Source organism: Cupressus sempervirens, chromosome 1 (genome assembly GCF_028749045.1).
Source record: "Cupressus sempervirens isolate cs-2001-9-10 chromosome 1, ASM2874904v1, whole genome shotgun sequence".
NCBI classification, from domain to species: Eukaryota; Viridiplantae; Streptophyta; class Pinopsida; order Cupressales; family Cupressaceae; genus Cupressus; species Cupressus sempervirens.
In genome coordinates this window covers 469,635,150-469,707,238 of record NC_143118.1, presented here as the reverse complement: position 1 = coordinate 469,707,238, position 72,089 = coordinate 469,635,150, and the positions used below count along the sequence as shown (strand labels likewise).

The window sequence follows — 72,089 nt, the reverse complement described above, 5'->3', positions numbered from 1 at the left end:
TTTGTTTAGAATTTAGATAAATTATTTGAATTTATATTAGATTCTTTAATAGGACCCATTTTCAGATTAGTCATTTGAATAAGTGAAAGTTTATAATTTGTTGTTTAGATCAAAATGTAATGAAACAACATGAAAATTTTTAGAATGTGAATACTTTGTGATGTAAATTCATGATTGTGTGCATGTAACCAGAAACTTCAAACTAGTGAAAGCAAGGATACAATGGGAGAAGTTTCCAATACTCATCAAGCCATTCAATAAGTCGATTGAGCATTACTAGAAGCTCAAACAAATAATTATTTGCATTTGGAACATTATTACCAATAATGATATTATGACTAACATGCTTTTATCTTTTATTTGTTTTGTCATCTGTAATTATTTTAGAAAAACTCCAAAACAAATTTATATCCAAATCATAAACTTATAAAACCCATCTTATAAATTTTTCAAATGTTATCTATTTGGAAGTGTTAAGACCAAAGTGTACGATCTTTGGTTAACTCCTAGTCACAAGATTCAAGTTTTTAACATATGTATGGGTTTGGGGGTCAAATCCTTTAAGGATGACCATAGGTTATTATGTTTGTTCACTCTTAGTCTAAAAATTTTAAGGTTGGGATTATGTGGAATAATCCACACCCTTAAGGATAATCATAGGTGGTTCATCAATGTTTGATTTGTAGCCTTCCTTTTTCCCTTTAGATGTAATCATGTTTATGTTCTCACAATTTGGGGTGGAGGGAGGGGTATTGGTGGAATTAATTTCTAATTACACTTTACTTATGTTTACTTAGGATACAACATTTTCATATTAGTTTTTGTAGGAGTCAACACATTATTTAGCACATATTATAGGAGAAATCTGCATGCACTTATTGTCATCTCACACCTATTTGTTTGTGAGATCCACCTTTGTGTTCTTACCACATTATCCTTCTCTCATTGTTTCACATGTTACACATACTTTGTTGTACAATGGATGATGTTCCACCTTTAGGCAACATGTGATTACACCTTGTCTAGTTGATAGGTTATCACTAGCAGCACTCCTAGTTATCAAGCATTACCTATATATTCAGGAAGATCTATGTGTATTGCATTCATACATTTTTTTTTATTGATAATAATTGAATCTAGTCATTTAATGATCAAATCATTTCATCTCTCTCATTTGTGTTATCGATTGAGCTACTAAATCTTGTCATTTTCATTTTTTGCCTTGAGAAAATTCTTACATTTAGCATAGCTACTATCTTTCAAAAGTTCTTCCTTATCCTTATAAATATTGGATTTGAGTGTAGTTTCAATATTTGGTAGCTCATTACCAAGAGTAGTCATCTCATAGAGAAAAAATTCTTCCAACCTAAGCTTCTCTTGAAACTTATTTTATAGTTCTTAATTTCTAAATAGATATGAATTTTTCATTGTAACATGTAGGCAAAAATCTCATAATTTTACTTATGAATTCATCATCACTTAAGATGTCATCTCTACTTATAGGACTATGTTGCAGAGACCTACAATAATCTCTCTCACTTTTTGGAGATCTTACTCCATTTTGATTTTGTGACGCTATCTCGGGTGATGCTGAAACTTGTAGCGTTGGCCAGTACAAAGTTTCCAACTACAAAATCTCACTCACCTTTCATCATGGGATCAAACTATATATTATGTTAGCTCCGAGTGGTCGGGTAAACCCTATCCCTAACCTCGTCCTATCCCGTTGAGCACTCGAACATTCTTGGGCATGTCGAACTGAAATGTCTCTAAGGGTCACTAAATGCCATAGGGCAGCAATCTTTGATGGGGCATATCTCAGAGCTTGTATGAGGTATGGATGTGATTATAGTTCCTATAGGACTAGGTTGTAGAGACCTACAATAACCTCTCTTTCTTTTTGGAGATCTTACTCTTTTGATTTTGCGATGCCATCTCGGGTGATGCTGAAACTTGTAGTGTTGGCTAGTACAAAGTTGCCAACTGTCAAATATCTCTCACCTTTCATCATGAGATCAAACTGTCTATTCTGTTAGCTCTGAGTGGTTAGGTAAACCCTATCCCCAAGCTCATCTCATCTCATTGAGCATTCAAACATTCTCAGGCACATCAAACCGAAATGTCCCTAAGGGTCACTAAATGCCATTGGGAAACAATCTTTAACAGGGAATATCTTGGAGCTCGTGCAAAGTATGGATGTGATTCTAGTTCCTATTAGACCATGTTGTGGAGACCTACAATAAACTCTCTTGCTTTTTGGAGATCTTACTCCATTTTGATTTTATGATGCCATCTTGAGTGATGTTGAAACTTATAGTGTTGGTCAATACAAAGTTGTCAATTGCCAAATCTCTCTCATCTTTTGTCATGGGATCAAACTGTCTATTCCATTAGCTTCAAGTGGCCAAGCAAACCTTATCCCCAACCTCGTCCTATCCCATTGAGTTCTCGAACGTTCTCGAGCATGTCAAACTGAAATGTCCCTAAGGTTCACTAAATGCAATAGGGAAGCAATATTTGATGGGGCATATCTCAGAGCTCGTACGAGGTATGGATGTGATTCTAGTTCCTATATGACCATTTTTCTAAGACCTACAATAACCTCTCTCACTTTTTGGACATCTTACTCTGTTTTGATTTTGTGATGCCATCTCAGGTGATGTTGAAACATGTAGTGTTGGCCAATACATAGTTGCCAACTGCCAAATCTCTCTTGCCTTTCATTGTGGGATTGAACTGTCTATTTTGTTAGCTTTGAGTGGCTAGGTAAATCCTATCCCCAAGCTTGTCCCATCCCATTAAGCACTCAAACGTTCTCAGGCATGTCAAACTGAAACGTCTGTAAGGGTCACTAAATGCCATAGGGCAGTGATCTTTGATGGGGCATATCTCAAAGCTCATACAAGGTATGGATGCGATTCTAGTTCCTATAGGACCATGTTGTAGAGACCTACAATAACCTCTCTCACTTTTTGGAGATCTTACTCCCTTTTGATTTTGCAATGCCATCTCAGGTGATGCTGAAACTTGTAGTGTTGGCCAATACAAAGTTGCCAACTATCAAATCTCTCTCACCTTTTGTTCTAAGATTGAACTGTCTATTTTGTTAGCTCTGAGTGGCTAGCTAAACACTAGCCCCAACCTCATCCCATCTTGTTGAGCACTCAAATGTTCTCGGGCATGTCGAATTGAAACATCCCTAAGAAATATAATGACACATTAAGGGGCTTACAAGATTTCATAAGTTTCTATTTATCTCGTCCACATTGAAAATATCATGGAGAAAACATGGTGTGATGTGTAGAAGGAGAAGATTATAATGCACTCATAACTTTTCCTCCTTGTCATAACTCACGATCTTAAGGGTTTATTAAAGGTAGGTTTAATATGGCACATATTCTAATGTGCCATAGGTTTATAAGATTGTGTCAAAACTATCAAAGGAATGATAGGGATCACTATTTTGCATCATTATGAGGGTTTCTCAAGGATCTTAAATCTTATGTAATGTCATATTTGTGAATAGAAAAGAATACATTCACTACCTCTTGCATTATCATTCAAAAATACCAATCACATTAACATGCTCCTAAATGATAGATTTGTAAACTATGATATTTTTTAGTTCATTGTCTTATATTGAATAATGGTTTGGATCCTTTAAAAAAGTGTGCTTTTGATAGTTGGGGGTACATGTGACCCTCACCAATGTATGATAGTTTCATGAGAGGCAATAAAAAAAGAAGTCAAAGTAAATAGATATATAAAGTATGAAAGTATATTTTAGAATGACAATAAATGAATAGACTCTACACAATGCATTGATAGTTTTCCAAAGAGAGAGCCAAGAAACTCATACAATATATGCAAATAAAGAGTAGATAATGGTAAATAAATATCAAAGTAGAGGACATTTTTTGAATATGATAGGGAATGACTATATTTTTGTGTTACATTCCAAGTAATGATTAGTTGGGATGTACATCATGGACTAAGGGAGATGATATTCAAGAATGGTTTCAGATAAGAGGCTACTATAATTGTCAAAATAATGTTAATGATAATCAATGTATAAGGTAAAGGCATTACGAAGGAATGAGATCAAAGGAAAATATTCAAGGCAAAAATAGTGAGTGTGATGAACAACTTTTTAAACCTTTGTAGTAGTGTGACTATCAACATCTCTAGAAAAACTCTTAAATCTTTATCAAAATGCTAATTTCCATGAAAACAATAACATGGTATTAAACTTAATATTCATGTTCATTTCTAAGGCTTTGTGGTAGGGTTAAAGAAAGTGGAATCATTTCATATGTAGATGGAATAAGTAAAATAATGTCAAGTGGAAAAGTATGATCATGAAAATCTTTAAAATCATTCTGACTTTTCTTTCAACTAAGCACAACAATAGTGCTCGGTCCAAACAAGTGAAAAAGTACATGTGAGAAGCCTATGTAGTAGTTATGTGCAAATAAAATAGAGATGTCCAATTCAGATCAATGATTGATTAAAGTACAATGAAAAACCTCTTAAAAGCTAGTTTACTACTATATCACATAGATTATACTCATATGGTAAAAAGCATGGAGAACCTTTATGGTAGATGTATATAAGAAATAATTTAATGGATCATATGATAGTGAATTTAGCAAAAAATAAGACATAGTGAGACAATAATCTTAATAAATCTAGTAATCATGTGTAATAGAATAGAAGACATTTAGTACTATTTATAGTAGGAGTAATAAATTAAAATGTTCCAAGGATCTTTTAACAAAGCACCTAGTTTTGTACGTGCAAGATGACTCACAATCAAATACTACAATGAGTTGTAAATTTTTGAGTTAGTTCATAAAGGGATAACCACGAAGGAACAATCATAGTTCTAAAGCTATGAAGAGCAGCTCCAAATGCCATTTAGGTGATGGTAGGTTGGTAGTTTGAGGAAACTTATTATCTACTCCTATTTTTTCAATGTTGAACTCTATTAGAATAAATTTACAAGTTTCACCTAGCATGAACTAAGAATTCAACAAAGGCTTTCAAATATTTTTGCATACATGTCAATGCACTAGTGATATATGGTGATTTTGAGGCTACACTATATCAATATATTATTATATTGTTATGACGAATGGTGATCTAATGATTAAGAACCTAACAAATCTAGAGGTCTAAATACGTGCAATTGTCATAGCATTAAGGATAAGACATTGAAATAGTGAGGTTTTCCCTTTGGAGAATGTGACAGTTATAGCAATATGGCAATAGTAGTGTTAAAGAAGATGACAATAGGTGCTCCAAAACTCACGGCATAAATGAGAAAAGGGATTCCAAAAGATGTATTATATTATGCAAGCAAGGGCCCTAAAAGTGAGTGTAAATAATTTTTTGACCAAGCCCTAAGTGAGCTAGGCAATGCCCAGCTCAGGACTGTCAACAAAGAAAGAGCTCTCGAGAGCAAAGCTTGAAAAATGAAGACTTTCCCTTCTAAGGGATTGAAGAGGGGTCTGAGGAGGTTCTAACTTGTGGAGGAGGAATCCTGATGAAGTGTGGAAGGTGTCTTAAAAGTGGGGACAACAGGCAACCAAGAAAGCCCTACCAAACCCTAAATTTTGTTATCTTTGTTGTACGACTTGTACACACCCTGAGACCCTAAAAATCCTTGAGCATTATGTATCAATTGTTCTTAAGGCTAGAGGTTTTGAAACTCTAAGAAAAAGGAGCTATTGGCCCTAGAAATTTGGGTGGAGGCCTAATTAGGGGCTCTCCTTGTAGCCCTTTTGTGAAGAAATCTTGAAATTGGGTAGAAACCCATTGTTGTTATCCATTAAAGCATAGTACAAGTGTTCCAATAATACTTTAGGACATCATGGAAACCTTGGTTGGACTGGGGAGTGCTACGGTACCCTAGTAAACCTATAAAACCTTTGGAGGGATATTGTTCTTAGAAGAGAAAGGGAGTGATGCTGCAAGTTTGGATCAGTTAACCTGGTGAGGAGGTTGGGCAAGGTCAGGGGATGTTCTAAGTCCCAAGAGATCCTATAGACCACATAGGTGTACAAAAAACACCAAGATCCACATATAATATACAAGGTTGCACGGGGATGGGGGTACTTGGGGTACTTAGGGTACGAGTATGAGTACAACTATTTTTTATAATAGGGGACAAGGGTACTTGGGTATGTCAAACTTTATTTTTAATTATACTTTTATATTTATAGAAAACCTAAATTTATGAGTCATGACAATGATTTTTCAAATCAGGAACAATGATAAAGTTTACAAATGTAATGTATTGTTTTCAGTTTCAAATTTGTTAGATGTTTGTAATAATAATTTATGATAAATGTTTAGATGCATAACATAGAAGGTAGGCTTTAAACATGAACAAGAAGATCATAAATCATATGACAATGACATATTGCAAATGATAAATTTTTGGCTTTAACACTGATAAAGTTTATTGCTGATCAATATTGTATCAAAAATTCAAACTGGTTAGGTATTAAATTAAGCTTGATAACAGAGAAGGAAAACTTTAAACATGAACAAGATCATAAATCATATTACGATGACATATTGGAAATGATAAACTTATGCTTAAACGGTGATAAAGTTTATTGTTAATCAATATTCTATCAAAGTTTCGAACTAATTAGGTATTGAATTAAGCTTGATAAGCAACGAACTGATACACAAACTAAAAACTAAAAAAAAAATCCAAAATATCAATCAAGGTCCTTAACTATGATGCTCTCCACCGAGTACCGGGTACTTGGGTACATGGGTACGAGTACTAGGGGTGTGGGTACAAGTACCCATGCAACCTCATAATATATTATGATAACCAATAATGTCATACATGAACGAACATATAATACATTATGATAACCAATAATGTCATACATGAACGAACATATAATATATTATGTTAACCAATAATGTCATACATGAAGGAACATATAATATATTATGATAACCAATAATGTCATACATGAACAAACATATAATATAAAATGATAACCAATAATGTCATACATTAACAAATACATAATATATTATGATAACCAATAATGTTGTACATGAACAAACATATCATATATTAACCAATAATGTCATGCATCAAATAAATGTCATATATACATCAAATGTATATTGACTATGTCCACTAACATAAAATCCAACATATATGTCCGCTGATGCCTATACATGTATGTCTATCAACTATATCTTCTCCTTTCCATGAGGGAAGGGAAACAAATCTCTAAAGGTCTTTAGTCATCGTGTGGAGGGAGACAGTGGCGATGATGGGGTCTTCCTCACACGCTCGCTCGTCCTCTTGTTGAGGCTCTTCTCTAACTCAAGCTGATACAAACAAAGTAGATATGAATCAATAATTATTATACATTGAAATCAAATATATGTACACACAAAATTAATTGTTTTCTTATCGCCATCAAATAGTCGCTCTAAAAGTCCACCTTGAAGGCTCGTGGACGATTGAGTGTAACAAGACCCTACAACAATTCAATCAATATAATCACTTATAAATAAAATTAGAAATTTTGATACTAACTATTATAAACAACAATTTAAACTAAGAAAATTCTTTCATACCTCAGTCAATGGTTATGAACTAGCCATAGCTATAGCCACTCCACGATCGACAGACTGTCGAAGATGAGGAGGAGTCTCAGATGTCAAGAGCTACATGTCATACAATACACATTACATGTAACATGAAACATTAAATAAATATAATCAAATGAATTAAATTAACATGAAGCAAAAGTACCTCTACGAAGCTTGTATCACATCTAGGCTCAGAGTCTGTAGTGAATGTCGACGGTCCTATAGAGAACTGATGCACATGCATAAATTTTTTTGTCAATCCTTAATATGATTAATTAATAAATATATGATTAATTTAAATGATTAAATCGATGCATCCCTCTGGATTCGTCGACGAGACAAAAAATGAGGTCGAGGGATCGCTACTAGGGCTACCAACACTTTGACCCTAAATTTTGAACAATGTCAATAGATGTTAATTAATTAGTCATTCACTATACATATGAAATGTGATCAAACTAGTTTATTATAATTGTAATTTACCTGTGTGTCAATGCCAAATGTCTTATTAGAGAACTGATCAGTGACGAGCCCATCATCCACACTATCTCCAACATGACTACCAAATGTGCATAAGGATCTACATGATGTGCACATGTGACTGTGACATGCAGAAGGCTCCTCCTCAACTAATGGACTCGCACAATGAATGAGCATCTGCATCAAAGCATTAATAGTCCCTAGAGCGTTGACCTCTACATGTTCCTTCACAATTGAAGGAATAGTCACATGCTCACCTTGTGGCTTGACCAAGGTGCCCTAACTATAGTAGGCTCATGACGTGCCCCCAACCTCTCAAATGATGACCCCTCACCTATACCCTAAGAGTCTAATATATCAAAATAATTGGAGATCTCCCCAAGGACAAACTCATAATACAATTTCCTTAAGAAATACATGGGGAACTCGTGATTATTGCAAGGAGGGGCATCAAAAACCATCCACCATCTATCCCAAAAATTATTTCTAATACCATCATGTATGCACCAATGGATGGGGAACTGTTTAGTTGATTCTCTAATAGTATCTTGTTCACTAAGCTTTCTAAATAATGCACAAATCCTACCTTTTGGTATATATTTTTTTTAACATCTTGATATGATAATTTATTTGCATAATATCTTTTTTGTTCATCCCTCTTAACCCACCAAACATCTAATTGACCACTAACATAAGCTATGTGGGTCTTAATGGACTCAAGAGAGAGGATGCCAATTGAGTTCTCATTGGATTGGTTTATCCACAAGCTTTCAACCTACCAATGAGTGCTTCTAATTCATTTTTGCCTCTTTCTATTTCATTTATTATGTTTTCTTATGTGCCAAGAGGAGGTCTTGTAATTGGTTCAAGTTGCAAAATTTGTTGTTCTTATTGTGGAGCATTTTGATTCTCATCTTGTTGAGGATTTTGGTTTGGATCTTGTCGAGGGTTTTGGTTTTGATCTTCTTGGGGATTTTCTAGTTCATTATTCACATTTCTTGATAAGAAATCAATTGAAATCTAAATAACTAAACAAATTTAAAGAAAAATTGAAAAAAACCTACAAAACAATATTTAAAAAAATGCAAAAAGAAGGTTAGATAACATACGGTGTGCTCATGATCTTGAACATCAATGACAAGGAGGCATATTGGCAAGGCGGGTGGCAAAAACCTTCTATTCTTTCAATTCGCATACACGCTGTGAGGAGGGGAAGTAGGAAAATAGAGGAAAAATGAATGGGCTGCGGGTATGCAGCCCATTTATAATAATTTGGTTTTTTATAAAACACATACGCGCTATGGCTTGGGATACCCAACCCATAGTGCATGCACACTATAGCGCATATGTGCTATTGAAAATTAGAAAGAAAGAAAAAGGTGTCACCTTTTTGGCACCACAACTTGGTGCACTTACCCAATATGTTCATTCCTTTGATTTATTATCTATTTATGTTGTAGGCATTTCCTTATATGGAGTGGAAGGGTTGGTTTTACAATCCAATGGTTCATAATATTGTAGAAACATGGACGACCATCACAACATGTTGCACTGTTAGATTTTTCCATTTCTTTTTACTTTAATTCTTGCTAAATTTAAACCTATTTCTAAACAACTTGCGACTTAGCTTGACAATACAAGAAGCAATAGGTTATCCCATCATCAAGGTACTGACATGTTTTAACCTAAATAAAATTTGGTTGTACTTTTAAAGTGAGTGAAAGGATGACATACTCTTGCTTTCTTCATCTAGGGGAGAGGACCTAGTAGTCGTGCACCCTAACTTTGTGCTCATTAAAGTCAATCATAGTGATCATGAAAATGGCCAAATTTTTTTGACACCTTCTTCGGCTAGTCAAGTGCTTATAACTAAGGTTTCACCTTGTCATAATTTAATTTAATTTAAGTTTTATGCGTGGTAGTATAATGAGTTCAAATTGTCAATTTTCTAACCTCATACCCGTCATAGCCAACTTCCCCCACCCCCCCCCCCCCCCCCCCCCCCCCACCATTGGTAGTTGACGATGTCCCAATACTCGTACATGTTGTCACATTAAATTTTAACCACATATGAATAAAATGTACACTAAAAATCTAAAACCTAAATATTATGAAATTTTAATCGTTCTAAAAAATGTAGTATGGTCTCATTTATGAGAGATTTTTTTCATAGAAATAACATCATACTATATGGACTAAAATATATTTATATGATATTTTGTGACTTATTTTTTGGTGGACAACATACTATATGATCTATTATAACTAAATTTATGGTACTTAATTTGAGAAGTTTTTCTAGAAATTTAATAGCATAGTACATGAATTATAACAGATTTATATGTTGGGTTTAGTTGGATTATGACGGAACTGATAAGAGTATTTTTATAGCAAGCATAATAGCATCTTGTTGTGATTATTGATAACATTTCTAGGAGAAGTAACATTTATAGCATCAATAAAAAAACAACAATAGTGTGCTCTATTGACTAATTTTTTCCCTAGAAATAACAATATACTAAAAAATATATTTAGTGGATAGTGAGAGAATTTCTCTGTTGTTTTTGAAATATAAAGCAACCAAAACTAGGGGTTCAGCCCTTACAAGAAAAAAGCTGGTAACCAGCACATTACCAACAACGTCCACCAGCAAGCAAAAAACTATCTAAAACATCGAAAAGCCAAAGAGTCTTCAACTAGAAACTAAACAACATAATACTAGAAACAACTAAACTAAAAAGTTCAGAAGATCTAACACTACGAAAGTTCAAGCAAATAATTGTTGGCAAAACAGGTCAACACCAAGTCTTAACTATAGCTGGATACCAACAAAATCAAAAACATCAGATAAACATAAAAGTCTTGGATCCGAGGATCCCATTAAACTAAAAATCTTAAATTTCTTTTTTCTCCTTCCCCTTCGCAGCTAGTAGAATCTAAGACCAGTCATCAGCAAGGAATTTGAAGATCAACTTATGGTCCTCCATATCCATTCCAATAGCCTCCTTTTCCTGTGTCAGCAGTTGGAGGGTGGTGGCCACGACATGGGTGACTTTGAGGTTAAATTTAGAAAAAGTAAATAATCCTTCCTCCAAAACTTTAACCCTCTTTTCCAGCTTGGAATACTGCTCCACCTACTCCTTGGTCTCTTCCTTGGTTTCCATTTCCATCTTCCTTGTTTCCTCCTTGGTATTCTGGACCTAGATTTTATCCTGCAAAACCTTAGGATTAGTAAAAACCTTAGAATTTTCCTTGACCAAGGATGAAATGGTTATGGGGGAGGTATCCATTTTACTACTTTCTTCACAGAAGGTTATGGGTTGGAGGGAAAAGCTTGCAGACACATGTGTAACCTCTGTGGTATCAACATTACTAGTAGAAACCTGAGTCTATACATTATCAATAGAATTATCCTCTAAGTTTATAATTCTTTCCACCTCCTCCTTACCTCCTCCTTCTTCCTCCTCCCTTTCTTCTTTATTATTTTCTGAGTTTTCCTCGTCAACCTCCTCCACCCTGAATCTGTTGGATTTTTGTTTATGCCTTGCATGGGATTGGGAAAGTTTCTAGATCTCCTCCTTGCCTTACCTCTGGCCTCCTCCTCTGAATCCTCTTCATCCACCTCTATGGCTTTTTCAACTTTTATCTTCTTATTACCCTTTTGCTCCACATTCGTATCAGTTTTTTTCCTTTTCTTGTTTTCTCGGCAAGGGGAGGGGCGGGGGTGTGAATTTTAGTACCAGTACTAGTGCTCAAGGGTGAATTCTAGCGGTGGTGTTGGTTGTCAACCACCACCACCCTTAGGGGACATAGGCCAAGGTGAAACTGGTAGAGGCAAAAAATTAGGCCTTGATGGATTATGATATAGTTTTGCCCTTTACTTCTCTTTTCCCTAATATTCGCAACCATATCCTCAAGAGAATGCAGAAGATAAAATGAGATAGAAATGAAATCCCTATTTCTAAAATGATTTAACAAAGGGAAATGGTAGTAGTAACAGACACTGTACCTACCCTCTAGCATCAGATATCTCATGAGAACCAAGCACACATCGTCTCATGGGGCTCACAGCTTGTCCCTTTTAAACCCTCCTCTATATTGAACCGACTGATCATCTTCCGCAAAGAAATTGTTCATGCTGGCCTCATCAATAGTTTTAGTGACCTTTTCTTATTCCCCCCCCCCCCTCATTGAAAGGCCAACTTCCATGGCAATCACTTCCTCAATCACTTGGAAGGTGATTCCATTAATGGTGACCTTTCTATCATTCCACTCATTGATAAATTAGAGGGTGCAATTCTTGTCATACCCCACCATTGACTGCATGTAGGGCAAAAAACCCCCTTCTTTCAGCAAAAACTAGGTGGCCATCCTATCTTTGAAGTTCTTAATCTTCATGGGCTCCAATCTATGCAGGTCCCCACCCATCTCAATTCCACCAATTTTTGCCTCCCCTTCTTTAGTAATGAGCATTTGAACTTCCTATTCTGTGATATCTCTACAACTACTATTCGCCTTAAGCCCTTTAACACTAAATGAAAAAAAATTCTAGACTCGTGCTTGATAAGTTTCAAAATCCCATGCGAAATTATTGTGAAACTCATGATTACATAGCATCATTATTTTCAGACCCCAAAAATCTCTGATAGTTCGATAAATGATATCCTTCATACTTTTAAATGGGGTGTAATTTGAAGTCTGTGATGTGTTTCCATAATTATGAAATAACATCCCTTTTAATTTGTATTCACTCCTTATTTTGTTTGTACGACCATGTCTCCTCAATCCCAATAGAGCTTTATTAAATTTAGTGGACATCATCGCAAAATTACCAAATTTGTTCCTAACTCTAAATTTAATAATCATAATTGAATAATATTCCCGCCTCTTTCCTTGGTTATCAATGACATAATATCATCATTGAGATCAACCATATCCCTCCAGCACATGATTTCTATAGTTTGAAACCACTTAGCAGCCCCGCATCTACCACCTTATTCCCCTCCCTGTAAATGTGCGATAGGTGGACACTTTCCATCCCTTCTAACATTTGTTTAATATCCATTATGATATTTTGAATATTCCATCCAAGTTGGGCAGCTCCCTTGACTATATCAATGATTAATTTGGAGTCCCCCTCAATTGTTATTTCCTTAATTTGCATTTCCCTAATCAGTTGAAGGCCCCAAAACAATGCCATTGCCTCAGCCAGATTATTGCTTCCATTTCCCACTTTCCCAGCATAGACCAACATCGCATCACCATTCCTATCCTACAGCACTCCTCCTGCCACTCCTATTCCTCCTCTAGCAGCACCATCAAAATTTAGTTTGAAATGTGAAAGGGTGGGTAGTCTCCATCTCGCTTTCTGTCTCTTCATCATTTTTGAGTTATCAAATAGGAAAAAATCCTCATGACAGCCCCATTTTTCAGCCATTAGTCCTTCTTGTCTACTTGGTTCCTCCTTTGGCATCTTACATCTAGCCACTCTTAAATTCTCCTTCAACAATTTCTACATTATTCCGAAGACAACCTCCACCATTTTATTCTCCTCCCTAAATATTCCATTATTTCTTTCTTTCCATATGTGCTAGCACACATATGGTGGAACCATCTTCCATAACAAATTCAATCTAGGGTGAGCAAAGGGACAGCTCCAATTCTCCACAAATTGTCCCAATTTGTCTTTCATAACCCAATTTAATCCAAATCTCTCCCAAACCCTACTCCAGATCTCTAAGGAAAATTGGCATTCCAGAAATAGGTGAGTTATGGTTTCCTCCTTTTCCTTGTAGAGACAACAACGGTTAGTAATATAAAAACCTCTTCTTTTCAAATTGTCCAATGCTAAAACTTTGCCATGTTCAGCTATCCACCTAAAGAAATTAATTTTAGGAATTAGGTTATTAATCAAAACCTTACTCCACAATTGTGGGCAAGGATCCTTGTTAAATAAGTGTATGTAAGTCGATTTAACAGTGAAGCTACCACTTGGAGTTAAATCCCAAGCCATGGTATCCTCTTGGAAAAGTATAGGGATTCTTTGTTCCCCAATCAATTATTCTAATTCCTTGAGAAGTTGAATGTCCTCTTGAGGGTAAGTTTCCTTAACAAGCTTCCTCCACTTCCTCCCTTGATCAATATAATCTCCACGCCTACTTCCCACATCTTCTTTAAGCAACTCCATTAACCTTCTAAATTTGCTGAAGACTAGCAGTTTCCCCCCCATTCGCTTGTCTTCCTAGAATCTAATACTAAAACCATTTCCCACAATCCACCTTGTCCCTTCCCTTAACAATCCTCTACTTATGACTATATTTATCCAAATTTTAGACCCTCCTGTGAGGTCATTATTAAATAGATTCCAATTGAAAGGGGAATTTGACAGATATTTAGCTTTCATAATTTTACCCCAACCCATTGTCTTCCCCTAATCTCCATCCAATCTTCGTGAGTAGAGCCATATTAAGGTCACAAAGTCTTTTCACTCCTAGCCCCCCCTTGTTCTTTGGTTTGCACACCTCCTCCCACTTGACTAGACTCACTTTATTTTTCTCCTCTGTCCCTGACCATAGGAAGTTCCTTTGTATCTTTTCAATCTCCTCCGCCATGTCTTGGTTAATTTTGAATAGGGATAGGAAATAAATGGGGATACCCTGAAGTGTTGCTAAAAGTAACTATAGCTTTCTAGCATTGCTTAGTATCTCCCCTTTCCATTCTACAAGTTTCCTCTAAATTCTCTCCACTATCATATTCCAGAATTCATTAGTCACTTCCTTAGTGGTTAGTGGTAATCTCGGGTAAGTATCCGAGAGGCTGGCAGATTGACATTCCAAAATATTTATTATCCTCCTTTGTAATGAGGCATCAATATTAAAGAAATAAATCTTACTCTTATGATAATTGACTTGTTGACCTGAGCTTTCTTCACAATTATGTAGAATAGTCTTCCAAGCTTGAGCCTCTATAACTGAAGATTCTCCAAATAGGAACGTGTCATTAACAAATTGTTGTAGGACTTTAGTATCTACTATAGTAGCCGGCTTAACCCCTTTAACACAACCAGTATTCACAATTTTATAGAAAAACCTCCCTAGAACTTTAGCAATCATAATGAAGAGGTAGGGGGAGAGTGGGTCACTCTAACTTAGTCCTTTCTCCGCCCCAAAGTTGCCCCAAGGAGAACCATTTATGAGGATAGAATATTGAATTGTGCCAACCATCACTTTGATTAGGTTTATTACTTTTTTACTAAACCCCACTCTTTCAAGCACCTCAAAAAGGAAATCCCACTTAACCTTATCATAAGCCTTGGAGATATCCAATTTGAATGCCATCCCCAATTTTTTGTTTTTCTCTGTTGAGTGAATAACCTCATGTGTGGTTATAGCCACATCTAGAATCTGTCTTCCTAGAACAAATCCTTTCTATGGACTACCAATTATTCTTTCGAAAAAGGGCTTTATTCTGTTCACCAAGAATTTAGCACATATCTTATAAATAGTGTTACATAAACTGATGGGTCTAAAATCCAATAGGCACATTGGTGTGGGGATTTTAGGCACTAATGCAATAAAGGTCTTATTGATCCTTTTTAACATCTTACCTGTTTTGAAAAAATCTCTAGTAGCCTAGACCAATTTAGGTATAACAACCTCCCAGAAATGTTGAAAGAACGCAGTGGGGAACCCATCTGGGCCCAAAGCCTTATAAGATTTCATAGAGAACACCACACATTTCACCTTCTCCTCCATGATATTGTCAAGAATATGGTTGTTCTCCTCCATTCCTAGGACCTGTGGAATCGTATTAATCAAACTTCTTCTGATCACCAGATTCACAGCCTTATTGTCCTTGACATAAGCCTTGCTAAAGTATTCCACCGCATCTTTTCCCATCTCCTCCTAGTCCTTAAAGACCCTTCCCCATCCATCCTAACAATAGTATTTCTTCTTTTATGGAGAATTTCTCTGTTGTTATTTTTGGGAGAAATAACACCTATAGAAGCAATAACAACAACTTTATAGAAGCAAAAACAACAACATTTTAGGGAAGAAACAATATTTATTGCAGCAATATTAGTAACAATAGTATGTTGTTATTGATAGATTTTTTTTCTCACAACTAAAAACATATATGGATTATAACAATACTATATAGATTATAATAGAATTTATATAATATGACAATAGTATGTTGGTATTGTCAGTTTTTTTTTCTCACAAATAACAACATATGTGGATTATAACAATACTATATGGATTATAACAATACTATCCAAGGAAGCATGGAGGAAATCAAGCTTTAATTATGAATATGAAGGTGTTAAGAAATAAGGGTACTTTTCATAATAGAAGCATGAGAAATCGTAAATGCAGTAATCCAATATTGATTAATTGACATGCTTTGTGGGTTGTTTTTCGCAATCGCTTCTGGGGCAACATCAGGGTTATTTTTCTCTATTCTTTGCTAACTCTTGGAGGTCCATTTCAGTCATAGAGTGAAGAGCACATGAGTAAAGTGGGTGTGCAGTGTGCGAAAATGGTAGGTGAGAGATGTAGGAAGGACCCAATGGGAGATTTTGAGAAATGGAGAAGTAGGCCGAAAGTGTGGGAAAAGCTTGAAGAGGGTGGGGTTACCAATTATATCATGAAGCTGCATGGATTTGACTAGGAGGTGACCAAAAGTATGGTGGGGTCTTGGAAGGATGGGAGGGTGAAGGTAAATGGTATCTACTTCCGGATAACGGAGGAGGTGATTGCGACTGTCATTGAAATCCCTATCCAGGATTTTAAATTCTTCAGAGATAAGAAGCTCTCAGCTAATGCGGTTAGGGACTTTGTGGAGAGTGAGAAGGAGTTGAAGGTAGTAAAAAATATTGACACCTACTATGTCCTCGACTCCATGAAGAAGCGGTGGAGGTATGTTCTGAAAGCTGTTATCGAGTACATAACTTTAGACCCTAGGTTTGATAGAGCTCGTACCCACCACTTTGTTATTTTGAATCATTTCTGGCATAATGCCAAAATTTACTTTCCATATTATCTGTTAACCTCATTGAGCAAGCTGGTGGATAGCTTCAAAAAGAAGCCCATCGCTAACCCGGCTCTGCATGAGGGGTTGCTGCTACTTATCCACGAGCACTTCAAGGCTCAAACTATAAGCATCGCCCCCCCCAGGTAGAGAATGTGGAGTCTGGTAGTTCTAGTTACTCCTTTGACTTGGATGAAATACAGAGCCTCAACTCTGAGAAAGGAGGGATCTCTTCATCGAGGAAAGTTGCGACTTACCAAGCTAAAAAATTTCCCTCCCCCATAACCCCTAGCAAAAAAAGCCCTAGGGATCTCGGGCAGAAGCCTCTAGAGAAGGTTGAGGAGGGAGACAACGATGATGAGGAGGAGCCAGAGTCTGAGGAGGTGGTTAAGGAGATGAAAGAGGAAATTAAGGAGGAAAGTGGAAGGAAGAAACACAGGAGGGAGAGTTTGGAGGAAGTGCGCTCTCAATTTGAGGAGGCATTTGTGCTGCCCCTTTCTCTTGTCCATCTCCATCTTGAGGAGCAGAAAGAGGAGACAGCTGGTATGCAGAAGGGGAAGTGCAGACCAATGATAGGAGGAAAGCATGGATAAAATTCAATGTCAAGACTTCAAAGATGGTCATCTTCAGGGAGGTCATGAATCCCCAAATCCTCGTGGAAAATCAAGAAGAATAGTGGCTAGAAGAACTCATTGACCCGACGATTGTGGCTATTTCGGACAGAGCCAGGGAGACAGGGATGAACCTCTTGAATAATGCTCGTAATAGTATGATTGACAATTTTAGATCAATCAAATGGCTTTTCCATGAGCTGGAGGAGGTCAAAGATCAGGTCAAACATATTGATGGATGCTAACAAGAGGATGCTAACAAGAAAAGGGATGGATGCTAACAAGAGGACAGATTCGGCTTACAAGCTCAGTCTAGCAGAAAAAAAGATACATAACCTGGAGAACTACAAGCACAACCTTGTGAATCAGATGTTCTCTTTGTTAAGCTCCATTAATAACAACATCATCTCTCTTATGGGTTGGATCAAAGATAGAGAAATGCAGGAAGATGAGGAGGGAAAAGATAGGGTTGAAGCCAGAATGGAGGATGACTCTGCAAAGGACAACTCCATTCCTGATCAGGACCAAGGGAACCAAAGGGCACAACAGCTGGAAGCGGAGGAGAATCAACTGGCCTTTGAGGCTGCTTAGGTTATGCAAAAGCTAGAGAGAAAGAATGAGGAATAACTCTCGCCTATTCTTTTGTTTCTTGTTGTCTTTTGGCTTTTTGTTCTCGCTTTGGGCCGTGGCTTTGCCTATCTTTTTTCTTGATCTTTTCTTAGAACTCTACTTTTTGGCTAGGCTTTATGCTTATTATCAACCTATGAACTTATACTTTTTTGGCTGGGCTTTCATGCTTATTATCAGCCTTTTATGTAATAACTATCAGGTTTGAAGTTCCCTGTAAAACCTGTTTATCTAATAAAAAACAATACTATATGGATTATGACAAAATCTCTATAATATGTGGCTGATAAACTGCTATATTATGCAACTACAACATTGAATAATTAATCTAAAAATCAATGGTAAAATACCTAGATAATAACTAACTATTTGGTATCTTGAGTAGTTCTATGCAGTTCCTCTAATAATTTGGGTTGATAAGTCTAACAGTCTCTATTCTCTTCTATGTAGTCCCCAAGACAAATGTAAATGCTACTATTCTCTTCTCACAAGCAATGATATGCAACTTTTATGTTCCCACAGGCAATGCAATGCAACTATTCTATGCTCAGAGAATGCAATGCAACTATTCTATGACCACAAAGAATGTTAATGCAATTTTAAAAGAACTCTTTCACATTATGCCATATTGATAGATATTTTTTCCTAACATTTTAAATTTGCATTTGGAAATTTTCTTTCATTGGTGGCTTTTCTTTCAAAATCTATATGTAGATTTAGAATTTGGAAATTTGTTGATGTGTGGCTTTCTAAGTTCGTATTTTGATTGGCTTACAATAGATGAAGTGGTTTTGAAGATCATATTTTGAATTTTGTTGCATTAATTGCTTGATTTGAATGGAATGGTGATGGGATGGTGATCTCACACCTCTCCACATTTGTGATGCATGTTCTCCATTTTGCTTGTGAAAGACTCCAAATTTGCTTGTCAAAGACTCCAAGTTCAATATATATTATTAAAAATTGCTAGTGATTGGATGAGTGATCGAAGGAATGTTAATTAATTTATATCTGTAATGGTATAAGATGTTGAACAATTGGATATCACTTATTACTTATGAAACAAGTAATGAATTATGTCTTGTCCATAAGTTTAGATAGTTGATTTGTAAAATTACACCATTTTAAATATAATATTTTGTACATGGTTCTCTATATTGTGTAAAAAGTGCTTTATCTTGTTTGATATGAAGTGTACAATGAACACACTTGTTCCAAAACTTGTATTAATTTGAGTGAATTAATGATATATGTAATATAAAATTTTAACAAATTATTTTCTTGCTATTTTTGATAAATAAATACACAAAAATCAATCTATTCTTGTTCAATCATTAGGTTATATGAAAATTATAATTGTTGGATCAAATAATAATAAGTCTCGCAATAATTCATATATGCTCAACTACTGGGTCCTCTCCCCCATACACAAAATAATAATGAGAAGACAACATTGTGTTTCACACAAAGGCGAGTTGCCATTACTATGATTTAGACTGCAAGTAATATCGTCATAGATAAACTTGATGCAAATCTTTAAAAGGTAAAATAATCTTGATGTCAATCTTGATAAGAGTTTAATCACATCCAAAAATCTTCAAGCTAGTACTTCCTCCCCCATACAAAAAAATTAAAATACTAAAAATGGGAAAAAAAACATTGCGAGTCTACCGCTCTAAGTGGACCATCTGATTGATGGTCATGTGTCCTCTATTTTAGTTTCAACCCTAATTCATTACATCATAATTGTTTTCTCAAGCCAAAAATGAGGGCATTCCATAAGGTTCTTGACGACCAAAACACCTACCTACAAGAAATAGACAGTCATATCTTTGTCTGAGTTTGAGGTGAGTTAAGTTGGGTCTTCCACCATACACCATTGCTAAGAGTTTGTAAATTATGACATTATTATTGTTAATGCCCTAATCTAGATTGCTGATTTTGTGTAGTCAAATTTGGCTTTTCTTGCTAAAGCCTTATGTTGGATACATGCTGCTTTACTCCATTCTTAAATTCAAAATCCAATTTTTCAGCTGAACATTTTAAATATATGATAAAAATTTGTTTTAAGTAAAACAAAATTTGAGAAGAATAATATAATTTTTTTAAAAGATAAAAATGTAAAATATCACAAGTATATAAATAATTGATAAAATAAGGCAAGAGCCTACAACACAATGGTAGTTTGTGAGCCTCTCCTATGAGAGGTCTCTTGGGTTCAAATTCGCTTAACACATAAAAATAATTAAATACAATAAATAATAATAATTAATCTAGGCTTTGGCCGTTTATTGATAAAAAAAAATAAAAAAATCGTAAAATAGTTTTCCTAAAGATTATACGAAAATAATGTACTATATTTTATGTCCAAGGCATTTCCTTATTTGGAAAAGCCCAACCTATTTCTTTGATCTAACAATTGAGAGTGAGTGAGAGAGCATGGACAACCATGAGATAAATAAGGATTGTTCATTTTTCTTAAGCAAAAAATCCTCTGCAAAGATAAGCCATAACTAATGCTCAAGTGATTGAAAAGAGAGTGGGGGTTGTTTGCCAAAAAAGCCTGATTTACTCCAATCAAGAGAAGAGGGCATTTACTTGACAAGATTCAAAGTGTCTAAATCAACTATTGTTGGATCCATTTTGATCATTTTCTAGCTCACATTAGGTGATGCATTTGCTGATTAAAGGAAAAACCCACAAATATGACCTTTTCAAAATTTCTCGACATTCAATGCAAATCTAAATCTTACATGTCCTTGGTGTAAACAATCTACTAGAAGTGTTGTGTTCCCGTGATCCCTCAATGCTTATACGTAGTGGAAGAGACCTACCAACTAACAAGGAGTCAAATAATTGTGATAGTTTTGTTATGTATCCCCCCAATTATAGTTGCTAAAAGAGTCCCCAAAAATAAAAACACATGTACTAATAGCCAATCACACATTTACTAATAGTCAATCATTTTTAGTGCTTTTTACCTATTTTGGTTGATGATTAACCAATTTGTGCACCACTATTGGGACAATTCATGACTAATGGCACATTTAACCACAAGTACTGGTATTTTTGGAGTAAGTGACTATTGGTGCATGAACATAGGGGGTTCTAAGTGAATGTTTTGAAATGAAACTTTTGGATCACTTCACACTCTATGATCCCTAGAGAGAGATCCTTGTATACCCAAAAGCCAAAACCTTAGCTTTAACCTCTTCACTCAAAAAAATTGACTTAAGGTTTGAGAGTTCTAGGTGTGCGCATTTAGCATGGGTTGCTACAGGGGATTTTTTCCTACACATGTATGTGGATTCCATTCAATAATGTATGCTCTGATATTCATTTTTCAATTTGAGGTTTCCTTCTAATTCCAGGGTTTGGAATTTTAGGTTATATTGTTTTTTTCGTATTCAAAATTTTAGGGTATTATGCTCTTTTCCTATTTGGGATTTCAGGGTGTTGTGTTCTTTTTGGATCATCACCAATGACAAACACAAGTTAGATAATAAATTATTGGAATAGATTGTAGATATATACTATGAAATGAATCTCTTTCATCACCTATTTATGAAACTTTGAATGAGGGTTTAAACTATTTAACTCAATTTAGGTCTTTTGTGACTACGAAGGAGGTCATATATCCATCCACTCCTAGCCACTCTATTAAGAAAGAAGTCAGACAGTCGGTTGTAGACAATTTCACTACAAAGATTTTTGATTCTCAATTTGAAATAAGTTTGATGTGTTTTTCGAAAAACCAAAATGTTGAAACATTAAAAAATGTGTTATAATGTAAAGTGTTTTTAAATATTCAAATGTCTCAATGAATTTTCTTCAAAGTGCTTTAAATGGTTTCATTTCTCAAATCCTCTATTGTCTTTGTTTTTTTTTTCTAATTAACCATACCTAAAATAGTCCATTTCTTCTAAATTTTTATTTTTGCACTCATATGTTGTAATCATTATCATGTTTCTTTACTTTTAATATTTGTATTCATAAATGTTTCTATTGTTTTTTATTAAGGAAAACAGGTTTTGAAGGGTTCCTGAAGCCCTTTACATATCATAAAATTTTCAACGAAGCCCAAACCAAACATAACTACAATCCAAAGGTGAAACAGGTCAACAACCATGAACAAGTGACTAGGGTGGCATCACAGATAACACAGTACTCATCAACCACAAAATAGGTTTATAACAAGCACTCGAAACCCCATGATAACAAAGAGGAATAGAAAGAAAGCCCCTTATAATGATAGACTACAAAGAACAAACAGGCCAAAAGAGCCAGGAGAACCAAAAATGGAACAACCACAACAGGGACTCAAGATTTCCCTTTCGGTTCTGATTTTTGAGATTGTAATGCCATATCAAAAGAAGGAGTGGAGGGCTTGATCTTTTTACTTTTTACTATGGTCCATTCATCCTCCACCAAACTAGTAGCCTTCTTCCATGCAAAGTGTAGTGCCTGCCCCTAGTTTGCATTTATGTTATCATTGTTGAACTCTTTTAGGCTAGTTTTACGCTTATGATTAGTAGCATTACTTTGAGTTTATCAGTTATTGTTTTAGATTCAGTTGATTTTTATGATGAGATTATTTGGTACTCTATATTTCATGTATGTATGATGATTATTCAGTATTTTTAGTTATTGATGATGATTTATTATCACATGTGTTTTCTTATGGATACTTACCCCATACTTGCATGTGTATGGTGTGCGTGTTTGTTTTCTTTATGTATGGTGTTTCTGATGTGGTTAGGAAGGGAGTTGTAGTCACCTGCTAGTCGGGATCTACACGATGCACCACTTCCCACCATTGCCTGTTTAGCTTAGAATATTGTGCCTGTACATGCTTGGATTTTATGCAGGTTGCAGGTACCGAGTGTTGACTTCCCTAAATTGTCAGGATGAGCATACCCTATCGCATTATCTCAATGGTAAGAGAGGGGAGATAAATCTTAAGTCCAGATCCTAAACCCTTTAAGCCATTTGTCCTAATTGAAATTTAGGACAAGTATTTGAGTCAAGTACCCTCCGAATGTGTCGAATGACGTTAATTCATGATTATAACCCTTCAATTTGATTTTGTATGTGTTTTGCTATGATGGGTTTTCATATGTTGTTTTATGAGTCTTTGGTCTAATTTCTATTAATTAAGTCTAATTAAAAGATTAAATTAATGATTTAATTTAATGGAGAATTATTATGATATTTTAATATTTAATTATATTTAATTAATTGAAAAATTAATTAAATAAAAAGGAATTAAATTAGAAGATAAAAGTTATAAGTATAAATTTAGAACGTGATAATATTTATTTAATTTAATAATAATATATTTAGAATTCATTTTTAAATAAATGTTAAATATTATTGTTATTTAAGTTAATAAATATTTTATCATTTAAATTTCTAGAATAAAATTAAGAAGTGAAAAGATATTAAATTATTAAAGGATTTTAGATCGCATGATGTATGCATGAGGTTAAAATATGAGAAATTAATTAAAAGATAAAATAAGTGAAAATAATAATGTTATTTTAATTTCATAAAGTGCGCATGGGATTAAAAATAATAAAGATTAAAAATAGAAGTTGAGTGACTATTAAATAAAGTAATTTTATAATTCATAAATGTGCACGGAAAAGATTAATGGAAGATAAAAGCAAAGGTTAATAAAAGTTAATTTGGAGTTGTAACTTGTGAGCAAAGAGTCCTCCAGAGTGAACGCATAATTAGTGCCCCGATTTGAGGAGAAAACTCCTTATCACAACTTGGAGGTTCATTTTTCAGGGGACCGTGAATTTTGGAGACAGGAATTTTGGAGAAAACTTTTGGAAGCAAATTTCAGAAGGAAAATTCTAGGAAAGATTTTTAGAAGAAAGTTATTGAAGAGGAGCGAGTTCTCTTACAGTTCTTGGGGATTGTGTATTAGCATCAGGTTCAGGTAGGGTTTGATATTTTGACCCCTAAATGATTTAAGAAATTTAATATGTTCTGTCTACTTCGTGATTGTAAGAACTTGTCTTCTCGAATGTGTGAATTCTTCGTTCTGGATCTTTTGCTATTCAATTTCATTTGTAAATCCAGATTGGAAAATTATTTAGAAAAACTCGTTCGTAGGTAAAAAGGGAATTTGGATTAATTCAAGATTTGGGTTGAATTAAAATGGGATTGAGAAATTTAAATTTGGAAAAATGTTTGATTTTGGAAATAAAAATTCTAAATTGAAAATTTGAATGGTTGGAATTATTTTCTCTATCATATTATAATTGTTAATGTTTAAATAATAATAATAATAATAATATTATTATTATTATTATTAAAATTTTATGTGAGGAGGTAATTGTATTAAAAAAAATGTATTTAATAAATTTTACATAAATAAAAATAAAATGTTTTAATGAAAACATTTTAAAAATATATATATATAAATAAGTTTTCTTTTAAATAAATAAATATATATATATATATGAATTTGGGAGGGGGGGGTTTTACCCCACCCCGTCCCCACTTACTGTCAGCAGCCTTAATGCTACGTTGACCCCAGTACAGACTGCGACAGCAGCTGGCCTGCAGCCGATAGTCCTTTAATAAGCCACACGGGCTATAAACGCAGTGTTTTATGCTTTTTTTTAAATTATCATTTTTAAATTTATTAAAATTTGTTAATAGTCATTTTAATATATATTAATTTTTAATTATTATTTTAATTAATAATAATTATTAACAAGTTTAAAAGTATTAATAGTATTAAAAGATTTTAATATTTTTATAATAAGTTTCTATTTTAATAATGCATTGAAATATAGATTATTATTATTAATAAAATTATTATTAATTTTATTAATTAATAATCGATTGATAATTATTGAGATATTAATATAGCAATGTAATTATTAATTAATTTAATTGTAAATTAATTAAGTTTTATTGATAATGAAGATAAAACTAATAGAATTGTAAATTATTCTACCAACAAGAATTGTTTTATTGACTTAAGTTATATAGATTACTCTTAGGTTATTTTAGGACATTGATTCTAAGCTAACGGGGGTAATTCTATAAACAAATGGGTTATTTTGAGAAATAAACTAAGAGTCTTATACACCTGAAACAAACTTTGAAACATAAATTTAAACTTTAACTTTAACTCTGTATTTTCAAATCAACCAACTGTTAGATTATTATGATGTTTCCTATGTACTGTTTGTGTTTTGGAGTTGGGGTTATTTTAGCTTAACCAGTTAGGACATTTACCAGAGGCTCGGGGATTATGTGAATGTGATGTTATGTTGTTTTTTTATCTCGATCTTTAAACCCAACCTTGGTGATGTGCTTAGTATGCTCTATGATGGATATTTTTACTGGTTGTTGATGCTTTCCAGTTTCCTTGTGTGAAGCTGAGGTGTATGTATATGAGATACCTGACTTAACCATCTTTGAGTCATCGATCAGTTATATTTGATTTGTTTTCCAGTTGCTTTGAGAGGACTAAGATGTTTTGGATGATTTGTTCTTGATGATGTCATGTTGTGACATGTTTTGACTTGACCATTTTGGAGTCTTCGATCATTATTGTGATTTATTATTGGGATACTTTCTGGTTGCTCATTGGAGAACCATTGGATATTGTGATTTATCGTGGATGCCTTCAGATGCTGATAGAGATTTGTTGTGATCATTATGATTATTATTTGATGCTATTCAATTGCCCATGGAGAACTGATGTGGTTATTGTGGATTATATTTATGATGTTTTCAATCGCTTATATAAGACTGAGGTGATTTTATTATGATTCTTTGATTTGAGATTTCATGAGCCTAGGGTAGGTTATCTATGTGTAGTGTTGGGAAGTGGCTTGTAATGGGGGTTAGGGCCCTAAGAGGCTGCCTGGAGAAACCCATTGTAAGTTGTTTTAATAAGTGATAACATTTACACTAAATGGGGATTAAAATGAACCTAATAAGATAATTGTATGTTCTCTACCATGCCTTGAGTGCTAGTACAGGCTAGGATGGGGTAGAAAGAACACTTGGTTATGACCTTGCATTCCGTAGTATGCCTCATCAATATGAGAGGATACTAGTGGCCGCAAGGATCACTAGGGACCCGAGATTCCTAAGGGATTGCTCGGGTAACTTCTACGTGACTTTTGCAATGACACTTTCCCACTTGCATGGTAGATTCCTACGTGTGTCTTTGTGGTGCCTCTGGGTCTAGATGTCGATCTATGTGTTGGAACCTTTGAGTTAGTATACTTTTAGGATTTCCTGGACTTAGAGAGTATTTGTTTTATGTGATTTGGTATCCTATTGGGACTTGAGACTATCTCCTCAGCGCGGTGGGAGTGGACCATTTAGGTTCCACGCGGTCGGGTGGTAGTGCTTTTCACTCTTACCATTTGAGATCCGTCTATTGCTATCGTAGTTGGAGCTTCTTGGTATGCTTGTTTATCATGTATAGATGATGTTGTTTACTATGTTTTATTCTAGCATGTAGATTTCTTTATGCATATGTTGTAGCATGTTTTAGGTGTGATATCCTTATTACTATAGTACCGACGATCTTATCAGTGACTTGGGATGTTATGCATTGGGGATGGTTAGGGCCTATGATGGTCTAATGATGCTATTGATGGTTGGGAGGAACCACACACTTAGATTAGTTGTGTTTTATGATAGATGGATAGTTGTATTTTATGTTGGATGTTTATATCTTTTATGATGGATGGATGTATCATGTATGGTATATGGTTTCATTTATTTTACTGTACTTTGTATCATGGATTCATGGAGGATGATGTATCTTTATTTCTACTTATGTATATTCTTTTAGTCTTTCATACCCTGTGACATGTACAGTGGATGATTGAGTATTCCGAATTAAGTTTCCAAGAGGCATTCGAAACAAATGTATATTAAATGGACATTGGACTTTCTTATTATTCTTTCATGTGGATGTGGTAGTTGTTAGATTTAGAATTAATAAAATTTAAATGTGACTCAATGTCATAGGATCCTTAAGGAATGTAACCTGTTATGTATGTTTATAGTTGATTGTATGTTATTGCTTCCGCTACTATGTGATTGATGTGTATGATTTATCTTTCTTGATTTAAAAAAAAAAAATGTTTGACAAACTTGTAAAACTTTAGCTTAATTCTTTTGGATCCCTTGGCAGGGCGTTACATCTAGTATCAGAGCTCGAGTTTCTACATTGGGAGCTATGGGTATATTGGAACGCCACTAGTGTTAACTAGTTGAACAAAAATGAAACCATTAAATTGTTATGTATATCTTTTTCAAATTGAAACTTGAACTAGTTGAACTGAAATAGAACTTAAACTGTTAGTTGTATATTTTTCATACTTCAACACTTAGACTTCAAAACTGAAAATTATATGTAAAACAAAACATAGGCCAAAACTGAAAAAATAAAATTGAAACTTATTATGTTACAAACATGTATCTTTTATCTATGCTTAAGGTAGTATGCCTTTGATTATTTTGCAAGCTTTAAGTTAGAGAGTGTTTATTTTAGGATTTGTTAAAGGATGAATGTCAGATCAATATGGTTTTCAGTTTACTATTAAACCAGAGTCATATTGCTCTAAGTGTGTTGTAGTGTTCTCAGTAGAGATATATCCTCCTACAAGGGGAAAGGGTTCAATGGGACCCGCGCAATGAGTTCATAACTTTACCATCCTTGTAGGCTTCCAGGAGTAAGCCTAAGTCAAGGGGGGTTGGATGTAGTGCCTGCCCCTAGTTTGCATTTCTGTTATCATTGTTGAACTCTTTTAGGCCAGTTTTACGCTTATGATTAGTAGCATTATTTTGAGTTTATCAGTTATTCTTTTAGATTCAGTTGATTTTTATGATGAGATTATTTGGTACTCTATATTTCATGTATGTATGATGATTATTCAGTATTTTCAGTTATTGATGATGATTTATTATCACATGTGTTTTCTTATGGATACTTACCCCATACTTGCATGTGTATGGTGTGTGTGTTTGTTTTCTTTATGTATGGTGTTTCTGATGTGGTTAGGAAGGGAGTCGTAGTCACCTACTAGTCGAGATCTACACGATGCACCACTTCCTACCATTGCCTATTTAGCTTAGAATATTGTGCCTGTACATGCTTGAATTTTATGCAGGTTGCAGGTACCGGGTATCGACTTTCCTGAATTGCCAGGATGAGCGTACCCTATCGCATTATCTCAATGGTAAGAGAGGGGAGATAAATCTTAAGTCCAAATCCTAAACCCTTTAAGCCATATGTCCTAATTGAAATTTAGGACAGGTATCTGAGTCGAGTACCCTCCAAATGCGTCGAATGACATTAATTCATGATTATAACCTTTCAGTTTGATTTTGTATTTGTTTTGCTATGATGGGTTTTCATATGTTGTTTTATGAGTCTTTGGTGTAATTTCTAATAATTAAGTCTAATTAAAAGATTAAATTAATGATTTAATTTAATGGAAAATTATTATGATATTTTAATATTTAATTAATTGAAAAATTAATTAAATAAAAAGGAATTAAATTAGAAGATAAAAGTTATAAGTATAAATTTAGAACGTGATAATATTTATTTAATTTAATAATAATATATTTAGAATTCATTTTAAATAAAATGTTAAATATTATTGTTATTTAAGTTAATAAATATTTTATCATTTAAATTTCTAGAATAAAATTAAGAAGTGAAAAGATATTAAATTATTAAAGGATTTTAGATCGCATGATGTAAAAATATTAGAAATTAATTAAAAGATTAAATAAGTGAAAATAATAATGTTATTTTAATTTCATAAAGTGCACATGGGATTCAAAGTAATAAAGATTAAAAATAGAAGTCGAGTGAATATTAAATAAAATAATTTTATAATTCATAAATGTGCATGGAAAAGATTAATGCAAGATAAAAGCAAAGGTTAATAAAAGTTAATTTGGAGTTGTGACTTGTGCGCAAAGAGTCCTCTCAAGTGAACGCACAATTAGTGCCCCGATTTGAGGAGAAAACTCCTTATCACAACTTGGAGGTTCATTTTTCAGGGGACCGTGAATTTTGGAGACAAGAATTTTGGAGAAAATTTTTGGAAGTAAATTTCAGAAGGAGAATTTTAGGAAAGATTTTCAGAAGAAAGTTATTGAAGAGGAGCAAGTTCTCTTACAGTTCTTGGGGATTGTGTATTAGCATCAGGTTCAAGTAGGGTCTGATATTTTGACCTCTAAATGATTTAAGAAATTTAATATGTTCTGTCTACTTCATGATTGTAAGAACTTGTCTTCTCGAATGTGTGAATTCTTCGTTCTGGATCTTTTGCTATTCGATTTCATCTGTAAATTCAGATTGGAAAATTATTTAGAAAACCTCGTTCATAGGTAAAAAGGGAATTTGGATTAAATCGAGATTTGGGTTGAATTAAAATGGGATTGAGAAATTTAAATTTGGAAAAATGTTTGATTTTGGAAATAAAAATTCTAAATTGAAAATTTGAATGGTTGGAATTATTTTCTCTATCAGATTATAATTGTTAATGTTTAAAATAATAATAATAATAATATTATTAAAATTTTATGTGAGGAGGTAATTGTATTAAAAAAAAACGTATTTAATAAATTTTACATAAATAAAAATAAAATGTTTTAATGAAAACATTATATATATATATATATATATATATATATATATATATATATATATATATATATATATATATATATATATATATATATATATATATATGAATTTGGGGGGGGTTTACCCCACCCCATCCCCACTTACCGTCGGCAGCCTTAATGTTGCGCTGACCATAGTACAGACTGCAATAGTAGCTGGCCTGCGGCCGACAGTCCTTTAATAAGCCACACGGGCTATAAACGCAGTGCTTTATGCTTTTTTTTAAATTATCATTTTAAAATTTATTAAAATTTGTTAATAGTCATTTTAATATATATTAATTTTTAATTATTATTTTAATTAATAATAATTATTAACAAGTTTAAAAGTATTAATAGTATTAAAAGATTTTAATATTTTTATAATAAGTTTCTATTTTAATAATGCATTGAAATATAGATTATTATTATTAATAAAATTATTATTAATTTTATTAATTAATAATCGATTGATAATTATTGAGATATTAATATAGCAATGTAATTATTAATTAATTTAATTGTAAATTAATTAAGTTTTATTGATAATGAAGATAAAACTAATAGAATTGTAAATTATTCTACCAACAAGAATTGTTTTATTGACTTAAGTTATATAGATTACTCTTAGGTTATTTTAGGACATTGATTCTAAGCTAACGGGGGTAATTCTATAAACAAATGGGTTATTTCGAGAAATAAACTAAGAATCTTATACACCTGAAACAAACTTTGAAACGTAAATTGAAACTTAAACTTTAACTCTGTATTTTCAAATCAACCAACTGTTAGACTATTATGATGTTTCCTATGCATTGTTTGTGTTTTGGAGTTGGGTTTGTTTTAGCTTGACTAGTTAGGACGTTTACCAGCGGCTCGGGGATTATGTGAATGTGATGTTATGTTGTTTTTGATCTCGATCTTTTAAACCCAACCTTAGTGATGTGCTTAGTATGCTCTATGATGGATGTTTTTACTGGTTGTTGTTGCTTTCCAGTTTCCTTGTGTGAAGCTAAGGTGTATGTATATGAGATACCTGACTTAACCATCTTTGAGTCATCAATCAGTTATATTTGATTTTCTTTTCAGTTGCTTTGAGAGGACTAAGATGTTTTGGATGATTTGTTCTTGATGATGTCATGTTGTGACATGTTTTGACTTGACCATTTTGGAGTTTTCAATCATTATTGTGATTTATTGTTGGGATACTTTTTGGTTGCTCATTGGAGAACCATTGGATATTGTGATTTATCATGGATGCCTTCAGATGCTAATAGAGATATGTTGTGATCATTATGATTATTATTTGATGCTATTCAGTTGCCCATGGAGAACTGATGTGGTTATTGTGGATTATATTTATGATGTTTTCAGTCACTTATATAGGACTGAGGTGATTTTATTATGATTCTTTGATTTGAGATTTCATGAGCCTAGGGTAGGTTATCTATGCGTAGTGTTGGGAAGTGGCTTGCAATGGGGGTCGGGGCCCTGAGAGGCTGCCTGGAGAAACCCATTGTATGTTGTTTTAATAAGTGATAACATTTACACTAAATGGAGATTAAAATGAATCTAATAAGATCATTGTATGTTCTCTCCCATGCCTTGAGTGCTAGTACAGGCTAGGATGGGTTAGAGAGAATGCTTGGTTACAACCTTGCATTCCGTAGTATGCCTCGTCAATATGAGAGGATACTAGTGGCCGCAGGGATCACTAGGGACCCGAGATTCCTAAGGGATTGCTCGGGTAACTTCTACGTGACTTTTGCGATGACACTTTCCCGCTTGCATGGTAGATTCCTACGTGTGTCTTTGTGGTGCTTTTGGGTCTAGATGTCGATCTATGTGTTGGAACCCTTGAGTTAGTATACTTTTAGGATTTCCTGGACTTAGGGAGTATTTGTTTGATGTGATTTGGTATCCTATTGGGACTTGAGACTATCTCCTCAGCGCGGTGGGAGTGGACCATTTAGGTTCCACGCGGTCGGGTGGTAGTGCTTTTCACTCTTACCATTTGAGATCCGTCTGTTGCTACCGTGGCTAGAGCTTCTTGGTATGCTTGTTTATCATGTATAGATGATGTTGTTTACTATGCTTTATTCTAGTATATAGATTTATTTATGCATATTTTGTAGCATGTTTTAGGTGTGATATCCCTATTACTATAGTATCGACGATCTTATCGGTGACTTGGGATGTTACATGTGGGGATGGCTAGGGCCCACGATGGTCTAATGATGCTATTGATGGTTGGGAGGAACCACACACTTAGATTAGTTGTGTTTTATGATAGATGGATAGTTGTATTTCATGTTGGATGTTTATATCTTTTATGATGGATGGATGTATCATGTATGGTATATGGTTTCATTTATTTTACTGTACTTTGTATCATGGATTCTTGGAGGATGATGTATCTTTATTTCTACTTATGTATATTCTTTTAGTCTTTCATACCCTGTGACATGTACAGTGGATGATTGAGCATTCCTAATTAATTTTCCAAGAGGCATTCGAAACAAATGTATATTAAATGGACATTGAACTTTCTTATTATTCTTTCATGTGGATGTGGTAGTTGTTAGATTTAGAATTAATTAAATTTAAATGTGACTCAAAGTCATAGGATCCTTAAGGAATGTAACCTGTTATGTATGTTTACAGTTGATTGTATGTTATTGCTTCCGCTACTATGTGATTGATGTGTATGATTTATCTTTCTTGATTTAAAAAAAAATGTTTGAGAAACTTAGTAAAACTTTAGGTTAATTCTTTTGGATCCCTTGGCAGGGTGTTACACAAAGTCAGCATCACCATAACCAGCCCCTAGCGATAGAAACAGGGAAAATAACATCCTAAGATGGGGCATCAACAACCGACACCGAAGCCCCAAGAGGGGCAACAATTGTAATGCTAGAGACAGAATCTGACAGAGGGTGAACAGAGGAGGTCACCAACATAGGCGCAATAGTCGTGCCATCCGAGATAGCAATGAAGCCTGCCACCAAAGTGTCTTGAGAAGAGTCACCATCCCCTATAGAGGGGGCTTTTTGATCCGTGTAGTGATCATTCGAAACCCCCTTCCACCAAGAAGGAAACTTCTCCAGCCTAGATTTTTTAGAGGAACATCAGACAACAAGTTTGTTGGTCTTATGGCATTTCCTACAACGAAAGGAGAAACTCTCATAATCAAGAAGTTGGATCCAAGAACCAAGCAGAGAGTCCAACTTAATCTTTTTAGGGAATCCCTTGGAGATGTCGATCTCAACCAAGATGGGAGCATATGTCATCTGAAACACATTGGAAGAAGTAGTATCAACCAGCAAGAAGTCCCCTAGGGCTTCCCCCACCGCCATTAGGACTGAATCTAGCCATAGGTGAAGGAGGAGATTCTAAAACCTGGCCCATAGAGGGATCATATTAAAGGATTTCGTCGATGAATCAAAATCCTTAAACCAAGGTTTAGCCATCAAGGGAAACTTCCCCCCCAAGAGAAATCATGGCATAGGATGGCATTTCTATCATTAGTAGTATCAAACTTCACAATGAAAAAACCCCTTGCCATAGGGTATATTTGAGTAGTTACCGAAATAAGGGGCTCCCAAACATGACCAATCCAGGCGTCCAGGTTTGATAGAGAGGGCCAGAAACCCTTAAAATGAAAGATAATGACAATGGATGAGAAATCGTGCAATTGAGTGGAGATCTCATCTATAATATCAGGCTCTAAATCAATCATTATCGGGTTGCTAACAACCACTGGCTCAGCATCTCGAATCCTCGAACGCACATTCAGACCACCAAGGTCGACCTCATAAGCAACAATGTCTGTGTAGGAAATGGTGAAACTACTAGTAGCACCAAGAGGCAAAGCAGTAACTGTCCTAGCAGGTGCAACCAAAGAGCGACAACTAAAACCAGTGCCACAACATGCTTGGGTGGGAAAGGACGAAGTCCCAACTAGGGCATTGCCATGCAAGGAGTCCAGAGCAAATGTTGCCAAAGCAGACCCATCCACAACCACGCCCTTGGGAGAGATAAACACAAACCCTAGAGCATTCATCCATGGGGTCAAAGAATTGAACACACACCCTAACACAGGAAAGGATGTGGCCGAGGGCGTTTTCGTTGCAGACCAAGAACCAACTCTAGAGCCTTAGTTAATGCTTACATTTTATTAACCATTGGTTGTAAGCACTATAGGCAAGAAGCCCCACTATTTCACCAAGGGTCAATGGAAACATATTCTCAATTAAGATCCACAGTAAAAAATGGCCTTGTGGGGACTTGAACCTTGGTTGTAGGCCCTACAGGCAAGAAGCTCTGCCATTTCACCAAAGGGACAAGCTAAGTTTTATTAACCCTTGGTTGTAAGCACTATAGGCAAGAAGCCCCACTATTTCACAAAGGGTCAATGGAAAAACATTCTCAATTAAGATCCATAGTAGAGAATGGCCCTGTGGGGACTTGAACCTTGGTTGTAGGTCCTACAGGCAAGAAACCCCACCATTTCACCAAAGGGACAAGCCCATAAATGCTTCTATTGTTGTTTATAATTTAAATGATGTTTATTTTTTCTATTGAGATTTTGAATTACACAAATCATGTTGTGTTTGCTTATTAGAATGAAGTAGATTCATTAATAATTTGGGGATGCATAATTGATTTGTTTTTAATTTTATGGTATATTTATTATATACTTTTTTTCCTCACACATTAAATTTCAAATATGAATCCAATAAAAAACAAATTTAGTTTCAATGAATGTTTTATTTAAAATTTGACATTTTACTGAAAACATGTTAAATAATATTTTTAAGTTTATTTAACTCTAATAACATTATTATTTTTAATTAATAATATTTTCTAATAATGTTTATTGAAAATATTGATCAATGTTTTAAAGCAACTTCAACAGTATTTTATGTTTAAAATGTAATCTTGTGTAAAATTGGTTTAATTAGTGATTTTAATGTTGAAATTATATAGTTTAATTTTGTAAATGTTTTACTCAAAACTTAATTTTAATTTATTTTACAATTTAATTCTAATTATGCTCAATTTAATCATCAAATCTCTCTCTGATTGAAAGATACAAAACAAAAAGAGAGGAATATCTTTGTTTAAAAAATCCTATAATTTGCAGGCTTCTTAAAGAATTCAAACAATATTAAATGGAAATTGTAATCTAATTATGGGGTATGCCCCTTTTATTGCTGTATCTAATATAGGACCTAGTGGTTCTCGGTGAAACTGGAGGTTTTCTTCTCCATTCTTTCCTACCAGTGCCCGCTTGAACAGAGACATATGTAATCTTATATTTTCTTATTAATATAATTCATAAGGTCTTGGTCATTTACGGATCAAAAAAATAAAAATTATGTTCAATTTAATAATTTTTTATTTTTAATACATTCAATCATCTTTCTCTATCTCTTTGTATAGTTCAATATATCTCCATTTTTATATTTCTACATGTCTTTGGCTTCCTTTCTTCTCTCCAACTCTCTCTACCCTTCTTTTTTTCAACCCCTCTCTAAATCCTCTCCCTTTCTTTCTTCCTCTCTCTTTTCCCTCTTTCTTTCTCTATCTTCATATCGATTACAAAAAATATTAACAAATTACAATTGTGTTTCAAATAAAATAGTATAAAACTCTCTCTCTCTCTCTCTCTCTCTCACACACACACACACACACACACACACACACACACACACACACATGATGTAAACCTCTCAAAAATCAAATGTAATTATATCTTGGTTGAAAGGATTTGTTTTGATTATGTTTTATTTCATATGGATTTAAAGTTATCATTCCTTCATTGATGCTTTTATTGCAAAAACAACATCATGCCAAGTAATTGACCTCATGTATGACAAAATGTTTCCAATCAATGACCAAACTATTGTACATTACAAGTGAATGATTGTAATAGAATTGTTCTCATTGACTTTAAGTAAGTCGATGTGATGATATTATGTGTGATCTCTTTCATTTGTGATGCACACATGGTAGGAGAGTAGAGAAAAACGAATGAGTCATGGATTTCATTGTAAGTATTAATGGTATTCCTATTATAGGAGGATCAATTACTACTTGTGCTCCTCCTTATACAAAATAAAAGTTATTAGAGAGGAGAAACAAAAAGTATGGCGACATCTCTTGCATTATAATACTAGGTAAGAAATGTGGTTGATATCTTTTTCACTATGATGTTGGCTAAAAAGTGTGAAAAATTAAATAGTTTTACTATTTTTTTCTCATTAGTATATATGTGCATTTAAAATGATCTATTATTAAAATTCACTAATGAGATTGTGGATGATACACATATGGTATGGGAATAGAAAAGAAGGGATGATTCATCCTTCCCATTAGAAGAGTAATTATTTGTTCTCCTCCTTGGATATAATAAAAAATATCGGGAAGGAGGGAAAAAAAATTATGGATTTTCTATTACATTTCATGTGGGCTAATAAGTTTGATAGAGATAGAGGGGATGACAAATCAAGAAAGAGAGGGATAATAAATAATCAAAGCGATACAAAGATGTACAAACTTGAAAACATTGCACTATAAAATATAAGCAAAAGGAAAAGCAAAATGTTGCAAAGATATACAAGCTTAAAAATGTTGCACTATAAAATATAAGCAAAAGGAAACAAAATCTTCTTAGTTGACTTCCATACCTATTGAGCTTACCCATTGCACATCAAGGAGCAAGGTGCAATTGATAGCTATTAAATACCCATTGCACATCAAAGAGCTAAGGTGCAATTGATAGTTATTAGTTCCTGCTTTTCGCACGAAACTAATGGAATCATGAGATTCCATATTAGTTATATAAATCTAAAAATTTGAAGATATACTAATGTTTGCAAAAGCGATATTAATTTGCATATTTTTTTGAAATTGAAAAATACAATTTTTTGAAAATTGTATTGGCCCATGATAAAAGAGACAATGAAAAAATTCAATTTTCTCCAACAAAGATACAAATATTTTCTAACAACTCCATAAATGAATGCATTAATTACAACTTTATCTTTTCCACATTTGTGACAAGTGAATTAACTTAAAAAAAACAATCATTTTTATCGTCCACCTCACAAATGAATGTCTAATCAATATTAATTATCCCTATCTATTTTTCTTACCAAGTTCAAATATAGAGTTAAATGTTTTATATTTCTTATTTTAAATATATTTATTATTAATTTTACATTAATGTTTATTTTTGTAATTTGTAAAATGTTATTCAAATATAGATATTTTAATTAAATATAGTGTTAAATATTTGATATTTCTTATTTTAAATACATTTATTATTTAAGATAGTTTATGAAGAAGAAGTCATATGAATTTATAGAGTTAAATGTTTTTTAAGTTGTATAATTTAGATATTCTAATCAAATATAGAGTTAAATGTTTTATATTTCGTATTTTAAATATATTTACTATTAGTTTTCCATTATGTTTATTTTTGTAATTCGTAAAATGTTATTTCTTTATGTTTACACTATATTTTACTAGTTATCTTACCAAGTTCAAATATAGAGTTAAATGTCTTTTATTTCTTATTATATATATATTTCTTATTAGTTTTATATTGATGTTTATTTTTGACAATTGTAAAATGTTATTTTTAAAAAGTTTACACTATGTTTTACTAGCTACTATTTTACAATTTTACCCAATTTTTTTTATACCATTAATACCACCGCTCAAACTTACTACATATTTTGGTACTTTGATTTAAGTAATCAACATTTTTTAAAATTTAAGTAACTGGAAAAAATTATTTTCAACGAATTTTTGCTTAAAAAAAATAAAATTGCAAAAGTAATTTAATTACCCCACTTCACTCAATGAAGGGAGGGACAGTGGCACATGTGCCCCTTGTTAAATATATCTATAAATAAAAAGTTAAGTGAACTATTATCATACCTAAAAATCTGTATACATGGATGCGCATGATGTAGCAGATAGGTAGCTTAAAGTGAGTATAGTCGCTAAAAAAACAATGCTGTGCCAACAGAATCGAGTAGAGTTAATGAAGTCTCCGGGATTCTGAAGACGCAGGGTTTTAGCTGGAACAAGGGTTTTGCCTGCGGAATCTATTCAACCCCACTTTCAGAGCGCATGAGAGGTTAACTTACGAACTGTCAGAATGAAAAATTTGAAGGTGTTTAGGGAGTTTACAGCTAAAGTGAAGCTGCTAAACGAGGACGAAGAGCTCCTGGTTTCAGCTCTAGATGTGGAAAACAGCCGAATTTTCTTTGCTTCTTCAGCGAACATTATCTATGGAATAAACCTTTCTGCAGCTAATGTAAGATTGTTTGTATTTTGAAGTCCACAATTTAGTATATTTAGTTCTTTAAGAGGAGTGAAAACCTCATGCTTGTGTGCGGCGGCGGCGAGTATTGGAAGGGGAACCAATGATGAAATCATCTCCCTTGTGGCTACCCAGTTGATTGGTGGCCCAAGCTAGAGGTAACCAGTCCATTCCTTGTCTATTGTCCTTAACCAGTTGCCTCAGCCCTGCTTCATAGGCCATGAGCTTCTTTGGGATGTTCCCAACTTTACTTTCCAGCTCAATTCTTTTAGTTTTCTCATTTTCCAAGTTGTCTTGCAATTCTCTAACATTTTTCTTCAAGGAGATGATCTCATTATAAATCCAAGAATCAACCTGAAGGGAGGCATTCACCTTCAATTTGGCTTTGTTGATTCGTGTTTGATAAGTGATGTCATGTTTGATAATTGATGAGTCATCCTTGAATACAAGATCTGAAAAACTAAACACATGCATTTGCAAATGCAAATGGTAAAATGGGATATCTGTCCAAATGAATTTATCATGTAAGACTTGACTTGAACCTACAGCTAATGTTTTACCACCTCAAAAGAATTGTATTATATTAGACATCAAGATAAATTTCTAATTAGACAGCTTCCTCAACAGATCTGATATGCAATTTTCATAAATGTGATTTTTACCTGTAGGATTGTAAAGCACTTTGAATTCACTGAGGCCATATTCACCAATATTAGTACTAGTAGCTAAAGGACAGGTATAACAATGTCATTTGGAATATACAAATACAAGCTACAATCAATAAAACTATCTTCCCAAGAGACTTGTCTATTATTTATTTCATGGAATAAACCTTTCTGCAGCTAATGTAAGATTGTTTGTATTTTGAAGTCCACAATTTAGTATATTTAGTTCTTTAAGAGGAGTGAAAACCTCATCTTTCAGGAATGTTAGTGTTAACATAAACAGTTTTAAAATTATGTCTGTATAAAACGAAGTAAAATTAGGCGAGCAGAAATTTAGGAGAAATCTAACAGGTTAACGTTAATCATTATTAGCATTTCAGAGTTGCAGGTATTAGGGATCTTTTCGGAGTTTTCTTCAGCTTCGTTCTAGTAGCCTATTTAAGAATATTTGTTCTGTACTTTATAACTAAAATAATGTTAAGAAACTATATATAAGAACAAATCTATAGCAGGAATTAATAGAGTGAGTAGGCGCATCATATTCACAAGATTTGAACTCGAGTTTTGATGTAGTAAGCAGCATGCAATTCCCACTCAATCTTAGGTCGGATGACAGTTGAATTTTTTTTGTTGAGGTTTTATTTTTTGTGGAATATTGAGCTTCATGTTTTATCCATTTTTGTTGAGGGCTTCTGTTCGGGAATATGTTGAGCTCTTTTTTAAAGTCGTTTTTTATTTAATTATTTTATGAAATATAAAGCACGTTATTTGTCTGTGGGACTAGATACCTGAATGACATTCCCACCGAGAAGCAAACCTATGTCACTTATATTGCCCAAAAACCCTTTTATTGGCACCAGGATGACATGGACGTGAATCTCTGAAGCCAAGAAGACAATGGCACAAAGCACTTGAAAATATATATTAATACAATTGCTTTTTATTTTAAAAAGAACTTGAAGGTGATGTCAGGGGTCCGTGTTCCTGTTTTGATTTTAATGTGATTGGACAATCGACTTGTAACCAGGGTGATTATTCTACAATTTCTACTGACATGAATTTACTTCATTATCTTGTTATTCACAGTTCTAAGCCAAAGCTGTTGAAACATGGAAGAACTCAAGCAAAGTAGATGAATATTGAAGACTGAAAACAAAGTAGATGAAACATGGAAGGCTAAAATCAAAGTAGATGAAACATGGAAGTCTGAAAACAAGATGGATATAGACATTCATGTTATCCAAAATCATTGTGGATTCATGTTATCCAAAATCATGTGGTTTAGTTGTTGGAGACTTGTACCTGCTTGGCTTGAACAAAGTATTTGACAAACAGCTCATAAGCACAAGACAACTGAAGAGAAATCCATTGTGCGGAAAAGAACTCGAGCAACAAGGATCCAATATAAGAACATTATTGTACAAGCTTGCTTCCTTCAAGGACCTTCCAAAGATGCCTGTCTACCAGCAATCTCACTTTCACCAAGTTCCCCGAATTCCAACAATTAAATGTAATCATCCTCTTGCAGAGCTTATGAATTCCAATGATTAAATGACCCTTTTATTGCCAGTAACCTTAAGACTTAGCATGGTTAAAATGCAACTCTGACAAGAGAATCCTACTCACATTCCTTCCTTGCATCCTAAAAGATGAACTTTTAAAATGGATTTGATGCAGTCCCTCTATCTCAAGGAATATGGCAGCTGATTCCTAACTTACCCAAAGTTTCTGGAAGAGTTATGGCAGGGGATGAGTTTTCGGGATGACAATTTTTTTTGGCCAAGTTTGGGGATAAAGGGTCAACAGTCATCAAATGAAAAAGGGTTAAAAAGGATGACAAAGGGTCAACAGTCATGAAATGAAAAGTTGTGATTTCATTAAACATGAGATATGAAAAGGGAGAAGAGAACTTCATTTGAAAGGGAAGCAAGGTAGGAAGAAAAAAGTGAAGGTGCGGAGCAAGGAAGAATGAATAGAAGAGAACAAAAAAAGAAATGAGAAGAAAACAAGAAGTGACTCCTTCAAAAAGAAAAAGTTATGGAGAGGGTGGTATTCTGACACTTTTGAAGAGTTGCAACCATGAAAGGTCACAACTCTTATAAAGGGCTGTAACTCGTCCAAATGTTGTGACCTTTGCAAAGGGGAGCCATGATGACGAGTTGTGACTCTCCTTCACATGGGAAGATATAAAGGGGGGTATATTTTATATGAGGGGGACATCCAAAGAAGAGAAAAATGATATTCTTAAAGGCAACAATTGAGGTACATCCAAGGAAGAGAAAAGTGAAATTCTTAAAGGCAACAATGCAAGTGGTGACTCAAATATAATGAAAGGTGGCGATCCCTTTATCGAATAAAGTGCATTGTGCGAAGGAGACTCAATTCAAGTGAAAAGAGAAGCAACAATAAAATTAAAAATAATATTATTCAGGTTTTAAGAGCAGATTGTAAAGATGAATAAGGCAGAAGAATTCCATTTGATGAAGGAGATTGATCTAAGAGATCAATCTGAAAATTTCATTTGATCAAACATGATAAGAATAAGAGGATTGACCCAGGCAGATATAGATCAAATATAGACAGCAAGCAGACATCAATGAAGTGTCATGATCCAGACCAGATCAATGGCATCTGATTAGAAATTGTTTCATGATAGTGGGACTTCACAACCTCTGTCACGTCTCTGCAATAAGGAAAGATGGTTTCACATCTCTGACATGTATGATTTGAATTGCTGATGTTAGAGAATGAAGCCTCTTTCGTATTGATCTGTAAAGGGATATTGATCAAGCTTCATCGATGGATACCAAGAAAGGAAGAATGTCTTTTGTTAAAAGATGTTTATCTCAGACTAAAACATTAAACTACTGCCAAGAGCCACATGTTAGACACCTCATTTGGATATCAGCTCAAAAGACACGTCCGTCTATTCCTCCTAAAGAGTTATAAAATGACAAGACCCTTGTTTGTCAAGAGGGCATCGAATCACAAGGAAGTAAGCAAATTTGGCACAACAGATTCATACACATGCTGTGGTCTTTGATATTAGTTCCTTATATATGGCATGACAAGTAACATTTATACATGTGGAAAAGTGACTGATGATGCATTTTTGTTATGTATGCTCAGTACTGATTAGGATATGTTGTTGATAACTGATAATTGCATATACAGATTATTGCATAATATTAAGTTGTCTATATGTACTGATTGATTCTTAAGGTCAACTGTGGTAGGGGAAATGAGGAATTACCAGTAGGGGAATGGTGATGGGGTCATCTTCTATGTACGCCACCTCACGGTGTAAAACTAGAGTTCCATGAGGCCAAAGGTTGCTTCCTTTGGGCTTAGAAAGAATGGATTTCTAAGGCACCCTATTGTGAGTTTTCTGAGCCCACGTTTGTGCTTAGGGTTTTGCACAATTATTTCCCTCAGAAATTGTAAGTTTTTGGTCATCTACAGCAGCGAGGGTTTTTGGAGCAATGAAGGTTTTCATGGGTTTTGTGTGATTTTTTCCCCAAAATTGTAATTTTGTCTTTAAAAGCGTTTTACTCATTTTTTCCCAAAAATAAGGGTCATGAGTGTTGATCGTTTTCTCTCTTTAAAAATTCTATCTGATTTTTCCAATTTTCTTATAGAATTGTTTCTGGGTTTTGATATTTTTTTCTTCTCATAAACCGTGTCTAGATTTTTTGATTTTCATCTTAAAATGGTTTTTGCCTTTTCATAATTTTTTCCACAAAAAATCATGATTGATGTTTCAACATTTGGGTTTTTTCGATTTTCTCCTTAAAAATTGCTTTTGGGTTTTTGAATTTTTTTCCTCAAAAAAATACTTAAAAGGCTTTTTCAATTTTCATCAAAAAATTACTGCAATATTTTATAAATTATTCCTCAAAAAATACTTTAAAGTTATATAGTTTTTTCCTAAAAAAATTACTTTTGGTACTTCTATTTTGTCTCCTTAAAAAAGGAAGTTTGGGTGATCTCAACATCACATCAAGGGTTTGGGGCTTTTCTGCTAAAAAATCGTGGTTTCTTGCAGTCTGTTTTGAGTTGTAGTACTCATCTGCAAATGTTTTTGCCTGATTTTGAAACAAAACGTGTCAGTTTTTCAAGCATTGGTGGGTTCCTGGTTTGATGATTTCCTCAAGATCCTGGTTAAACTGCAGAAGCTTATCTCGGCATCTCTGACTGCTAGGAGGGGTGGTTTTGTTTCCCAATATCAGGTTTGAAGGATTTTGGTTTTCTTGATCATTTCCAAAAGTTTTCCAAATTTTGGGAGGGTCTCAGTGGCATACTCATTTTGCAGAATGTTCTATGCATTCATGACCAGAAAGGTGCAGCCTTCTATGATTTCTGACCAAATGATCTGCATATTATGTCTTCTATAGGATTGTTAGAACAATGACCATTAAGGGAGGGTATTTAAAAAATGCAATGTCTCTTTAATAGTCATTATGTAATCTTTTAATTTCTATAATTTGAGCCTTTTGTCTCTAATTTAAATATGCAATTACCATTACATTTATAAGGACTCTGTCAACTCTTTTTATTATCAGCCAATCTGCTTTTCATTGAATCTTCGGTCAGAGAATCTTTCCATAGGCCTGACATGTACTTATTGCAATCTGTCATACTCTGTGGAATGTTGACTCTCTACTTTGTCTTTGCTGCACTAGGATAGCGTAGCAATCTCTTAAAATCCAAAGAATATCTTAATGATTATTTCTAAATTTGAAGTTCTGCTAGCAATTTATTTTTTCACTGTACCTCTGGTGGGGCATAAATATTGGGTGTTTCCCTTCAAATGTTTATTGATTAGATAAATAAAGTTACTAGATCATACTGTGCAAAACAGTGACTACTTCCCATTATCTTAGCTGCATTCAGGATAGCATCAAAATCTCCTCTTAACATCAACAAAATTCTATTGGTGATTGCTTGTGAGGTCCAAGTTCTGCCAGCATTTCTTTTGTTACTCTACCACCACTGATGCATAAAGATGAGAAATTTCCCTTTTAAATGATTATGAAAAGATAAAGTTACAAGAACAAGATATATGCTTTAAAGATTCAAGGGTTTCACTCAAAACTAATCGTCTTCTGTGCTTATTGCATCTGCTATCTCCCATTTCTTTTCCAAGTAGAAATTGTGATAAGCTGGAAAATTTTAATGCTGTTTTTTAGTCTCTTGAAGTAGCAGAATATTGTTATTTTGATCCTTTATGAGCCTTCTGAAGAGTTGGGAATTGTTAGAGGCAGTAAGCATCTGACATCAAATTATTATGTCTCGAGGCTTTAGTTTTTAATGATTCCTTGGTGGATGGCTTAGAACCCTTTCACAAAATATCAGATTTTGATTTACTTCTGCACCCTAGTCCCCAAGTTTCTTGTGTTTTAACTGAGTTTTGACTTTTGATTATCTGTGGAACACTCATCACCACTTCTAATCAAACAAGAATACTATTTTAGACCGTCTACATTATTAGTTTACTACTGATATTTCTCAACCTTAGTTTTCCTTAACCATTTTGGGCAGGACTTGCACACAATTATCCTATCCTTTTGCTATCTCATGCTTTTGTCTCTTCTCTGATAAAACTTATTAATTTGCTATACTATTTCTGAAGGTGAGGGATCTTCTTCTTCCCTGATTTTGATTCCACATCAATCTCTGCAAATCTATCATGGTTCCACCACTTGAGAATTTCTTCCCCATAAAATTCATGGAATCTTGTAAACATTGACCCATATTGGGACCTCAAGTATCAATTATTTTTGTAGATGAAAGTGGGATGCCCATGATCAAATGTAGATACTGGTATACATGTAAGTCATAAAAGTTTAAAACCATGCCCACCCCCGGAACATCAAATTTTTATCATTGGCATTGTAAAAAATGATCAAGAAGGAGCCCTGATCCAGGAGTTTAATTTCTGTCATTAAATATTTTCTCCACTTGGTTTCCATCCATTTCTTCTAATTGTCTACACCATGCTATGTTCCTGTGAATTCGCAATTTATCTTCTTTCAGAAAATTCAACTACAGTTTTCAGATTGACTTCCATTACTACAACCATGTCTTCCTTTGCACCAAGTGATATCTCTAATTTGAATCTCTTTTAGCTGATTATTCTGTTGTTGTTGAGCCAATCTATTCCAAAGAGTTGAGCAATTATTCTTGTTTTTTCCCCCTTTGATTCTCATCTCAAGCTACACTTCCTTCAGATCTACATTCTCCCTAATTCTTCTTTCTTTAACAAATATTTCCAGTGTCATATATTCAATTTTATATCCTAATCTCTCTGCTGCTGTTGCCATCAATACTTCCATTTCGTCCAGAAAACAGTTTTATGATATATTCCCCAAAAACATGTGGTGCTCACCAACTCCATATCCATCCAATGTTTTAATGTGGCGATCAAGGAGTGGGGAGCTTCAATTTGTTGATCATTTGCCATACCAGTGTAGTGGAATGTGCATGCCCATGCATTGTTGTATTGCACCAGTTTATTTTTGAAATATTAGGTAACCTAATATTTCATTAACTGAATCAGCTTTTATTATTTTTTATTAATATTAACATTTGTGCAATTGCAGGAAACACAATGGACAAGAAACTTGTGCTTACCATCAGAAGGGGCTTTGGGCTTAGAAATTGAAGACCATATCACCGGAATGGACTATCGTATAGAGCAAGAGGCATTGATAGTGGGGACTTCTGCTGGAGATCTTTTGTTGGTCAATCCTACTTCCAGCACTGTGGAGGTGGTTGGCAGGATAGAGGGTGGAGTCAAGACCATAGCTTCCAGCCCAGATGGAGCACTTCTTGCTGTGGCAACTGGTTTTGGGCAGCTCTTATTAATGACTCAGGATTGGGAAGTGCTTTATGAAGTAAAATATGATCTGGACCATAACGTGGAGGTATGCAATAACATCATGAAATTGCTTTCAAATGCTAGAAATTGTTTCTCTTTGATTTGAAAATCCTTTTTCGGATTTAATGAAAAAAATATTCTCGCAAATTCACTGTAAAGAGTAGAGGAAATATCACGAAACATAATTTTGTATGCATCTGTAAGTAGTAAATATTTTGGAAAGTATCTTACTTGTATTGCTAATCTTTTTTGTCAGACTGTGATTCCAGAGATCGCAGAAGTTACATTCAGTGGCTCCTCCAGATGCTTAAATAAAGTGAGAATTTCCTGGCGAGGTGATGGAAAATACTTTGCTACTTTGGAAGGGCCAAGAATCTCAGAAGGTTTGCAGCGACTCAGGGTTTGGGAAAGGGAGTCTGGTACATTGCATTCCTGTTCCGAACCGAAGCTTTTCATGGATGCAGCTATGGACTGGATGCCCAGCGGAGCAAAAGTAGCAGCCGCATGTAACAGAAGCAAACATGAAAAGATTCCTTCTGTAGTTTTCTTTGAGAAAAATGGACTGGAGAGAAGCTCATTTGAATTATATGGCCTAACAGAAGCCAAAATTGAGATGTTGCAATGGAATTGCAATTCAGAACTGCTGGCTGCAACGGTGAGATATGAAGAGGGTTCTAGCATTCAAGTTTGGAGTTTCAGCAATTATCACTGGTATCTGAAGCAGGAGTGGAGGTACATGGGCAAGAACAAGTTGAATTTTATCTGGGACCCTGAAAGGCCCATGCAGTTAATTCATTGGGCTTCCTGTGGATTAGTCCACCATTTACATCTCTGCTGGGAAAGTGCTGTTTGTGACGACTCTACAGCCTTGGTGATTGATGGCAAGCAAGTGCTTGTTACACCTCTATCTTTATCTGTTGTGCCTCCTCCCATGTCTCTTTTCAAGCTTAAGTTTCAGTCTTCTGTTCAGAGTGTTGCTTTTACTTGTAGAGATTTAGAGGCTCAGTTAGCTGTGGGACTCTCAGATGGCAATTTGAGTGTCGTGAAATTTCCAGAGATGAGTATTTGGCATGAACTGGAAGATGTTGTATACAATACAACAATTGTTGATAAGAACAGTTGTCAGATAGCATTTGGCGACCTTAGGCATATGACATGGATAGATTCCAACGTTCTCCTAGGTGTATTGCATTCTAATGATGATCAAGTTTGTCTATATTCAAATTTTACATCTGATAACTGGAGACAGTGTCCTTCAACGAGTGATATAAATAATGAGGTGAGTATACTTGTGGAAATTGAGCTTGTTTGTGATAAGGTAGAGGATGCAGAGTCCAAATATTTATCATGCAATGGTTGGGTTGTCAAATCATATGTGCATACAGTTATGCAAAGTCCAGTGGTAGCCATTTCTGCAAATAATATGAAGAAATCTACAGCATTTGTTCAACTGATAAATGGTTCTGTTGTTTTATATATGTCGAAAGATGGAGTACATATGCCATTGACAGAGTTGTACAAAGAGAGACCAATCAGCTTGAAGGGATTTTTGGCATTTTGCCCATGGATGCGTGCTGTTTCTGTATATGATGAAGGGGATGTGAAGGTTTTATTATTTGGACTTGATGAAGATGGAAAATTACAGTTCAATGATCGGATTATCTGTAGTGACTGCACTAGTTTTGCATTTTATGCAAGTGCTGCAGGCAATGCATACCAAGTGGTTACTCATCTTGTCTATGTGACAAGAAAGGATCTCCTCTTTGTTGTGAGTGTTGATGAAATATTGCATGTAGATGGATCTCATGAATCCGTTGTAAATGTTGAGTCACAAAGAACTGCTCAAAACCGACTTCAAGGTGGGATGAACAATAACAAGGAAGAAACCTCCAATGGGATCAAGGTATGGGAAAGAGGTGCAAAGTTGATTGGTATCATAAATGGTGACGAAGCTGCAGTAATCTTACAAACATTCCGTGGAAATTTGGAAAGCATTTATCCTCGAAAATTGGTTTTGATAGCTATTGCTGGTGCACTGGTTGAAGGGCGTTTCAAAGATGCTGTTTCCTTGGTCAGGCAACATAGGATAAATTACAATGTAATAGTTGATTACTGTGGTTGGAAAACTTTTGTTGAAGCTGCCACTGAATTTGTTTGGCAAGTAGACAACTTAAGTCATATCACAGAATTTGTATGTGCTCTAAAGGATGAAAACATTATGAAGACGCTGTACAAAAATGTTTTATTGCCATTTTCCCCAGATGGCAAGAACGGTTTGGGCACACAGATTTTCATGCCAGATACAAATTCATCTTTTGAATGTAATAATCAAATTTTAAAGAAAGTTGCACTGTTAGATGAAAATACGGAGGCAACAAATAAGGTGCCATCTGTTTTGGAGGCTATAAGAAAAGCCCTTGAAGAACAGGCTCCAAAATGCCCTGCAAGGGAATTGTGCATATTGACTACATTGGCTTGCAATAATCCTCCACAACTGGAAGAAGCATTAAGAAGAATTAAAAAGTTGCGGGATGTTGAAATTTCAACTAAAATGAATCATGGAGGTGGTGCATCTGATATATCAAATCCAAGTTCAGAAGAAGCTCTAAAGCATCTTCTTTGGTTGTCAGATCCTGATTCTGTATTTGAAGCAGCATTAGGACTGTACGATTTGCATCTTGCTGCCATTGTTGCTCTGAACTCACAGCGCGATCCTAAGGAATTTCTTCCTTTCTTACAGGAACTTGAACAGATGTCACCTTTGCTTATGCGCTATACTATAGATTGCAAGCTGCGTAAGTATGAGAGTGCCTTAAAGAATATTGCTGCAACAGGAGATTCATATTTTGGTGAGTGCTTACAGCTAATTAAGAGCAATCCAAAACTTTTCCCTCTTGCAGTTAATATTTTTAAAGATAGTGAAAAGAAATTGGTAATATTGGAAGCTTGGGGGGATCATTTAGTCATTGAAAAAAAATTTGAAGAAGCTGCTATGGCATACTGTAGCTCTTGTTCTTTCAATAAAGCATTAGGGGCATTGCGTACAGGTGGTCTGTGGAAAGAAGCACTAACAATGGGAGGTTTGTTAAAACTTTCAACTGCTGAGATTTTAAATTTAGCCAATGACCTTTGTGAAGAGCTTCAAGCTCTAGGAAAGCCAGCAGATGCTGCAAAGATTGCATTAGATTACTGCAAAGACATTCAAAGTGCTATCAATTTGCTTTTAACTGCTCGAGAATGGACAGAGGCTTTAAGGATAGGATTTTTACATGGCACAGGAGAATTGATAGAATCTAAGGTAAAATGTGCAGCTGTTGAGTGCGCGAATGCACTCATATCAGACTATGAAGAAGGTGTAGAGAAGGTAGGAAAATATTCGGCACGTTATTTGGCTGTCCGCCAGCGACGTTTACTCCTTGCAGCCAAGCTGCAGATGGAAGGCATGACAAAGGATGATTTAGATGACGATACTGTTTCAGAAACCAGCAGTAACTTAAGTGGAATGAGTGCTTACACCTTTGGGTATGATGTTTGTGCACTGCATTATCTATCATAGTTAGGTTTTATAGTATTTGTTGAAATTTAAATACAAATTTTACTCAATTGAAAGTACTATTTAAGGTTAAAGGTAAAGGATATATTTTAGGTCTTGGCCATATTAGCTGCCTTTTGGCAGATGAGGGTTGCCTTATGGAAGCCTGCCCACATGACATTATCTCTGAGTTTACCTTACATGTTTTAATTTTATATTCTTTTGGTTTAATCAGGCTTGGGAGTAATATGAACCGTGCCAATGGACTTGCTACCTTTGCCATTTCTTGGCATGTTTGGTTCATGCTGTAAAAATTTTCTACTAAATAACAGTTTTCATAGTTTGTCCACAGTTTCTCCCCTGTAGAAATCCTAAGATGTTTTGAAGACAGATAACATGGTGCTGGCAAGGGAACTTCTGACTCCACTGTATATTTATGTGTACTGTGTTAACCATCTGATACACCATAGCTTTTTCTCCAAATAAAAAAAATTACTGCTTTCAATTTTTTTGTAGATTACTTATACATTTGGAAGATTCGGTGGTGTTATAATTTGGCTTTACCAATATTTATCGCCATGGATAAAGAGCCGCAATTTGTGGCAGACATCTATTATGGGATCACAAGTTAGAATAAAATCACATGATTCAGTTCAGTATTGATTTGCAAGAGAGTAAAATGCTTTAAACGATGTCTAAATGTCATAGTATGGAAATATAACTAGAATTGTTCCATTTTGTACCTGGATAGGTTGTGGTAGGAGGTGCACAAAAGACTTTAAATTATAAATCCGACCACCAAATAGGTACTAAAAATGGGGTTTAGTACTCTCAGTCCTCTGGAGACCACTTGACACGTCAGATCTGGTTTAAGAATAATCTCTAGTAGTTATTATAATGCTAAAATATTTAGCTATGTTGAATCAGTTGGTTCCACCACTCTTTCCACTATTCTGACTACTATGTAGTAACTAGAAGACATTGAAAACTGTATTGATAATATTTGTCACCAACCACAAAATATTAGTTCTAGATTTGGAATACCTTCGGCTTTAAATCCAGTAAGCAGTTACATTGTCTTAACGCCTCGAAATGTTGCTTGGTTGTAAAACCTCCGTTGAAGTGTAATATCCCCTCTTTAAACTTAAATTTATGTCCAAAAAAAGGTGAAGTGATAGATAACATCAAATTAGATTTTAAGTTTATTTTTGATAATATCAAGAGGCATGTGAATGGTTACGTCAATTGGAGGAAAAATGTATTCGAGAGTTACCAAGCAAGGGGGAGGAACGTCACTAAGAATACATTTTATTATCTGATAATCACTCTGGGAGTATGGAATGATGGTTCAGTTAACCCGAGGATAAAACACTTTTTAGTTTTAGCATTTTTGGTCTAGACTTGGAAGACAAAAATCGGCAATTCCCAAGAGTTCCATGCAGAGAGCACCACTGTCCAAATCTGAGTTTGAATTAGGATAACCTTACAACCTGCCACAGATTATTACTTTGTGTAGACAATCATCTGGCATTTTCAAAGGCAGATTTTGGTTCTGCGTACCATAGTTTATAAATTCGGTTTCGGCAATTTCTTGTCTGGCCCAATTTTTTTGAAAATATCGGAATGGGCAAAAACTCTGCAAAAAATCCGGCAAGAAGTCGGCAGTTTTATCAAACATTTGAAAATATACAATTTCTTTAAAACTCATAAATAGACACCAAATTTGTAGAACATATAATGATTTGAGATATCCACCATATATAAATAAAAGTTTTGAGTTAAACAATAATATATAGCAACTGAAATTTAGTAGATTAACACAGTGATAGAATCATATACCAAAAAACAAGTCCATCTGATTATAAATAAGTTCAATACATATAGAAGTCAATCTCCATGAAACTAAAACTTCTGAATACATATTAGGTTCAAGTTTCAATATCAATGAAAACTAAAAGTAGCAATTTAGTGTCTACGAGTAAAAGTCAAAAGAGATTGCTTGTGCTGGGTGGGTAGTGTTGAAGTTGTTTCTTTGGCAACATCCTCAACGTATGCCTGCATCGGGGCCTCAAGCTCAACAAAAGCCTCTGATGGATGACCAGCTCATGTTCCTCCTTATGTGCTGTGACATCCACACCTCAGTCATCTTCCTTCATCTCAAACTCACCTAGCTGCTCATCTGTCAATAAAGGATCCTCATAGCCAAGGTGCAGTAGAAGAAGAGGCCTCTTTACTTGTTTGTGATCTTGTAGAACTAAAAGTCCCCATTGAAGCTGCCATGGCCTCAAATGTCCTCTTTTTGCTGCCTTATTTTGTGCAAATTCTTGAAGGCTTGTCAAAGCTTCTCTTGAAGCCTCTTCCGTACATTTATGACATGGTGAATTATCATTATTTGGAATCTTTGCAAGATAGTATTTCAATTGGCTTACACCTGAAGTCATATGCTAGTGGCAAAAGCTACATTGGACTTGTCCTTTGTTTGCTCCTCGGATTCCATATTTCCATATAGAGTCCTTTCTGCCACCAGCCATCATTTGAAAAAATAGGCAGACTTTAAGAACGTAGCAAAAAAAAAAACCAATTATAATTAGAAAACACTTAAATTTGCGATAAATCAAATTTAATATTCTATAAATATTCAAAATACTGTTATAAGCCTATTAAAATATATTATAAAATATAATCTATTAAAATTTAAAATCTATTATAAATATATTTAAATATATATTTATTATTTATTATAAACCTATTTACTGCTATGACAGACAAAAAAAACAGTATTAGTAATTTGATATAAATTGTATAATAGAAAATTCAAACTACTATAAATTTGAATTATAGTAAATTGCTAAATATTATTAGTAATTTCGTATTACAGTAAATATTAAATACTAATTATTATATATTATATATAAAATCTAAAATTTAAAATAGTACTACAGAAAATTAAAAAATGAAAATACAATCTATCTATGTATTTTAAATTTTAATAATTTACAAAAATAATTTATATTTTACAAAAGAAATTATGTTTTAAATAAAAATTACTAGCAAAATATATAAAATAAAATAAAAATATTTATGAAATACTACATAGTAACATACCTGGGATTCAAGAAGCCTGCAACCTACAAAAATCAAACAAAACTCCAAATCACTGAAGGAAAAATTGTCGTTGAAGTCCAAACTCCAAATTGCTATAGACAATGGCCTCAAATGTAGACAAATGCGGTCGAATGCAGAGATGAGGTTGAATGCAAAGAAAATCTGACAGCTGAGTGCAGGTCGAATGTAGAGAAGTCCAAATCGCTGAGGGTTGAATGCGTCACTGCCGAGAGTTGAATGTATTTCGTTTAAGACAGGTCAAGACTCTTAAAATAAAAAAAACTATTTCCTAACCTAAAATGAATCTTCAACAAATACTTTTCAACGAATTTGTGGAAGACTTTCCAACATTTTTTTGTGCGGTTTTTTAATTTTTAATGCAATACATTCCCTGAAATATGTGGTGATATTTTTCTATTTCACGGTGCCAATATTTGGCAGGATAATATCAGCCAGCTCAGAGTTGTGCGAAATATTGCAGATTAGGTGATATTTCGCCATTTTTTTAAACTATGCTGTGTACTACAGAATAATATAAATGCTTCAGGAAATCATAATAGTGAGGCAAGCAATTTAGAAGCGAACAATTGAAATCATAACAATTGCAAATAGAAAACAGTTGTTGGACCTGTCAAATAGATTTCTACAACCCATTTTGATTCATAGAGAAGAAGAGTCCAAGCCAAGGGTCATCAAGACGAATACATTTCTAGATTTTTTAATATCCTGGATCTTGAAAAGGGACGCAGAAAATCAGATGAAGTTTCTTAGCAAACCTCAAAACCAGTGATTGATAGACAAATTTACTAGACAAAGAGGTCAAGGAAGAAAATGCAGAGTGTAATTTAAAAGTAGAAACATTAAAACCTTAGCTGTCAAAAGGTAAGAACGGAGGAAATCAATCATAGAAATTTGGAGATGGAATTAAGCTACAAGGTAGCAGTATGGAGGAGCATAAAACTGTAGGGATGTGGAATTTGGCTCCACCAATCTTCATGCCACACATTTAGTTCACAAGGATTGCAGAGTCACTACAATTTCTTCTGAATAAAAAATTATGAAATTGTGGGAAGCTCACCTTATAGAAGATGTATTATGAAACCTGGAATTATGTGAGGAATGGCCAGAAAGGGTAAAAGAAGCCAAGTTGATATACACTTGAGCAAAACATCTTTACAAATTTAAGGAAAAGTTTGCTCACATGGATAATGAAAAGCAAGAGTCTAGGCTGCAATTAGGCGTGCTTTTAAACCGTACATGGGAACCTTAGAAGCTAGTGACAAAACAATTAATTTTGGTGTTACTAGTTGGAGTGATTAATCCCATTATCCACCGCTGTCCAGGAAAGGGTAGTAAGCTTAACATCATCTAGGAAGAAAAAGCTAAGTATTGCAATCATTCTTATGAGGACAATGCAAAATATGGAGGAGACGGTAATAGTATGGATTTAATTTACACTTTGCCCTTACAGAATTGTCTTTTCACCATTGAAAGTACTGCTTCATGCAACTAAAGGTAGGAATTTTTGCTTCATTTTATAAGGACATAATTTATGCCTTGTTTAGTTACTTTGAAGCATAGAAACATGGGGACGCGTCCCCCTGCCCTCCCTCTTTGCCCCACGTCCCAAAGACGGGGATGAACTTGGTACTAGTGGACTCTGTTGCCCCGTCCTTGGCAGCGCCACTAGATTCCACCACATCTGCTGAGGATGGGGGGATGTCGTGGTGTTGACTATTTGCTGATTTGACTATTTATGTTCAATTTTCCATATTCCAATTCAATACATTGTTCAAGTATTTACTCATTTACATTTTTATATCTTATATTGGAATACATCTTTTCATAACTAGCATTTTAAGTACCATATGTATAGTACATACAACCCCTCCTGTTCCCTGCCACAGTCGCCCTGCCCTCGCCAAATTAAGACCCCTCTGGTCCCCCGTCTTGGAGACTTGTCCCACCATTGTGCCGTTCCCCTATTCCCCCATCCCCCAGCATGGTGTAACTATGCTTGGAAGATTTTTCATTGTGTAGAGTGTCACAGCAGAATTGCTGACCAGATCAAATATCTCATTCGGAAGACAGGGATCCTCTAACATCGTAGAGATTGTAGGTTTGCTTTGTTGGGGACCTTGTCTTATCCTGCGATTCAAAATGTGTAACACAGAGGATAGCATACATCCTCTTGTACTGACCTGTCTGTGTTCTTTTGCAAGAGCACTGAAATCCTTGGTTTACGGGTTAGGGTTCACGAAGCAACTTTTATTTATTTATGTTGGCATTGCATCTTAATGTGCAGATTTCCTCCTGTTTGTTTTGAATCTTTAGATTCCTCTTGAAACGTTACATGTTTTCCTGGGTCCATTTGGAACAATTCTACATCCAAATAAAGTGTCCAGGCAGAATCCCCACCCAAATTGGTGACTGGGTCTGAACTAGAACAGGAGACAGGCAATGCAAGTGACAATCAGGAAAACAAAGTTTTTATATATATTCAACATTTGGTCGATAACAGAATTTTTATAAATACTGAAAAGTTAAAACAGATCCAATAATGCCCAAAAAAAAAACTTAGAACTGAGAACTATTGGATGGCTTAAAATACATCTAAAAGTGTGTGGAAGAGAAACTTATTGAGAGGCCAATGTGGATGTCAACTTTTGAGTCCAGGATAGAATCTGGGACAATATCGATGCTGCCTTGGTCAAAACACAAACTTACCATGAAATAATTACCTTTTTACCATTGTACAATGAGACAGATTTCAAGATAGTATATATACTGTCTTGTTAAGAACATAACCCTGCATGGAGAAAATCTTTTTTAGAAACAGTCTTTCACACTAAGTGAGATGTTGTTGCAATGACTTTGCCTCTCAGAATTCATTTTGTTGACATCAGGTAAATTTATTTTACCTTTGTGAAGGTTCACCATATTCATGTGAGGTAAATTTGAGACTTTTTTCTTTAGGGAAACAAAAAGTGCATTTTACTATAGAACATTTGACCCACCAAAATATAGGTTTATAACAGAAAGTCCTAACAGCTCTTAAAGAATCCCCATCACCAAGATACATTAATTTTTGATATGATAATAGCATCCACTGGACCTTTTATCTGTAAATTTATTTGTGCTTCACTTATGAAGTGTATAAACATAAAATGTCATCTCTTGTATGCTCCCTTTGTTTTCTGCTGTACAAATTCTGCAGGAATCTATCAGTCAAGCCCATTGAAAATTTAGGATTGAAGAATATTAGATTGCTATTTTAACTTCCAAACATATTTTTGTAGTTGCCTGTAGGTATCAGTTAATTGTGTAACATTACACACAACTTTTTGCTTAGAAAAATATATATTATTTTTTTGAAATGGGAAGCTTCCTAGTAGCTCACCTGATTCCACAGCAAGCTTTGTATGTATCTGGAAGCCTGATGAAAGTAATGGCGTATATTAGCAAATAGCAAATGTAATCTTTTAGAAATTAACTTGCCATTGCACCCCAGCTTGACACAAAATTGTGAATAAGTAATACAAGAGGGTGATCCTTTAGAAAAATAGGAGATACTATGAATGTACCCTTTTGCACCAGCTCTATCATAATAGTGTGAATAAGACTTCACATTTCTATATTTCTCTGCCCCTTCTCGGAGTTCCTGGCTTGTTGCTGTGTATATTTCTTGGATTGACAGTGACAATATCAATCTGCAAACAACTTTTTAGAGACCTAACTTTTACTTAATTACTCGAGTCTTCTCTTTTTCCTTGCAAGACTGGAAGTTTGCAAAATATACGACATGGCTGATGTGTAAAGCTCCTAGTGCATTTTTTACAAAAAAGTCTCTTAAGAAGGGAATGCATTTTAACCCCTAAATCTGGAATTGTAGCAGATAGTTCCAAAGAAGTGCAACCTGTAAATAATTTACTTATAAGCAAGCAGGTTGGATCATGCTAATTTTTTCATTCATTTCTGCTAATCTTCATTTCTGTGATGTAAGAAAGGGGGTAACTTTCCGTGAAATTTGATGAGGATGAAGATGGTGATCTTTGCACCTCTAGCTGAGATTGATTATTAAAACTAGAGAGGTATAGATCGTTGAATATGTCACATTGGTGAAATTGTGAGATCTCAACTGTATTCAATGTTTCCAAATCATTGGCAGTACTTATGTTCAACTCATAAATAACAATCTCAAATCTAACCAATGATATGTGTAGACATTTATAACTTATTATTCAACTCGTAAATAACAACCTCAAATCCAACCAATGATATGTGTAGACATTTGTAACTTATTATTCAACTCGTAAATAACAATCTCAAATCTAACCAATGATATGTGTAGACATTTATAACTTATTATTCAGCCACCTGATCTTTTGACTGAAGAATTCAATTGATTTCCATATAAATTTGTCAACTTGCAAAATATTTTTTCAGTGTTTAATGTATGAGTTGTTGTTCATAATAGGGATGTTGAAGGATCAAACACATCTACTTCCTATAGCATGCTGAGCAGAGGAGCTCGTGCAAGGACAAGAATACGAACACGCCGTAAAGCTCATGGGACAAAAATTCGTGCTGGCAGGTTGGAACTTTTATCATGTTTTTAAATGGTGTGTAGAATTCTTTAGAGGTTACTATGTTAAATTCTGATAAGTTTTTAATGATATGTCATGTCAGTCCTGGAGAGGAGTTTGCTCTTGTGGAACACTTGCAAAGCATGGCCCTTAGCAGTCGAGCTCAGGAGGAACTGAAGATGCTCTTACAAGTACTGTTATTTCTTGGAGAGGAAAAACTTGCTAGAAAGTTGGAAAGCATCGGAGTGCGATTCCAATCTTGTCAGCAAGCTGCTGTTGAAGAAGCTGAAAATAAATTAGCTGAGGATGAAGCAGAAAATATGCAGATGGAAAATCTAAGTATTTCAAAAAAGAAGCAGGGGTTAATTGACAGGCAATGTTGGCAATGGGAAGTGCTACTGCCCCCTTAATCCCAATCACTCTTCTTCCCTCACTGGGGGTCACGTCTCTGATAGTCTATATCAGTATGCATGAATAACATTTTTGGAATATCTCAATCAAATTGCAGAAAATTTCCACGACTAGTTGACAAAATGAATATTCTTGATTCATACATTCTGTAGCGAGAGGACCACATTTTGCCCAAGAATACATCCTTCTTATAACACATTTAGAGAATACGGTAGAAAGGAAATGTAAATCAGGGGGATCTGTTACAAGTGAATAAGTTCATCTGTTTGAAGATTTGCCTTTTACAGATCATTAGCAATATTGTCCTGTAGCATCCCTCCAGCAAGTACATAAATGCCAAGCAAAAGCTAGGCTGTTTTTCATTTTGAGAACAACTTTGCAATTATTATCTCCAACATGGTGACCTGGCGATTATAGCGAACATTGTGGCTAGGGAGTTTGAAAATTGGTTCATGTCAAGGTCTAGATGCAGCATTGACAGTGATTGGCTTCGTCATGTATATCAAAACCAAACCCTAAGTTGGGTTCCAAATTTGGGCTGATATAGGTGCAGAGCCCATTTCACTATATGATTGGATTTACTTTGTTTCCACTTCTGTCCAAATACAAAACTTGAATCTGGTTTGAATCTAGTCATCTTGATTGTGGTGGAGTGAACCTTTTTTACATAGTTGACAACAAGGGATTAAACTTAGATTAAATGTGAGTAAGTGGAACATGAGGAGTCTGGACCCAGTTATTCATTTAATTGATTTGAATTTTGTTATTGGCTCTGTAATACATTTGTGGGGAAAATTGGCTGGTTCATTTTAAAAAAATGTTTAATATTAATTATTAAGATGGGGCGATATCATTGTAGATGTTACTGTCTGCTCCTTGGCAAATGACTTGAGCTGTCATTCTGTATTTTATGGTATTGAGTTATAAAAAGTGGAGCGATTGCTTATATACGGAGCTTTATTGGCCGTTTCTCATTTTCAGTTTTTATTATAGTTATGAGAGTATTTAATATTGGGTCTTCGCAGTTGACATTTTTTAAACCTAATGTGGAATATTATCTGTAGGGTAGTTTTGTAAGTATTTGTAGTCTCTTAACACTTTTTAAAATTCATTCGAGGGTATTACCAGGTTTGATTTTATTTTTCTATTAGAAATAAGAGTATCAGAAAATACAAATCAACCAAGGTACCACCACGAAAATCAACAAGGAGGCCAAGCCTCACAAAGGAAGAGCAAAATCAGCTATACAACAAAAAGAGGAGAAGGACTATCTTACTAAGAACATCATAGTAATTGACCACCCAAGCAGTCCACCCTAAGGGACCCTCCATCCAAATGATGCTTTTACGTTCTTGAATTTGCATCAGCCTGAATAAATATTCTTTTCTAGCATTCACTTTCTTACTAATTTCTTTGTTCAGCCTAATGCAAGCTTGCTTAAAAACCTACAGATCATCCAAGGTTTTGTGTCATTGGTATCCATGCTTCAACTGATAGCAGAAAAAAGCAGCATGCCCATCATGAAGGAACCTTCTCATCTTGTCCCGCTCGATCAGCATTGTAGCTTGCACCTGCAAAAAATTTTTAAAATAAGTGAGTTTTCGAAAAAACTCAGTAAGATCTGTCGGCTTAACTTGGTACCTCTCCTCATTCCTGCACTTTCAGATCTGCTAGAGAATGTTAGACGACAAAATATTCCAAAATAAATTGGTATCTTTAGGAAGACCATTAATATGACTAGTGATAATATCAAGAATATCAACATCAATAGAATAAACAATGCCAAACATTCTCCATATTTCTTTAGCAAAAATACAATATAAAAGAATATGTCTACTAGTTTCAAGAACTTTGCATAAATTACAAATATCAGAATTAAAAAAATCTCTCTTAATAGACAACTTGTCCAACATGACTAACCATCTGAAGCATTTAATTTTAAACTCAACAGAATTTTTCCACAAGATATCAAAATATTTTTTCTAAACATTAGCATCGTAAGAAGAGTACCAAACAACATTGACATGATCAATAATATCAGTATTACAATCAAGGATTCTATATATATTCTTGGCCTTAAGCAAATTCGTGATAACTCCATTAGGCCAGTTACACTTAAGGTGCTTTTGAGAATCAACATGGCACATAGAAGGAAGATCATTAATAGCTTGCACAATCATGTTATAAGTTCTTTTATGGGAATCAAGTATATCATATTTATTTTTAAGCACATCCCAAGGAGTGATTTGATTCTGCTTAAAGAGATCTATGAACTGTTTAATACCCTTCTTAGCCCATAGTTTGGCAGAACATCCTTGGGTAAGGGCCAAAGGTTTACCATTTAGGTGAAGATTCCACCAAATGGATCTTTCACCATGGAGTTGATTATCACAATGAAAATCCTTGTTAGTGATGAATTTCCTAACATGGTCCCAAGCCTTGCAAATAGATCTGAAGACCACGAAACTTTGGACCATGACAGAAAAATTGCCAATAATGAGGTCGCAAAAGGGGAGATTAGTCCAAGATTTGGCTTTCTTAGGCACAACCCTCTCAATGTTGTTCCTAACCAACACTTTCCAAGTACAGTCACCCTCCATGGATTGAAAAATTCATTTGGCAGACAGGGCAATTCCCTGAATTCTTAAATCCCTTAGCCCAAGTCCCCCAACGGCTTTGTCAGTGTGGCACCAAGCCCACTTAATAGAATGAATTTTATTATTACCCTTGCCATCATACCAAAGAAATTGTCTGATGGACTTCTGAATTTTAACACTCAGATAGTTATTAAAAAACCAGGTAGAGGAATAGTAAATGGTGTAAGAGGACAACATCTTCGAGCAAACCTGAGTTCTGCTTGTCAGAGATAACGCCCTATTGTGCCATTTGTTAAGCTTCTTATCAATCTTCTCTTTAACCCATGACCACATGTCTTTGAGGGCAGGTTCCACAGAGAAAGGGATACCAAGATATCTAGTGATCTTATTGGGGCCTCCCCATTGAAAATTGTATTGAGAAAACCAATTCGGGGGTTGCACATCCCACCCCAAACAAATTGATTTGGCTTGAGATATTTTAGCCCTTGATATAGAACAAAAAAAATTGAGTTTATATTGTAAAGCCTTAAAATTACTTTTTGAAAGCTCAAAGAACAACGCGGTATCATCTGCAAACTGGCAATTGATGAGCTCTTCATCATTAGGCAAATAGATACCTCTGACTTCAGTAGATAAGGAATTATCTCCGAGAATATAGAAAAGAGCTTCCGAAGCAATCACAAAAAGAGAAGGTGCTAGAGGGCACCCTTGTCTAATGGATCTCCCTAAAGAAAAAGGAGTAGAGAAAACACTGTTAACTTCCACCTGAGCAGAAGCATTGCTAAGAAGCATTTGCACAATATTACAAAAGGAAGGAGGGAAACCAAAGGCCTCTAAAATCATAAGAATAAACCCCCATTCAACCCTGTCATAAGCCTTCTCAAAGTCCAAAAGAAGCATGGCTGAGTTTTGGTGTGAGCATTTAGACCACTCCATAGCTTCTCAACTAGTTATGAGATTCTCGAGAATATATCTACCCTTGATAAAACCAGTTTGGGTAGAGTTAACAAGTTTAGGAAGAATATTGACTAACCTAAGAGCCATAATTTTAGCCAAAATCTTATATGACACATTAAGAAGGGTAATCGGCCTCCAATTCCTAATGAGGGTCTTATCTCCGTCCTTGGGGAGGAGCTTAATGATCCCTCTATTAACATCCTGTCCCAAAGAGCCAATAGACAAAGCTTCAGAGTATAAGTCATGGAGATCCTTACATATCCAACTGATATTGGATTTATAGAACTCAACAGGAAAACCATTAGGACCTGGGGCCCTTATCATTATTGAGAGCTTTGATAGCTCCCTCAATCTCCTCAATAGAGATATCTTTAGCAAGCACAACAATATCATCTGAGTCCAACTTTTTAAGAATAAGCATTTTGCATTTATTTCTTAAAGACTCAGCCTCAAAGGAGTCCTTTGAAGTAAAAAGAGTCTTGTAATAATAAGCAAAAGCCTGAATAATAGTCTCAGGGTCTGAAATGTCTTGATTATCAATCGAGAGTTTATCAATGGACTCTTTAATATGTTTATGTTTAAGAAGATTGAAGAAAATTTTCGAGCCCCTGTCCCCATGTTGGAGCCAGTGGGCTCTAGATCTGATCTTGGCTCCACGAATCCCAACTTGCCGATGCTTCCTAAGAGCATCTTTGTCAGCCATCACCCGGGAGAGAAGACCCATATTGGAGGAATCTTTTTGGATGTTGTTCTCCGCTATTTGCAATTCAGAAGATAATTGTTTTTCAACAAACCTATAATCCTTAGCCTTTTTTTGACCAATGGTTTGAAGAAAAATCCTCCATGAAGAAAGGTTAGATTTCCATCTATCAAGATGGGATAGGTTCTGAAGGTTAATTTTATTGATATCTCTAATAATTTGAACAGCAGCAAGGACATCCTCATCCATGAGGGGGCTGGTATTTAAGATGAATTTACTGCTACTAAACTTGTGTTGAAGGGGACTACTGTTAAAATTAACCTTAGTCAAAATAGGGTGATTAGACAAAGTGGTGGCAATAACCCGAACAATAAATCCAGAGATGTCAAGAGGAAAAGAGAAAAAATACTTATGGGTATATAATCTGTCAAGCTTGGAATAAATCCTAGAATTGCCTTGCTGAAAGTTGTATAAGGTGTGCCACAATCCAGGGTTGGTTTTCATGTTACCAGCAATAGGATAAAAAAGATAGTCAGAATTTAAAAATCTGTTCCAATAATTTTTTTCATTATCCTTCCAATGAAAGGGAATGCCCCACGACTTATCATCCTGAGATTCAATCATATTGAAATCTCCACCGAAGAGCCAAGACATATCTAGGAGGTCTATAAGCCATTTCCAAAGCTCAATTCTTTCCTTAGGGTCATTTGACGCATAAATGGCACAGACCCTGAAGGTCTTGTCATCATACTGCAAAGTAACCCACACTGCTCTCTGACAAGGAGAACATCCATGATTAGTAATATGTTTTCCCCATTTATTACTAATAAACATGGCGATTCCTCCTCTACCTCTCTCATGGTTAGTGCAAAAGTTAAGAGCATCTTTCCAAATAAAATTGAGATTGGAATCCAAAGTGAATCCCACAAACTTAACTTCCTGCATCATAAAGAAGTCTATAGAATGTAGAGAGTTTAACAATCGCTTGATAAAAATTTTTCTATCAGGGGACTCTAAACCCCTCACATTCCAAGATAGGCAATTCATTGAGACAAAATGTTAGAGGTGGAGCATACAATACCATCTTGATTAGTAATGGCCAAAAAATTATTTGAGGACTCCCTTGGCTTAGGCACAGATGGCTTATTTTTTGAACCAGGTGGTCTTCCTCTTCGCCTGGCAGCAAGAGAGTTGGTGTTAACATCATCTTTGAAATCCGCTAGAGAATCCACATCCATGCACTGCCCATTATTAGACTTTGGGGGAATGGGGGCAGTCGAAATAATTTCAAATTCATAATCCTCCCCAATCTCTTGAAAGATTTTCTGGGGGAATTTTTGAGAGGACTCACTGGTTTGGGGGTTACAAATGATATCAGCATTTTGACTGATAGTATTTGCAATAGTTAAAGCAGGACCAGTTAACAATCTACCATGTTGATTATTACTATTGTTGGGGCAAAAAGTTTTAGGCACGAAGAAACTATTTACCCTTCTTTTTTTCTTATCTTGAACAACAGTAAAACCATCATCTGTATTAAGATCAATAGCTAAATCAAGACTAGGGAGCATCTAAAGACCTTTAGATGTAGGAGTGGTATCACACAAAATGTTCTCAGGCCGAACAATAATAGCAGAGATAGGGTTAGGCACAATTGTAGTTGAAACATTCTCAGGCTGAACAATGATATGAACAACATTAGTCGAAACATTAGTGCGGATAGGGGTTTCGATGGGGGGTGACGGGGATGAAGAAGAAGCAGGGGTTGAATGACAGAGATCATTCTCAAGGGGAGGATTACTAGCGACAGGAGGATTAACCATATTTTTAGCTGAATCATTGGAGGGATTAGGTTTTTTCCTAATGACTGGACAATCCTTATAGAGGTGGCATTCTTTGCGATAGAGAAAACAAGCATTCAACACCAACCCCCCCCCCCCCCCCCCCCCCCCCCCCCCCCCCAACCAAAATCTCTATAGGACAGATATAAGCATCATTAAGGATGTTAATTGAAATATCGGAAGGAAGGTCCTTACCAGGCAAGAGAGAGATAAGAACCCTAGCATCCATATGTGGGACAAGTCTCACAGTTTCATCCATTCGAATAATCTTACCAATAGGCTCAAGCAAATGCGGCAAAAAATGCCATAAAAAAGGGGGAATGTTTTTTACCAGAATCCGCCTTGGAGCCAAAAGTGCGAGAACCTCCTCATGGATGGCCTCAGGCGACCAAGCAATAGCTCTAAAAGATGTTGAAACCACATTCCAATATTGTTTTTTTAAAACCTCTGTTTGAGCATCATGATTCACAAAGAAAATCACATATAAACCCTTTTGTATTTGCCTGTAGAATGAAATATGCAACCCAAGTTTGTTATTCCAGTAATGATGGAACTGGTCATCCATAAATTTCCTTGGCGGACATTTATCAATTTCAATAGCTGAGAAAAAAATTACAGTATCTCTTAATCTATTTTTTTCCTTAACAATTTCTTCCAACATTTTAGGATTAGGAACAATGGCAAAAGGAGACAAAGAAGCCAAAGGGGTCTTACTGGATTTAGAGACATCATTGTTACCCACACTTGCAAACTCAAACCTTGCCCTATTGTTAATGATTGATGATTGACCCATAGCCTCAGAAAAAGACTTAGGTCGATCGCTGCTATGGGAGGCTTGGTTACTAATACCATTACCTGGAGCAGATTTAACTGCTGTCGAAAATGTAATACTTGGAACTTTCTCGGCAGTCTTGCCATTACCACTCACCTCAGACATCTTAAAATCTTTAATGCTAGATGTAGAAGGGGATATGCCCGAAGCGAGGAGCTGCATGGAAGAGTTGCCCTGTCCCCTGCCATCAGCATTGGTAATGCTGGAGGTCGCCACCTTGACAAAGCCCTAGGCGCAGACCCAAGCAGAGCTTCACATAAAATAAAAACCCACTGTCTAATTAAAATGTATTCGCTGTTCAAATGTCGCTCATCACCTCCAAATTCGCAATGACTGATCAAGTTTGCAATGTTAGATCAGTAGTTTCCCTGCACACGACACAAATTTGCATTCGCAGATTTCAAATGCGCACTTGCAAATTTCAAATTCGCATCTTGCGCATTCCAGCCAGGAGAAAAGAATAGACCAATCGCCAAATACAAAAATGCACTCTCAGATCAAATTCACACTATTCTTAATCGCAGAACAAATTTGCATTCATAGAACCCAATCTATTTTGGCATTGTATAGACCTATCGATGTAATCAGGTTTGATATTTGACTTAAAAGTGGTTTAATAGGAGACATACAACTTGGGTCTTTGAAAATCTACTAGGCTTCATATTTGACTTCTTGATATTCTAGTTAAAATGGTTTAATGTGAGACTAATAATTGAAACTGAAATCTAGTACACTTGAATTTGATTTAAAATGGTTTTGTGTGAGACCAAGAATTTGTTTTTGAAATCTAGACATGGTGATCAAACTACAATACATACACAAAGCAGTTAGAGTCTTTCAAAATCTAGACACGGTGATTAAGCAAATTAATTTTGAAAGTCTTATTCAAATTGATTGAAAGTCCTATTGAAGCAATAAACTTATTTGCTTTTAACTCCTTAATCTCCTAACTTACCTAGGATGATAATGCTATTTTCAATCTTAGCTTTGAGCTCTATAAAGTCACCTAGGATGATAATTGTATATGCAATTTTAGCATTATATTTTATTTAACATTTGGTTTAAAGTTTGTGTCTAATCTGGGGTTTAAAGCTTAGAATTAAGACCTTACTCTAGTTTAATTAGCAACTGCAAATCAATCAACATGAAACTCTAGAAAAATAAGTCTATTTTAATAGGAAAAATGGTGGCAGGGGAAGAGAAGAGAAAGATGACAGTAAAGACAAATGGTTAGAAAGGAGGGAGTCAATAAGAGATTGCCAACTTAGATTAATGTTGATTGATAGTGTGCTTGAAAATGTAGTGAGATTTTATTTGTTAAAATTATGTATCACACTTTGAGCCACCATTATAATGAATTTTTATTTGAATTGGATTGAAGATATAATCTTAAAAAGAGAAAAATAAGAAACAATAGTAAAAATTAAAGAAATAAAAAAAATTTAAAATCAATCCTGGAAGTGAAAGAACAAGTGCAAACTAAGAGAGGATAAACAAATAATGAATTAGAAAATTGTAAATTAATGAAAAAACAAGTAAAGTTAAGAAGACAACCAAATAACTAGTAAACTAAAATTAATTCTAAATAGAACAAAATTTAATAAAATAGAAAATGAAAAAAAAACAAAAATATAAGCATTTCCATATATATATATATATGAAAATAAGAGTAAAATATGAATTCAATTTCTTTCTTGATATAAGATAATACATAACATTTCAAGTGCATCAAATCATTGTTGTAATAAGTATGGTACTACAAGTTAGAGATGGCATGATGACTGCAAAGTGAACTTACACAAGTGGAAGGATTAACAACTTTTCTTAAGGAAATTGTGCAACCTATACTCAAATGTGAATGAAAGAGGCACATTCACCCTGCTTTATGAGAGATCGGGTCACATTTAAAAACTCTATAGATCATGCCATCATCAGTGGTCTCCCATCGAGGGGACTACAATACACTCGTGTTAATACAGGGCAAGAAGTTGACTATTAGAAAGAAAGGGAAAATAATTCACCAATGATTAATATTCCTTTGATTGAAATGACATCTACTAAAAAATGAGCATCTAGAATAATAGTAAGGTTTTCTAGAAGATGTATGGAAGTACCCGCTGTCTCAAATACAATCACCATACATGACTCTTGTTTGGCTACATACACTCTAAGAATATGATGAGAAAACTCAAAACAACCCAAATTGTACTACATATGATCCAAGATGGAATAGGATATGACCCAAGACTTGAAACAATCTAGGAAGGTATAAGATATGATCCAGGGTTGCCTTAAAATGACTTGACGCTTTAGAGGCCATATCTTTTGTATCCACTATTCAGTTGACTCTATTCAAAATGTATCACAAAGCTCTTGATGAGATCTACAACATAATGGACGAAAAATTTATTACATCAACTTTATTTTACCACTCAAAAGAATCAAGTTTGGTCTAAGACAAGTAGTCATTGCCAAAACATGTAACAAATGGATTTCATAGTTCAACAAATAAGTTATCTTGCTGGTTCCAACACGTGAGATGAAATGCAAGTTGGGTCCACACCAGAGAGTACCAAAATAAACCATAGGGAGGTTGTAGTTACTCGATCAAGTCTAGACATATATACATGACAACATAAGTAACCAACCTAATCAAATACAAGAAGTAAATATACAAGAGCAAATATCAACACAACAAAGTAGAGTAGCTAAAAGTCCTATAGGTGGCATTAGTCTATCCCTATAGGCCATTCTTCAACAGTGGTATAGTTAGTACTTTCTCCTTACTATGTGGTACCCACAGACCCACCTCATTGCAATTGCGAAGATAGTATCCAAAACACAAACACAAGACAAATACACATGAAAGGAACGGATCTCACATACATGAACCAAATGCATGACTCAAGGATGAAACAATATCTCAAGTATAAGCACAAAAATGTAGACTACAAGAAACATGGAGGATAGTCACACGTGATCCAAATCAATACACAAGGTGAGGAGTACAAATACACATGGATAACGCTCAATATGTGGGTTAATATCCAAGTACAACCATAACCATAGAACAATCAAGGGTACTACTCAATACTAAAAAGGCTACAATGTAGGGACTCTAATGGAATTCATTCAATGATTTGCAATAGGCCAAGTAGTATTGAGTTGGAATGTTTGATAAACATTTATAGGTAGCTATATATTGTATCTTCAATCTGTAGAACAAGATTTAGTATGCAAAGAACATTAACAAATAAAGTAAACATTCGCAAACCAAAAACTAAATTCACATATATGCTTAGACAAAGAAAGCAAGTAATAAGTGCAAACCTCACAAGAGAAAACACTCCATGCTTTCTTGATTCTGTAGATGTGTCCTTTTGCTGTGGATGTATGCTCAAGATGCTCAAAAGCTGCTTCAATGGAGATGGGTAATGGAAAATTGGTAGCTTTGTGAGCTCTCAATTTGGCATTATAAGGGTATGGGTATGGCTTTTGGCTCTCAAAAGGGCATGGTAACTTTAGCTCAAAGATTGTTGATGAAATGGCTTGGGATGGGATTCAATTTATAGGCTAAGGGGTAGAGGGATGGAGGGCTTAGATGCAAGGATGGATGAAGGCTTAAGGAGGGCTAGGATGCACTCAAAGGAGAGCACATGGATTGTGCTTGTTTAGCACCAATGGGAAGGTGACACTTGTCACAAGGAGGATGAGTGTGAGAGGGTAGGGTAAAGGGTTGGTTAAAGGCATGATGAGTGGGGTTGAGTATGTAAGAGGGATGTAAGAGGAATGAGTGTGGAAGAGGGAAGAGTATGGAAGATGGGTGTAAGAGTCATGAGTGGGCTTGTAAGAGTCTTTATGTTTTGTAAGAGCACTCATGACTTAGTGGTTGGGTTTTTTGAGGGGAGACTTTGGTTTGGATTAGGAAAGTCTTAAACTTGTTTAAGGAATGTGACAACATTAGGGGGTGGATTAGGCTTGGGTTTAGGATTAGATTAGGGATGTTAGAGATGTGCAAGTGGATGGCATTAATGAGGGTGGGTGAGTTAGTGGCTAAGCTTGGTTAGTATGGGTGGATGGGGTGGATTAGGCTAAATGGAGGATTAGAGATAGGTTAGGGGTTTTTGAATTTGAGAATTTCATTTATCAAATAGATTTATTTAATAAATGGGGATTTTTGGAATTAGATAGGAGAAAAGGATTTAATTGATAAATAATAGATTATTTGATTTATCAATTAGGACTATAGATGATTAATTAAATTAATCAACTAGGGATGGCAAAGTATTAATTAAATAAGAATTTAATTAATGATTCCTTTAGAGATGGCTAAATTAGATTACCAAAGCAGTGTAATCAAATTTAGGTGTCTACATTTTGCCCCTCTTTGACATAGTGTTGAAACAACACTATTTCAAAGAAGTTCGAATGAAGATGACATGAGGAAGATGTTTTAGCAACAAGGTTGCCCCAGTCTCGGATAAGAAGAGGAGAGACTAGACTTAGATGATGCCCCCTCAAGAAGGCGGCGAGGAGAGAAATGAGGCTCGACGACTTCTTGAAAAGTACAAGAAATTGAGATGAGTTGAGATGCAGGTTGGCGAAGAGAAGGGGCTGAATTAGCTCAAACTCTCACTATAGGAGAATGATAAAGGGAAATCAGAGGCACAATAGTAAAGCAAACTTAAGACTTTCCAGGATTGGGGGGGGAGATGGAGGAGCGGAGCGCTATAAAAGGAATCCATGGTAGGGAGATGGATGATAGAATGATAAAGCTGATGCAACAGGATTTCAAAGAGTCAGACTGGCGGAAGATGGGTTTTGGAGATCCCTAGGACTAGGATTGTGGATCTCGAAGGATGAGGCTTGGTGGATTGATTTGATTGGTGGATCCCTAAGACTAGGATTGTGGATCCCTAAAGCCAAGTGTGAGGAGTGATTCAAAGAGATACTGATGCATAAGCTGGGGTAGGAGCGACAGATGTAGGATATGGATGGGGGATAATGGAGATGAAGGGAATCCATTGAAGCTTTTTGAGCAGGGGGATACTTCAAAGAGAAGTACCACCATGTAGTTGAGCACTAGATTTGCTATAGGACTGTTGGTTAATTGCCAGGGTTACCAAGAACATCAAGGCCTTTTTACCAACCGTCCAGAGGACTGACGAACTGACTCAAAACAAACACACAAGGATTGCCCCAGTATCACACATGAATCCCAGAGGAAGCAGCGTGGAAACGACACTAGGTAACCCACAAGCAGAAAAAGAAAACAAGCAAAAGACTTGATCAAGACCTTACACTCTAATTGCCCCATTCGCAGCATACCATGATATGGAAGATCATGGCAACCTTGAGGAGGGAACAAGGAGATTTCTTGGAAAAGATATTTCAAGACCCAAAAGGGAAGATCCCAAATCAAAAGAAAGTGAAAATCCAAAAGAGAACTGTTTTCCAACGAGATGGGTAGGACGAGGTACTAACGGACCAAGATTAGACATGAGGAAAGCTATATCCTGCAAGGACCTATTGGAGAGCACCTAAGCTGATGGATCGGGATGAGTAATGCATCTGGCAAGCTGAACTAAGAAGGATAACACTTTGGTGACATGATATCTAGCTAAAGGATGCATTGGAATAGCTAACCAATGTGTGCGATGTGTGCAAGATGTTGATCAAGGGCAAGCTGACACGAACGCTGGATAGATACAATGGTACTAAGCTAAAGAGGATGTACAAGCTGACAGACCAAGATATGTTTCAAATGTACAAGTTTGTTCATGTTTTGGTTTTTTGTGAGATGGAAATGTTTGTGAAGGATGGGATGTCTATAATAGTTGATAGGTGGATAGGTAGATGGTTTGTGAAAAGCTTAAGGAAAATGGGATTCTGTGTGTGCATGTGATAGGACACAAGCTAGGATACAAGATTATTTACAAGCTGGAATATGGTACAAGCTTTGGACAAGATTTGGATATATACAAGGTATGGTACAAGATTCACAAGGTATAATACAAGCTTTGGTACAAGATTTACAAGCTATACAGGAGGTATTGACAAGCTCCATCAGATTTTGGATATTTGATTGGAACACCAAGGGAACAAGCATGTGTTTTATGGGATGGTGGGTGGATGGATGAGGGATAGGATAGTGATAGATAATGGATTAGTCTTTAGCACACAAGGCGCCTGAATTACCAGGTTTTCACCAAGGTACCTATCCAAGGCGCTTGAATTGCCAAGTTTTCACCATTGGACGCTTATTTCTCTTTACTATTTTTTTTTTTGTATTTTTTTCAAAAGCTGGGTATACCAAGGATCTTCAAGCATAGAACTTCTTGAGATGAATGATGTTAGTGGGATCATTGAAGAGTTCTCCTTCTAGTGTAGATAATTGATAGGCTCTGGAGCCAAAGGAGGCAATAACCACATAGGGACCAAGCCATGTAGGTTCAAACTTGCCTTTCTTTTCTCGATCTGCTTGGACTTTCATATTTTCTTTGAGGACCATGTCACCTGGCTGAAAGTGTCGTGGGAGCACCTTCTTGTTGAAATTCCTTTTCAGATGAGTTTGATAGACTGTGAGATGGTCATAGGCTTGTTGTCTCTTCTCGTCTAAGAGATCTAGCTGGGTGAGTCGAGCTACTCTGTATTCTTCATCTGAGATTTGCCCTCGCAAAGATATGCATAGTGAGGAAAGTTCAACTTCTATAAGTAATACCGCTTCGGCACCATAGACTAGGGAGTATGGAGTTGTGCCTGTGGATGTACGGAAGGAAGTTCGATAGGCCCATAGAGCCGGATTTATTTGAAGGTTCCAATCACGGCCGGAATCATTGACAACTTTCTTTAGGATTTTGAGGAGGGTTTTATTAGTTGCCTCTGCCTGGCCGTTACCTTGTGGGAAATATGGGCTAGAAAAGTGGTGATGGATGCGGAGGGAAGTGCATAATTCTTCCATGTTGAGATTTTCAAAGTTGCCTCCGTGGTCAGTGAAGATGGTGGATGGGATGCCGAAGCGGCAAACAATGTGGTACAAGATGAACTTGGAGACTTGAACTCCTGTAGCTGAGACTAGGGGGACTGCTTCCACCCACTTAGTGAAATAGTCTGTAGCTATTATTATCCATTTATGTCCATCAGATGAGAGAGGTGTGATAGTTCCAACTAGATCAAGGCCCCAACAAGCAAAAGGCCAAGGTGGTGCAATAGGTTGTAGATCCTGTGCTGGAGCGTGCACAAGATTTGCATGCTGCTGACATGGGAGACACTTTCTGACAAAGTCACAAGAGTCTTCTTCAATGGTAGGCCAATAGTAGCCTGCTCTAAGGATTTTTCGTGCTAGGACAATACCACTCGTGTGGGCACCGCAAAGTCCAGAATGTACTTCTTTTAATGTCATCGCGGCCTCATTTTCATCTAAACATTGAGAGAGAGTATCGTGATAACCCTGACGATATAGGGTATTGGCTATGATAACATAGCGGGATGATTTTCAGATGAGGTTTTGGTGTTGGGTACGTGTGAGGTGAGGGGATATGATACCATCGTTAAGGTAAGCGTAAATTTCATGGTACCAAGGGGAT

General features: G+C 35.1%; 1 protein-coding gene across 2 annotated transcripts; it reads left to right on the top strand.

Moving 5' to 3' along the window:
* The first annotated feature begins 38,007 nt into the window (after positions 1–38,007).
* On the top strand, positions 38,008–58,342 carry ABO1 (IKI3 family protein). Of its 2 annotated transcripts, none has more exons than XM_089828264.1 (5): positions 38,008–38,391; positions 45,665–45,988; positions 46,199–49,464; positions 57,057–57,173; positions 57,269–58,342. In XM_089828264.1, exons 1-5 carry the CDS (start codon positions 38,233–38,235, stop codon positions 57,573–57,575), a joined length of 4,173 nt encoding a protein of 1,390 aa, XP_089684390.1. In that variant the 5' UTR covers positions 38,008–38,232; the 3' UTR covers positions 57,576–58,342. The 2 variants fall into 2 exon arrangements, with proteins under 2 accessions (XP_089684390.1, XP_089684393.1); XM_089828267.1 differs by lacking the exon at positions 38,008–38,391 and adding an exon at positions 38,405–38,555.
* Positions 58,343–72,089: the final 13,747 nt, after the last annotated feature.

Coding starts and splice junctions, on each gene's coding strand:
- ABO1 (XM_089828264.1), top strand. CDS start 38,233: ATGAAAAATTTGAAGGTGTTTAGGGAGTTTACAGCTAAAGTGAAGCTG. Junction 45,989..46,198: donor ATCTGGACCATAACGTGGAG/GTATGCAATAAC, acceptor CTTTTTTGTCAG/ACTGTGATTCCAGAGATCGC. Junction 57,174..57,268: donor ACAAAAATTCGTGCTGGCAG/GTTGGAACTTTT, acceptor ATGTCATGTCAG/TCCTGGAGAGGAGTTTGCTC.